Source organism: Scyliorhinus torazame, chromosome 10 (genome assembly GCF_047496885.1).
Source record: "Scyliorhinus torazame isolate Kashiwa2021f chromosome 10, sScyTor2.1, whole genome shotgun sequence".
Classification (NCBI taxonomy): Eukaryota; Metazoa; Chordata; class Chondrichthyes; order Carcharhiniformes; family Scyliorhinidae; genus Scyliorhinus; species Scyliorhinus torazame.
In genome coordinates, this window is record NC_092716.1 from 118,801,821 (window position 1) to 118,873,909 (window position 72,089).

Genomic DNA, 72,089 nt, shown 5'->3' on the forward strand with positions numbered 1-72,089 from the left:
AGATTGTGTCCGAGGGGCCGAACATATCGTGGTCGGTGTCACTGGGGCTGCAGGGACTGGGGTCTGGTCTGTGTTTCCATTGTTTGGGTCTATCAAGGGCATCGCTGTCGCTATTGCTAGCAGCCGAATCCAGTGTTAGGGTGAAATTTAACTCTTGGGGCGGGGTCAGGGTCGTGTCTGTGGACGTGCTGTCCTGGCTGGGGAGGGCTGGATTGGGTTGTCAGTGGGCGGGTCTCTGTGTTCTGCCATTGCCAATGAGAGGTGGTGTGAGTGGCTGCACTACGTTCCATAAACCTTAAGCTGGTTTATATGGAACCATCCTGATTTTCCATTGGGATATGTGATCTTGTAAACTGAGGGGCCTTATCAGAAATTTAGGGGAGAGAAATGAACTAGGATTGTACACGGAGATCATGACTTGCTGTCCGGCTGTATACTCTGTCGGGTGTATTGTCTTATCAAAGGAGGCCTTACTCTGCTTTAGTCTAGTGCCTAGTCGAACAGCTGCAGCGAGCTGTGCTGCTTTAATATTCTCCAACATGTTTTGGACTGCTTTTTCATGGGTCAGGGCGGTGACAGCAGGGCTGGCCAAATCAAATCCAAATAAATACTTGGTACCCTTCATGGGTCGTCCGGTCATGAGGGTATGGGGGGTGTAACCTGTCGAACTCGACAACATGTTTCTCATAAACATCAGTGCGAATGGGAGCACTGTGTTCCATGTCATATTATGCTGTTGTACCATCTTCCTAAGTGTTGCCTTTAGTATCCGATTCATGCGTTCCACAATGCCGCTGGACTGCGGGTGATAGGCAATGTGAAACTTGTGTTTTATGTCAAAAATCGTCAGGACATTTTTCATAACTCTGCCTGTGAAGTGCGAACCTTGGTCCGACTCAATACTATGGGGGAGTCCCCAACTAGTGAAAATGTGCTCAGTCAGAATTTTTGCCGTGGCTTTGGTCATATTTGTTCTTGAAGGGAAAGCTTTTACCCATTTTGGGAATGTGTCGATGACGACCAACACATATTTGTATCCATTTCTGCAGGGGAGGAGGGGACCAATATTGTCTAACTTCAAATTTGTCCATGGACCGTTAACAGGGCGGGTGTGTCTTAGCTGACCTTTCTTTGCATATCTGTCCGGGTTGTTCTGGGCGCAAATCAAGCAATTCTCAACGTAATGGGTTACGTCGGTTTTTAAATCGGGCCACCAGCAGAGAGGTCTGAGGTGGGCAAGGGTGGATTCTATCCCTTGGTGTCCATGTCTATCATGGAATTTGCAAATAATCTGGTTCCTGTCCTGAGTGGGGACTACATAAATATCATACTTTAAAACGATTCCCTCATGGATCGTTAAAGTACCTTTAAACTTAATCATAGGGAGCTGGGAAGTCTCCTTTTAAAATTTCCTTTGGCGTCTCATCTTCTTTTTGTGCCTGGGCTAAGTCTTGAATGTTGCTCTGTGAGACCTGGACCGCGTGTACTGGGGCACTCTCGGGGGGTTGCCAAAAGTGGCCATGTCGTGAGCCTGGTTTCGCTAGGACGTCTTCTTTCACTTTACTGGTTGGGGAGGAATGGTGGTGGCTTCTAACTTTAACAATTCCATATTTCCTACCTTTCGCTGTCTGTAGGATGTGTTTGTGTAATGGCTCTGAGGGTAGGGGTTTTCTGTCGGTGGATATAAATCCTCTAGGTTCCCACAGGAGTAGGAATTCTGCCAGGCTGTTGCAGACGTACAAACTGTCTGAATATATGTCTGCTGGGGTCGGGAACAAATCTGGGTGCTGGACAATGTAAGTGATGGCTGCTAACCCGGCTGCCTGCGAACCTAAATGTCCAGGCAACTTTAATGAGATTTCCTCTAAAGCGCATCCCTGCGCGTCCTCTACATAAATTCCACATCCTGTGATCCTTTTTCCATCAAGAACTGGGCAGGAGTTTGGGCAGCACGGTAGCATTGTGGATAGCACAATTGCTTCACAGCTCCAGGGTCCCAGGTTCGATTCCCGGCTTGGTCACTGTCTGTGCGGAGTCTGCACATCCTCCCCGTGTGTGCGTGGGTTTCCTCCCACAGTCCAAAGATGTGCACGTTAGGTGGATTGGCCGTGATAAATTGTCCTTAGTGTCCAAAATTGCCCTTAGTGTTGGGTGGGGTTACTGGGTTATGGGGTTAGAGTGGAGGTGTTGACCTTGGGTAGGGTGCTCTTTCCAAGAGCCGGTGCAGACCCGATGGGCCGAATGGCCTCCTTCTGCACTGTAAATTCTATGATAAATTCTATGATAATCTATGAGGAGCCATCTACATAAATTTTTAGAGCTTTGTCTGTGCGCTGGACCGTCTGTGGTCGGATGCCTGTCTTTTTCGGTACCAATTTGGGAACAAAGGGGCCTGTGCTGTGCTTGGGTGCAATGATCTCGTACTCATGTGGAGTTCCTGCATAGTGTAAATTGTCAGCCAGAAACGTGTGCGTCTTTGTCCGTTTTCCCGTAATGTCACGTCCTTGTAGGAGTAGGGTCCAGCGCGCTGCTTGAATTTGGCTTACTGTGCCATTTTTAACCTACCATCTAATAAAAGCTGTGTCGGGATTTGCTCGGTCAAAATAGTTCCGGGATTGCGTCCTGTTATGTATGAGAAGTACAGTACCGCCCAGAAAACTGGGAGCAGGTGCCTTTCGCAGGCTGAAAATCCCTGCTCTAAGGGGTCTAAAACTCGTGAGGCATAGGCTACTATAGGGTCCTAAACGATCATGCCTTTCCTGTAGGAGTATGGCAGAAAGGGTTTGGTCGGTGGTCACTACCTCTATCGCGTATGGGGAGTGTGGATCTGGGGCCTGCGAAGCGGGAGCTGTGCTTAGGACGTGTTTCAATGTATCCACGGCATCCATGTGCTGTGGAAGCTATTTCCATGGGGCCTGTTTCTTAAGGAGCTAGGAAAGTGGGGCTGCTTTTGTGGCGAAACCATCTATGCAGTAACCGAGCAGTCCTAAAAATGACCCGAGTGCTGTAACATTTTGGGGCAAGGGCAATTTTACAATTGAATCTTATCTGTTTCTGTTCTATCTCATGCTTACCATGCGTGATGACTGTACCTAAATTAGTGACTTTTTCCTGGAGAATTTGGGCTTTTTGGGGGTTAATTTTGCATCCAATTTCTTTGACGAGTCCTAATAGTTCCGAAAGAAGCGAAATGTGCTCTTCCTTGGTGTCAGTCTGTAGGAGCACGTCGTCCACATTCTGAACGAGGCATTCAGGTCGGGAAAATTTTGATAATCCGTTCGCCAATTGTCTGTGGAAAATGGAGGGGGAGTTGTGGAAACCTTGTGGAAGGCATGTCCACACGTACTGCTGTCCCTGGAAAGTGAACGCAAATTTGTACTGCCACTTTTTATCCAATGGAATGGACCAAAAGCCATTGCTAATGTCCAAAACCATGAAAATTTTGACTGAAGTCCCTGTTTTAACATGGTCTCTGGACTTGTGGCAACGGTGGGGGCTGCTAACGGAGTCACTTTGTTTAATTCCCTATAATCAATGGTCAGTCGCCATGAACCATCTGGTTTTCGCACGGGCCAAATCGAGGCATTGTTCGTTGATGCTATGGGCCGAATTACTCCTTGGTCCAATAAACTCTGGATTACTTTAGCTAGCTCTCCCTCGGCTTGCTGTGGAAAGCCGTATAGTTTCTGGGGCTTAGAGTCGGGACCTGTAATGTTGACCATTCCTGGGATCTTACCGCAATCGTGCTTGTGTTGGCCAAATGATGCTTTTTGGCTTTTCAAGACTTCTCTAACCGTTTTGTCCGCGGTAATGGTTTGTGTATCAAACCAGTACTCTCCCACTGAGCTAATCCTGTGTGCGTAGTCTTCCACTGGGCTTGTGCTGCTCTAGCCATTTTCCACACACATTTATTTATGGGGTCGAAAGAAAGGTTGTGTGAACTCATAAAATCTATTCCCAAGATGTGTTCTGCTGTCTGGGGTAAATCTACCAAAACGACTGAGTGTTTAATTTTAATGTTGCCGATCTGAATATCCACAGGGGCTTTAATGTGTCCCTGCTGGAGGTGACCTGTAAAGCCACTAAGGGTAATGGTGTCTGTAGTGGTCCATATATCTCGCTGGTACATCGTGGAGGAGTTTAACGTGGTTTGGGACCCTCCTGTGTCCCAAAGGAACTCTACTGGGTGTCCCTGGACTGTGCCTGCAACTACCAGTCTTCCGGCATTATCCCAAAGGGTGTCACAGACCAAAGTTGGGGAGTCTGAACACCATCAATCGGTGCTGTTTATGGCCAAATTATTTGCTCGGGCGCTAACGCTGTGGATGGGTCTGGCATTGTTCCTAGGGGGGGGTATTTGTGGGCTGATTCCGGGGCTGTTTCAGGGGATTTGCATTCTCGGGCATAATGTCCTTCATGTCTGCAATTGTAGCATCCCTGTGCTTTAGGGTGCTGTGTGTTACTTCTGCCTTAATTTACCCATGCGGTGTCTTGGTGTGCCCTTACTGGATTCATGTTGGCGCCTACTCTTTCTTGGTCTGTCTTTTACTGTAGGAACTGTTCAAGCTCTAGACAATTGTTTCAGTACCCACATTTCATTGTGTGCCAGTTCTGAAGGGTCGGAGTTAGCACATGCCTTTTGTCCTGCCTCAGTGGCGTGGGAGACTAGAATACGGGTCCATTTGGCCGTATTGTCTACCGATAAATGGGCGCCGGCTAAATCACCGAATACAGCGGTAAAGTGGATCCAGAGGCATCCAGCAAATGCTGTTGGATTCTCTCCCTTTTTCTGCCTGCGACGGTTGAGTCCTTCTACCGGATCTCCTCTATTGTAACCAATGGCGTCAAAATGGCAGTTTTCATATCTTGGAGGCTAGCTCTCCCTACATTTTGTGGGTTGGGATGGGCTGAACTAGCCGACGGGTCAAGGCTCATCACTATGAGTTTTACTTCTTCCTGCTCATCCAGACGGTACATGAGAGTCTGTTGTCTCACCCGTTCGAAAAAGTGGTGTGGGTCTGACGTGGGGTGAAAAGTCTCAATTTTATTATGGGCATCTCTTAACTGGGTGATGGTTAGTGGGGTGGTGTACACAAAATCGGGTTAGTCTTCTGTTGTTACTCTACGCTGCGTGGTGATGGGATTCATTGGGTTGGGTGCTGCCTGTGTAGTCGGTGGTGCGGGTGCTTTCCTTTTCGGGGCCTGGGGGGGCTCTATTCTGATTTTCTGTCTCGTTCATGTATCGTTGGGCTGTTTCATTAAGTTACTGCCAATCGGGGCCATCTATTGATCTAACTGTGGGCCAAAGGTATCTCTGAACCCATTCTGACGGATAGCGGTGATTGAAATCTTGCAATTTGCTGCCTGCACTTGGCATGATCCACCGAACTCTGCCTCTGTTCCATGGTGGAACTGTGGAGTGCTTGTAGGGCTGCCTTTAAATTCTCATATTGTTTTATCAACTGTTCCGTTTGGTTCTCCGTTTCCTCTCTTACCAACACCGCACGTTGCGTGTCCTGGTAGGCCTTATCATATTGAATCTGAAAGCTGCTTAGGTGGGCGAGACAAGATTGGTGTGCCCTCTTGACATCAGCCATCTCCTTGTCCTTCACCGCTAGCTGCTCTCGGAGTTGCTCGATTACTCTCGCATACTCGCTAACATTTCCCTCTCTACTCCTCTCTTTCTCCTCAAGCTGTCTACTGAGCGTCCTCACGACCTCCTCTGTGCCTCACAATTGTGCCAAGCAGGGCACAATTGCCATTGGCGTCCGTACTCTACTCAAATTCTTCTTGTGGATCTCGGTCAGGCTGTCCCACCAAGTTTGTCCTATGCTGCCAGGACCTGTTTCCTCATTCGCACAAAATTCCGACCATAGGGGCCATCCTTTCCCTTTAGGTATTTCCTAATCTCTTCTTCCCATATGGGACACTGTTCTGCTCTGTTGGTCGCTGCGACCTTGGGTTCTTGTGGATGCATAAGGCATTCCATTGCTTTCATTGCCATCTCTATGATTATCTCTGTTTCAACCGGGAATTTGGGACAAGGGGGAATAAAGCGGTGGTGCAAACACGGGTACTGCTCAAGCTATTTTCCAGTTTATGCAACTCCCGAAGGTTTCACGCAACAAAATCTATTGAGGTTACCTTATATCCTGTGTTAGTACGCATGCAAATTACACACTTCCGAATTCTGGGTGTTTGGTCGATACTGGTTTCGCTTGTGGTTTCTTTTACTTTGCCAATTTGGACTTCTAATTTTAGGGTTGTGGGTTCGAATCCCACCAGAGTTGCCAATAACTGTTGCCATTTTTACCTACTGTAAATATGGCAATCAATGAGGTTGCCCTTCTTTCTTTTGATATCGATATTATATTGCTCAGAGTCGCCAGGTATCAAATGATACCACCACAAGGTTCAACCGGCTATCGATCAAAGAGCCAAACGCCAATTACTTAGTTCAAGATCAATGGTACTTTATTTACACACACAATTATCATTCAACATGAACACTACTAGTTAAACTACACCTATCAACTGTGACAACCTATACTTAACTTCAGGCACCCGGCTTAGGTCAGAGGAACAGTGGCCGTTGGTCGGATCTGGATTTATCGGGTCTGGAGAAGTAACTGCTGCTCAGCTGGGCTCATCAATCTGGTCGCGGGCGTTGAACTTGAACTTGCTTCTGGTGGTGCTGCATTTGGAAGTGGACGTTGCCGGAGCGCCAGGTCCAAGAGAGGCCGAACACATGGTGATCTCTCTCTTTATCCTTGGGGGTTTTCGCGCTCTTTTGGGCGGTCCTTCTGTTTGGACCCCACTAATTGGGTAATTCTTGATCACTGTGTTCAATTCGAACCAATAAATGGGCGGGTGCCTTGATGGCTGGGCGTGTCCTAACCGGTCATTGACCCTGTTATTTACGCTTCCTGGTACAGGGAGTGGTGCCGATATGTCTGGGATTGTATCGGTCGCTCAACTATCAGTCCTTTGTCTGGCGGAGATGGGCCATCAAAATGCTAATCGGTTAGGGTTTTCGATACAGTCTGGATTCCTCGCTCACAAATATACAGTCAGGCTCTGATCCTGCCTGACCCTTGCATTGTCCATTTTCCCGTTATGCTTTGCGACCTTCCCTGTTCCTTATTGTAAGTGGCCATCCCAGATGTTTACAGTGCAGAAATGGTCAATTAGGTCTCTGATTTGCATTTTGACAGAACAAATTGTTGTAAATTGAAAACAGAATTGTGTTTGGGTTGAGTATTAACAGTGCAGCTGAAATCAGTGATGGGTCTATCTTGAGTTCTCATCTTTTGTCTTCAACAATCTGTTATCGTCTTATTTATTTCACTGTCTGACTTATTTCCTCTGCCTCATTCTGCGTCTGCTTATCTCTTTTCATCTAATCACCTCCACTACCTCCTCCCGACTCACCCACCGTCTCCCAACTTACGACTTTCTCTCTCTGCATTTCTCTGCTTCTGGTACTCCATCTCTCCTTCTCTCATGCATACTTCTCCCCCTCTGTTTCTGGATCTTTCAATCGCTTTCCCTCTTCTGTCCTTCTCCATCTCCCTCCTCTCTCTCTTTATCTATCTTTCCCTTTGCCTCTCCGTACTCCAGCCCTCCTATCTATCGCTCTGTCTGTCTGTCTGTCTGTCTTCCTTTCCCTCTCCGTTCTCCGCCCCTTCTCTCTATCTGTTTGTCTGTCTATCTAGCTATCTACCCCATCCATTTCCCTCTCCGTTCTCCACCCCTTCTCTCTCTCTATCTATCTATCTACCTGTCTGTCTGTCTATCTATCCCTTTCCCTCTCCGTTCTCCTATCTATCTTTCCCTTTCCCTCTCCGTTCTCCCCCTCTCTTTCTCTTTTCCTTTCATTCTCCGCGCTCTTCCTCTCTTTCTCTCTCTCTCTTTCCCTTTCCCTCCCCGTTCCCCTCCTCTCTCCCTCCTGCAGCGGTTCAACGAATTGCCGTTTCCGATTTTGTCACAGTTGTTCTCCTCTATCCAATGTCTCTCTCCATCTGCGGCTCTTTGCTTTGCAATGGTCCCGATGCGATGTCAGTTTGTGCCTGGGTCAGCGTTAATGTTTCCCTATCTGGCCACTATTCTCTGCCCTACAATGTCTCGACACTCACTGGGGCTTTTGGTGAGTTCGTAACAGATTGTGTGAAAAGAAAGAATGTACAGAGCGACGGCAAGCAGCACAGGGTGATTGGGAATGACAGCACAGACACTGTAGGCTGAATGTCCTCCGGCTGTGCTGTAACCAGTCTGTGATTCTGGGAGATGTTGGTGAGATCTGCTTGCTGAATTCAGGAGCTGGGCTGTGTTCGAACAACATATGTTTTAGGATCCTGTCACCATTCGCTGTGTGTGCCTCGCTGGCATTGTCCACTTGCCCAACGCAATTGCATTTAGGAATATCTTTAACTCTTCCCACTCCATATTTCCATCCTCACTGCTGAAATGTGCAGTTTCTCATCATCTGGTGAAATATTGTTATTTTGAAGCTTAATTGACAGAATGCAATGACTGAATTTCACAAGATTTCCTCACCTGTGTTACACCCACTTAAACATGGTGTTGTCTGTTATCCCCTTGACAGTAGCTGCCAATCTGCACCTGACTGTAAGTAATATGACGGATGTTGTAACCTTCCCCTCCCTCTCCCTGTCTCACTGGGCTTTGCTCTCCTTTAGAAATAGGAGCTGCCCTCAGTGCATCGCCTGAGAGGGGCTGGCAGTGGGAATGAGACGGGGACTGGGTGTGGGAGTCCCAGTGCGAGTTACAGACTACAGCACCAAGCTACTCCCGACATGGAACTTACACAGGTTCGGAAGATTTTCTACCCTGTTCTTGCTGCTGTTGCTATACCAGGTAAGTGACTGTGTGTTGCTGCTCTTCCTGATGATGGATGTTGTCTTTATCTGTTTGTCAATTTCCTGCAGGTGATATCAGCTCAACGAATGTCACATTTCCAATTTTCACTCATCTCCTTTATACAATGATAATTTGAACCTCGACTGTAAGTTCCGCACCCATATGTGTGCTAATTTCGCACAGATCTGGCTGCGGGGGTTAAGACTGGGTTTGAGAGCCACACTGAAAGCAACAAACTGCGCCTAACTACTAACTTTTTATTCAATATCTCTGCTCGCTGAATTGTACCATATCAGCTGAATCTATCCTGAATACCCCGCTCTGCACTCTAATGTTGAGTCGGATTCGGTTCTATCCTCAATCATTGCGTTAGAACTCCACAACACTGTGACTACCTGACGCTGCTCCGCATCTGCTCATCTCTGCAGATTGTTTGGTACCCCCATCTCTTTCTGTCTCTACCTCTGTCGACACCTGTCGCTAAGGAAGACAATTGTCATTCTTCTTCACTGAGTTGTGTAATGTGTTGCTTCCTCGCGTTCTCCGTCTCGCAAAGTCTCTCCCATCGTGTTACTCTGATTATCCTTCTCTGTCTCCACGTATGTGCCGTTCTCTGTGTCTTTCTCTCATTGTCTCCTTGACACTGCCTCTTTTTTTCTCGTTCTCTCTTTGCTGTCTCCATCTCTGTCCCGCCCTGAGAGTGTGTCTGAGTGTGTTTGTCAGTTAGTGTGAGTGTGAATATGTGTGCAACTCTATCATTCACAAACTGTCTTTTTTCTCTCGCTTGCGCTCTGTTATCACCTTTTTGCCTCTCCCTCTCCATCTCACGCATTTTCTCTTTTCTGTTGCTCTGTGCCTCCGTCTCTTGTAATGTCTTTCTGTCTCGCTATGTGTCGCTGTCTCCCTATCTCTGTCCTGCCTCCCCTGTCTATCACTCAGCCTCTCTCTCTTTCTAGCTCTCTACTTTTTCCCTCTGAGTCGCTATTTTCTCTGTCGCTGTCACCTTATCATCCTTGAAATGCGGATGCTTTGGGCAGTTTGTAAATCCGTCTTCCAATTCTCTCCCGCTCTGTTTCAGTGTTTCCACGTTGATGTAAGTGTCAATGTAATAATTAAGATATCAGAGAGTTGAAAATTGATTCGTAAAACCGATCACAGCTGATTTCAAAAATATACTTTATTAGACGCAGTTGAGAATTCTGTAGAGCAGCTAAGTAAAACTCAAATGAGGTGGACCGTTTAATTCAGCTGCGGAATGTAAGGAAATAGAGGGTCTCAAAATGCCGCATTTGATGAAGATCTGCTTCCTCGCCTTGCCTCACGCTTGCAGAGTGATGTCCTTCAAGCTCTGCTTCATGGAGAGACGCCGCCGCTCTTTGCGGGCTATGGCTAATTACCTCAGGAAACCCGTCATTTTAGCGTGTTTATGTTGTCCTGTGTATGTCACTCGGAAGCTTAAGCACAGAAAGTGAATGTGGGCATGATATTTGTGGTGGTACTGAGGGAGAAGCCGTCTGTTTTTCGGCCATTGCCCCAGCAAAAAGGAAAGCAGCTGGCGATGCGTTGCTGAAAGCGGAAATCGGGATGTTGTCAGTGATTCTGGGTTTCTCCAGAGGGGACACTGAGCTGCCTGCACTCAGCTATTAATAGATAATTGAATTTACCGGACATTCACTCAGCACTGTTAGTCATGTTAAAAAGGACACGTGAAATTGTCAAATGTTGTCAAATCAGGTGAAACCGGGATTTTAACAGTGTAATAATTTCATAAATACTGCTAAACCCTCTCACTAAACCTCAAGAGTTAATGTTACATTTATGGAATGACACATCTCTCCTTAATGATAAAAAATATCCGTATTGTTTTAAATAATACATTTAAAGTTTCATCTATTTTCATTAATCTTATATCGCATTCATCGTGCTCATTTATTTTTCGACGTGAAATTCAAACTTTGAAGTGAAAGGTATTAAGTACTTTAAACGTCCTTGTTTGCTTTCTGTCAATGCTTCAACGTGGTCAGCGGCGGATTGCGTTGCCTTGGCAATAACCACACAACCCTTGCCAATGTGTGGATTCCGCTGTTTATCCTTTTGTGCAGTGCCCAATTGAAGTGTTCCAGTGACCAAACATAATGGTATCTTTATGATACAGCTACGAGGTTCAAGTTCAAGTACTGATCAATAACTCAATACACCAGTTAGTAAGTTTCAAATCAAAACACATTTATTATACACAGTCAATCTCTACTCATGCATAAAACTCTACTTTCTAGACTATCTCTAACACTATAGGCCTATACTTAGCTTTGGACTGGCTCACCAGGTCAGGGGAACAAATGGCCTTTCGTTCGGGTTCTGAAGCTGCAGGCTTCAAAGCTGGTACGGACTAGTAGCTAGGAGTGCCTATCTCGTAGCGTGCGGTGGCTGGAGACTTACTTGGTTGGTGCAGCAACTTAGGCAGTTCACTGTCAAGGGTTGGTTCGATCTGCTGAGTGACCCTGCCAAGAAGGACGAATTGAACTTGGGGACTCTATTTTATAGTCCCCAAGGGCTTCACGCCCCTTTGGGGTGGACCCCGTACCTGGTTCCAAGTGATTGGACTAAGTTCTGATCACTTGGATCGATTTCTCCAATACTGGAGCTGTTCCCTGATCACTGGGCGGTCCCTGAGTGTCCATTGGCTTTCCTTTGTCTTGGCTCCTGCTGGCGCCAAGGAGTCTGGCTTGGCCTTATTCACCTTAAATGTTTCAATTGTTCCTGGGGATCGCTCATTAATATGCAGATGGCTGTGAGTTTCAGTGCTGTCTGCATTTCTGCAATGTCTAATACACAGGAAACTTTGCACCTGCTTGTTTTTCCTGGCATTCTTTGCGGATCTCCATTTTAAGTCGGGAAGTGGCCAACCCAGGTGGCTACACACCCTCCCTGTGATCCCTAACGCGAAGCGTGAAGGATCACATAACTACGTTGTCTTCACTCTCTGACCCAGCGAGCACTCTTCCATGGCCTCTACACTGACCATAACTATGTATGAAAAATTTTAACTAACAATTCTAAGTGGCGCAATCTCACAACAGGCATTACAACATTAAAAAACGGTACCTCTAACTATCTTCCATAAACTACACTCACTTAAACATCCAATCATACTAACTTCCTAACAATACAAAAATAATAGCAGCATTCACATTTTCCTCTGGCTTGGAGGTCAAACACAGAGTTGTACAATCTTTCTTTATTTACAAATGATGCAAACGAATGTCCTTTATTGTAGATCAAGGGGTTAGGGGGTCTGGTGAAAACCGAAAATAGGGGATCTCATCCTGTGTACCGGGGTGCGAGAGCAGTAGGCTCTCCTTCACCATTTTCTCATGCGGATAGTCTGCACGATGCTGCAGAATATCGCCAATACTAAAAGGGATTCAATTACATATGAAAGGGAGTACCATGTTATAAACCTATCACACCATGATGGTGTGTTGTTACTTGTCACTGGGCTCTGGGTGCTATGGGGAAGTGACTCATTGACAGCCGGGGGGGGGGGGGGGGGGTTGAGGTCAGGGGGATCACATTCGCGCGGAACCGGATACAAGTTACAATAACGACGAAAAACACGTATGACGTCTTCATTGTTGTCTTCATTTTCCTTTCTTCTCTTCCTCTTTTTCTACCTCTGAGGTTCCTGAGTTCTATGGACACAAGCATAATATCTGTTATTATCTTGTGTATTATCTTGAATGGTAGCATGTCTGTCTTTTAGTGCCAATTTCCCTTTATAATTTGTCACCATGTGTGACTCCCTCATTTTTTTTTTTAAACCGAAAATTTGGACTAGACATCTAAAAAAAATACTGCCGTACTGCGAGCCGTCTCGCAGCCTGTGTGATTTACGATGCTAGTGTTTGAGGATGTAAATAGCAGAGGGAAGCAACCATAGGTTGCCAAAACCAAACAAAAGAATTTTGAAAATAATGAGCCAAAAATGGGGTGCGTATGGGCCGCGGCGGGTAAGAGTTGGATGGAATTCCCGGATAGGACGGTGATCAATGCCGTATGTGCTCTACCCGAGCGTAGCTGACCAGAGGGGGGTCTTCAGGCAGGGTGGAGACCAATGCCGTTTCTCCACTGTCTGAGCAACCGGCAAGAACGGGTAAGAATGTGGTTGTCGTGGGGGCTGCCTCTCGTGATTACCTTCGAATCGGGAGAGTAGTTATGATTGTTGCCTGCCAACAGACTAGTTCCTCTGAACTATTGTCTGGGACAAACTTGTACCTTTAACAGCCAGGGGGCGTTAAAGGAGTGGTGACATGGGGTCGTGAAAACTTTCGAGTTTACACACAACACTTAACGATAACATTAACGAACAAACATGCTGCAGGTTTCATCAGAAAGGTCATATTAAATCACATTTGGACTGGGGTGTAACTAGCATATGGAGACAGTGTAGTTTGGCCGAAGAAGAGTGGAAGGAGGAGTGAAACAAAAATGAAGTGGCCTTGCTGAGGTGTCCCTTCCATGAGAAGTGGTGGGTAAGCGCTCACAGTTTGCATGGGGCAGCTGGGACCTTATAGCTGCTGTGGATGGTGTTCTCTTTCATATCTGGGGGCTAGTCTAGCTGGTGGGGGTCTCCTGCAATCTCGGGCGAAGTGTCCTGACTGCCCACAGTTGTAACATGACCCCTGAGGCATGTAAGGTGGAGCAGGCTCTCTGGTGCATTGCTCCCTTGGGTATGGTTGCCTGGGTAGGGGGTCGGGGCTGTTGGTGTCATTGCTGGTTCGGGGGGCTCGACATTCTCGTGCGTAATGTCCTAATTGTCTGCAATTGTAACATTCTTGATCTTTGGGCTGGGGTTGGCTGTTCCTGCCCTCATTTACCCTTGCGGGGTTCTGGTGTGCTTTAACTGGGTTCATTTCTACCTGCTCTTCATCGGGTGCTACAAATGCGGTTGTGCCTACAATTGATTGCTCCCAAGTGTGGGACAATCTCTTCAAAACCCATTTTTCGTTGCGCGCTTCTTCCGAGGGGTCATAATTGGTACAGGCTTTTTGTTCTGCCTCTGTGGCATGGGAGATAAGGGTGCGGGTCCATTTGGCCATGTTGTCTTGGGACAAATGGGCACGGTCTAAGTTTCCAAAAATGGCTGTAAAATGGATCCACAGGCGTCCAGCAAACGCTGTGGGGTGTTCTGTCTTTTTCTGCCTGCACTTATTCAGGCCTTCTACTGGGTTACCTCTGTTATAGCCGATCGCGTCTAGGATCGCCGTGTGCATCTCTGCAAGGGTGCCTCCTCCTACATTCTGTGGGTCGGGAAGGGCTGCTACAGCCGAAGGGTCCAGGCTTAAAACTGTGAGCTTCACTTGCTCACGCTCATCCAGGCCGTACATGGTCGCCTGATGCTTCACTCTAGCAAAGAAGTGGTGGGGGTCTGAGATGGGGAGGAACGGTGTGATCTTTTCGCATGCGTCCCGTAATTGGGTCACGGTTAAGGGGGTGGTGTAAAGGAATTCCGCGTCTCCTTCCGATGTGACTGTGCGGTGGGTGGTTACTGGATTCATGGGTGCCTGATCTATCTGTGGGGGGTTGGGGTGCTTTTCTCTTTTGGGGCTTTCCTTGCGCACATGTTCCCTGAACATACCTATGCGTGGTTTTGTTTAATTCTTGCCAATCAGGGCCGACTTCCTCATCTAATTGGGATCCAAAGGTGCTGTGAAACCCAATTTGTACTGAAAGCAAAGACTGTAGTTCCGCAATCTGCTTCCAGCATTTCGAATGATCCACTGAGCTTTGTCTGTGCTCCATAGTGGCAGCATGGAGTGCTCTTAACGCTGCTTTTAAATCACTACACTGCCTTTGCAATGCCTCTACCTGTTTCTCTGTCTCTTCTCTTACCAGGACTGCACGTTGCAAGTCCTGATAGGCCTTCTCATATTGGGTTTGGAAGCTGCTCAGATGCGCTAGACAAGACTGGTGTGCTGGTGTGCCCTCTTGGCATCATCCACCTCTCCTTCCTTTGCTGCCAACTTCCTTCTCAACTCTATGTTCTCTCTCTCGATCTCACTAACATTGACCTTGCTCATTCGATGTCTCTCTTCTATCTCTTTGCAGAGCATCCGAACGACCTCCTCTGTGCCTCGCAATTGTGCCAGACAGGACACGATTGCCATCGGCTTGCGAGCTTTCCCTAAACTCCTCTCATGGATTTCTGACAGGTTCTCCCACCAAGTATGTCCTATACTCCCGGGTCCTATTTCCTCATTATCACGGAATTCACTCCAAAGGGGCCATCCTTTCCCTTTGAGATCTTTTCTGATCTCTTCTTCCCAAACGGGACACTGTCCTACTCTGCTGCTGGTCGCTGCGACCACAAATTCTTGAGGGTTCATAAGGCGTTCCATTGCCTTCATTTCCATCTTTCTCATCTGAATGCTCTTTTAAATTTGGAACGAGTGGTGCTAAGGCAGTGCTGTTAACACGGGTACGGCATTCGCTACTTTCTGGAATACAAACTCCCAACAGTTTTTCCAACAAAAATCTATCAGTTTTACGTTATAGCCCTGTTAGTTACGCATGCACAAACACGATTCCAAATTATGAGGATTGATCAGAACCGCTTGAACACTTGTGAATGTTTCTGTACCCAATTGGATTCTCAATTCAAATCTTGGGTTCTCCCGGAGTGGTTAGGCCACTTCTAAGTCGGGTCCCACCAGAGTCGCCACTAAATGTTGCTAACTTTTAGTTGGCTCTTAAATGTTGCTCGTTGCATCTTTGCTTAATTTGCTCTGTTTCTATAACCTTTGCTCTAGAGTCGCCAGTTATCTTTATGATAGCGCCACGAGGTTCAAGTTCAAGTATTGATCAATAACTCAATACACCAGTTAGTAAGTTTCAAATCAAAACACATTTATTATACACAGTCAATCGCTACTCATGCATAAAATTCTACTTTCTAGACTATCTCTAACACTATAGGTCTATACTTAGCTTTGGACTGGCCCACCAGGTCAGGGGAACAAATGGCTTTTCGTTCGGGTTCTGAGTCTGCGGGATTCGAAGCTGGTATGGACGAGTAGCTAGGAGCGCCTATCTCGTAGCGAGCGTTGGCTGGAGACTTACTTGGTTGGTGCAGCAACTTAGGCAGTTCACTGTCAAGGGTTGGTTCGATCTACTGAGTGATCCTGCCAAGAAGGATGAATTGAACTTGGGGACTCTATTCTATAGTCCCCAAGGGCTTCACGCCCCTTTGGGGCAGACCCCGTACCTGGTTCCAAGTGATTGGACTAAGTTCTGATCACTTGGATCGATTTCTCCAATACTGGAGCTGTTCCCTGATCACTGGGCGGTTCCTGAGTGTCCGTTGGTCTTCCTTTGTCTTGGCTCCTGCTGGCGCCGAGGAGTCTGCCTTGGCCTTATTAACCTTAAATGTTTCAATTGTTCCCGGGGATCGCTCATTAATATGCAGATGGCTGTGAGTTTCAGTGCTGTCTGGGTTTCTGCAAAGTCTAATCCACAGGAAACTTTGCACCTGCTAGTTTTTCCTGGCTTGACTGAATTTCCCTGCATTCTTTGCGGATCTCCATTTTAAGTCGGGAAGTGGCCAACCCAGGTGGCTACAGTTGTAGTGCATCCTGAAGGCTGCCTTGGAGAACGATTACCTGAAGATCAGAGGCGGAATGCCCTTGACTGCTGAAGTGTTCCCCCACTGGAAGGGAACATTCCTGCCTGGCAATTATCATGCTTTGTCCATCCATCCATTGTTGCAGGATCTTCATGGTTTCATCAATGCACCACACCTTGGGACATCCTTTTCTGCAGCATATGAGGTAGACAACATAGAACATAGAAATACAGTGCAGAAAGAGACCATTCGGCCCATCGAGTCTGCACCGACCCACTTAAGGCCTCACTTCCACCCTATCCCCGTAACCCAATAATCCCCCCCCTAAACGTTTTGGACACTAAGGGCAATTTAGCATAGCCAATCCACCTAACCTGCACGTCTTTGGACTGTGGGAAGAAACCGCAGCACCCGGACGAAACCCACGCAGGCACGGGGAGAATGTGCAGATTCCGCACAGACAGTGACCCAGTGGGGAATCGAACCTGGGACCCTGGTGCTGTGAAGCCACAGTGCTAGCCACTGTGCTACCGTGCTGCCCCATTGGCCAAGTCGCACAAATATGTATCGTGTACTGGTGGGTGGTGTTCTCACGTGTAATGGTGGTACCCATGTTGGTGATGTGACACTTCTTGCACAGGTTGACATGGCAGGGTTGTGTGGCATCGTGGTCGCTGTTCCCCTGAAAGCTGGATAGTTTTCTGCAAACAATGTTCTGTTTGAGGTTGCACGGTTGATTGAAGTCAAGTAGTGGCCTTGGCAAGATGTTCATCTTCATCGATGACATGGTGATGGCTCCGAAGAAAATTTTGTAGTTTCGCCACTCCGGGGAAGTACTGGACGACGAAGGGTACTCTGTCGGTTGTGTCCCGTGTTTGTCTTCTGAGGAGGTCGGTGCGTTTTTTTGCTGTGGCACGTCGGAACTGTCGGCCGATGAGTCGAGCGCCATATCACGTTCTTACGAGGGCGTCTTTCAGCCTCTGTAGATGTCTGTTACTTTCCTCCTTGTCTCAGCAGATCCTGTGTATACAGAGGACCTGTCCATAGGGGATGGCTTTTTTAATGTGTTTAGGGTGGAAGCTGGAGAAGTAGAGCATTGTGAGGGCTTGTGGTAAAGTGAAGGGCTGAGGCGACAGTCCTTGATGGAGATGCGTGAGTCCAAGAATACAACCAATTCTGGAGAATAGTCCATGGTGAGTCTGATGATGGTTTGGAACTTATTGATGACATCTTGTAGTCGTTTCAGTGATTCTTCGCCATGGGTCCAAAGAGTAAAAATGTAATTGATGTATCTGGTGTATAGGGTCGGTTGACGATCCTGTGCAGGGAGGAGGTCTTGTTCAAACTTGTGCATGAAGATGTTGGCATATTCAGGTGGGCATTTGGTCCCCATGGCTGTTCCATGTGTTTGGATGAAGAACTTGTTGTTGAAGGTGAAGACGTTGTGATCCAGGATGAAGCGGATGAGTTGTAGAATTGCGTCTGGAGATTGGCAGTTGTCGTATTGAATACTGAGGCTGTTGGAGCAATGCCGTCGTCATGGGGGATGCTGGTGTAGAGTGCCGAGACGTCCATTGTGACGAGGAATTTTCCTGGTTCAACTGGTCCATGGGTGTTGAGTTTCTGTAAGAATTCCGTAGAGTCTCAACAGAAGCTGGGGGTTCCTTGTACGATGGGTTTCAAGATGCCCTTGATGTAGCCAGAGAGGTTCTCCCACAGGGTCCCATTGCCTGATATGATAGGATGGGCTGGTGTGTTGGCCTTGTGTATTTTTGTGATCTCTGCTGCCTCTGGCTACATCGGCGGCACCTCGAATCCCATCATACAAGGAACCCCTAGCTTCTGTCAAGGGCATTCAGCCTCTAATCTTCGGGTAAGCGTTCTCCAAGGTGGCCTTCAGGACGCGCGACAACGCAGAATCGCCGAGCAGAAACTGATAGCCAAGTTCCGCACGCATGATTACGGCCTCAACCGGGATCTTGGATTCATGTCTCTCTACATTTAAACTCCCACCATCTGGCCTGGGCTTGTGAAATCCTACCAGCTGTCCTGACTTGAGACATTCACATCTCTTTAACCTGTAATTATCCCTCTGTCTAGTCGCACCATTTGGACCTGTAAAGACTTAATTATCTGCAAAGACTTGCATTCAAAGTATCATCTTGCATCATTGGCTTTGTCTTTATATGCTGTGTTTGTGTAACCTACCTCTTCACTCCCCTGATGAAGGAGCTACGCTCCGAAAGCTAGTGATTACAAATAAACCTGTTGGACTTTAAACTGGTGTTGGAAGAGTTCTTACTGTGCCCACCCCAGTCCAACACTGGCATCTCCACATCAGAGAATGGTTTAGTGGAAGAACATTGAAGTTTTCTCCTTGGCGCGTCTTCCTCTTCTTCCTTCATGGTTTGGGCTGTCTCGATGTATTGGGGTGTGTACGTTGCAACATTTACACCTATTTCACAATTCTTGCATACTTTCTTACTTTTCAGTTTTTTGACCATATGATTCCATTCATTTGGCTCAGCAACCATTCAGCTAAATTAAGTTGTCTTCACCTCAGAGTTATTTGTGAAACTCGTATTTAATTTTGACATCTTCACCTGAGCATTCAGTTCCTTTTGTAATGTTTCTTGCCTGGTCAGATTCTTTCAGTTCACCCATTAGATACTCAATGTGTTTCTTAGAATTCCTTTGCTCTGCTTTTCCTAAAGTCTGGATTTGACCTTCCATATGCCACACCTCGTCCATCATGTTGCCCAAGTTGGATCGGAGTTCAACAATGTTGTCAGTTTCTATCTTTAATTCTGCGTTCAAGCAACTTTTCGGCATCTTCAACAACCCCGTCTCCTGTCCCAGGCATGTTTCACAATATTTACTGGAGATGTCTGATGCTTGAAGTTCATCGAGCTTTATTTGTTGAAATTGTATATGTTTTATCATTTCAGAACTTCAAGCCCTCTTTTACGTGTCCTATTTCCTGTGAGCAACAGTCTGGTGTTATCATCAGTTCCCACATTTTATAGAATTTACAGTGCAGAAGGAGGCCATTCAGCCCATCGAGTCTGCACCGGCCCTTAGAAAGAGCACCCTACCTAAGCCCACACCTCCACCCTGTCCCCACACCTCCACCCTATCCCCGTAACCCCACCGAACCCAACCTTTTTGGACACTAAGGGCAATCCACCTAACCTGCACATCTTTGGACTGTGGGTGGAAACTGGAGCACCCAGAGGAAACCCACGCATGCATGGGGAGAACGTGCAGACTCCGCACAGATAGTGACCCAAGCCGGGAATCGAACCTGGAACCCTGGAGCTGTGAAGCAACTGTGCTAACCACTGTGCTACCATGCTGCCCTCATTGCTTCCCAACTCATCTTTAGTATCAGTGACTTAATTTTCCATTCTGACCAGTTTGTCCTTGGCAGAGTATAATTATCTGTGTTATCTAACAATCTCACAATCTGTAATTACACTTCTACCAATAGTTTTTGAAACACCTCACACTCTTTAGTGAGAACTTTGACATTCACTTGACATTCCTTGTTCTCGATTTTTATTTGTTCCTCGATATCTTTGGAAATGTCATGGCTTTCCAATGTTTCTTCCAAATGTGCGACCGTTTCCTTCAAAGCTGCAGTGTGTTTCTTGAACCTCTCAGAATCTTGAATATTTCTGAGTCTTCCCTGCCAACTGATCCTTCAGTTCTGACAGAATGCCATTATATTTATATTGTTCCACAGCAACATACTCCAACCTGAGTTGCAGTGTGTGAAGGTCCTTCAACTGCTTTCCCTTTTCGTTGCAAAGCTCTATTACTTTTTCTTAAGTTTGCTTATAACTTACCATAGTCTCAATGGGTTGTTCTGTGTTCTGCAATTCTACTGTTCAATGTATTCTTATTCTGAAGATACTTTACCGTTTTTGAATCTGATCCTGAAAGACAATTAGCTGTTCTTTCCACTGTTTATTTTCATGTCCATCTCTTGTCTTTTCACTCTGAATTTCAGTCTCTTTTTTTTGGTCCCTGCTAATAATTCCAGTGCAGGTTTTTTTTAACCAATGTCTCATTTTACATTGTTTTGAACTCAAGGCCACAACCTCTTAGAGCACCTTATCTGCCTGAAGTTGTGCATGACTGTACAACTGGCTGAGTTTTCCCAATGCCTGCTTTGATTTGCTTACTGTGAAATTGAGGGTTGTTTTCTTCCTCCTGAGGGATATACTCAGCTTGAATCTTGCACAAGAAATCTACCAATTCAGCTTTGATGTGAACATTTTCTGATTTAAATTCTGTGTGCTCTTGCCCTACCTGCTGCAGGATGTTTTCTTTGTAATTTACTACCACTTGATGGTATAGTTCTGGAAACATGTTTGCGTCTTTGAAAATGGATTCCTTTGGAACCCCTGTAACAGGCTTCCCAGAAATATTTATTCATGGGACTTCTGGAAAGATGTGTGCCTGCCTGGTGCCCTCATGTGACTTGTTTGGGTACAGTGTTTCTTCTTTCTTCACTTCGTTGGCAATTTTCCCGGCCTCTTTGAAAGTCTTGCACTCTTCTCAGCTTGAAGCTTAAAATATCCATCAAAGGTTAGCAGTATTTCCTGGAGACTGGTTACCGATTTATGAATGCCTTGCATAGGGATCACATGGTTTGCAAGATCACATGAGTTTCACGTCAGTGGCAGGGAAACTATTGGAGAAAATTCTGAAGGAGAGAGTCAACTCCACTCGGGGAGGTAAAGTTTGATCAGGGATAGGCAGCATGGTTTTGTCAGAGGGATGCCATGCCAAACAAATTTGACTTATCTTTTTGATGAAGTGACCAGGTGTATAGATGAGGGGAATGCAGTTGACGTGGTTTACATGGATTTCAGCAATGCCTTTTACAAAGTCCCACATGGGAGACTTAAAAAGGTGGATTCAAAATTGGCTTAGTTGTAGGAGACAGAGGGTAAAAACAGAGACTGCTTTAGTAACTGGAAACCAGGGTCCACTACCATACTACAGGGTTTTGTGTTGGTTTTGTGCAGGGCAGCACGGTAGCATTGTGGTTAGCACAATTGTTTCACAGCTCCAGGGTCCTAGGTTTGATTCCCGGCTTGGGTCACTGTCTGTGCGGAGTCTGCACATTCTCCCTGTGTGTGCGTGGGTTTCCTTCCGGTGCTCCGGTTTCCTCCCACAGTCCAAAGATGTGCAGGTTAGGTGGATTGGCTTTGCTAAATTGCCCTTCGTGTCCACAATTGCCCTTAGTGTTGGGTTGGGTTATGGGGATAGGGTGGAGATGTGGACCTTGGGTAGGGTGCTCTTTCCAAGAGCCGGTGCAGACTCGATGGGTCGAATGGCCTCCTTCTGCACTGTAAATTCTATGATCTATGATCCTCTAATATTCGTCATTTATATAAATGACATAGCTCCGCGAAGTGTTGGAAAATGGGACTAGAATAGTTAGGTGGTTGTTTTTGACCAGTGCAGATCTGATAGGCCATATGGCCTTTGCTGTGCTGTAGACTTTATGACAATGAATATGTGGGGGGTAGGATCAGAAAGTTTGCGGATGGCACAAATATTGTCCATGTGATTAACAGTGAGACAGAAACTGAAAATACTGGATGATCAGAACAGGTCTGACAGCATTTGTGGAGTGAGAAGGGAGCTAACGTTTCGAGTCTGGATGACTCTTTATCTTCCTGTACCCAAGATACTCAACCTCACTGCTTTGACAAAGGTGGGGTGGTCAAATGGGCAGATAAGTGGCAGATGAAATTTAACCCTGAAAAGTGTGAGGTGATACGATTTGGAAGGAGGAATTTGACAAGGAAATATTCAATGAACGGCATAACACTAAGCGGTTCTGAGAAACAAAGGGACCATGGCGTATTTGTCTATGAATCTCTGAAGGCAGAAGGGCAGTTTAATAGGGTGGTGAAAAAATATACGGGGTCTTACATTTATCGATCGAGGCATATATTACAAAAGCAGTGAAGTCATGTTGGAGTTGTATAGAACTTTGGTGAGGCCACAGGTGGAGTACGGTGTACAGTTCTGGATGTGATTGCACTGGAGGTGGTGGAGAGGAAATTCACCAGGACGTTGCCTGGGATGGAACATTTAAGTTATGAAAAGAATTTGGACAGGTTTGGTTTGTTTTTGTCGGAACAGAGCAGGCTAAAGGGCGACCTAATCGAGTGTACTAGATTCTGAGGCGCATGGACGCGGTGGATATGGAGCAACTGTCCCCCTGAGTTGAAGGGTCTATCACGAGGGCACACAAGTTCAAGGTGACTGATGTGTTTTGGGGTAAGGATCACTTGCTAGAACAGGTGGGGAGGGTTTAAACTGAGATGGCAGGAGGCTGGAAATTTATGTAAGGATTCAGAGCAGGGGAATCAAGAAGAAGAGAAAAAGACAGCAAGGAAAATAAGAAAAGTGATAGGCAGAGAAATCAAGGGCCAGAATCATTTAAGGACTCAGTGTAAATAGTGGGCACGTGACAGGAAACGTTAAAAGGACTTGCCTTAAGGTTTTGTACCTGATCGCTCAGAGCATTCAAAATAAAATGGATGAATTAGTTGTGCAGATAAATGTAAATTATAAGATCTAGTTGGGATTACGGAGACATGGCTCCAAGGTGACCAAGGATGGGAACTAATAATTGCGGACTATTCAGTTTTTAGGAAGGACAGACAGAAAGACAAAAGTGATGGAGTTGCATTGTTGATTAGAGAAGACATTGATCAATATTGAGGAATGATATTAGAACAGACGCTGTGGAATCTGTATGGGATGAGTTAAGAAATACCAAGGGGCAGAAATACATTCGTTGGAGTGTTATACAGACCACCAAACGTCAGTGGTAATGTTGGGGATAGCATTAGACAGGAAATCAGAGATGCCTGTGCTAAAGAAACATCTGTGACTATGGGTGACTTTAATCTGTAAATTAGTCACCGTACAATAGTGGAGAAATCTCTGGAGTGTATACGGAATGGTTTTCTGGACCAATTTGTTGAGGAACCAACAAGGGAGCAGGCCACCTTGGACTGGGGATTTAAAAAAAAATTTTTAAGAATTTTTATTAAGGTTTTCACAGAATATCAATAACAAAATACAAAAGGAACCCAACAGGGTTAAATACAAAACAGTCAAAACAAAAAGAAAAAAAACGACCATCCATACCCCCCTCCCCCTGTACATAAATAATAAATTAACACCCCGACTTAACACAAAACAAACATAGCAAATATATACACCCCTCACAGATCCCCCATTGTAAATAAACAAAACATAAAGTAACCGCACCCACCCCCCTCCCCGCGAGTTGCTGCTGCCATTGACCAATGTTTACCGTTCTGCCAGGAAGTCTAAGAACAGTTGCCACCGCCTAAAGAACCCTTGTACCGACCCTCTCAAGGCGAATTTCACCCTCTCCAACTTAATAAACCCCACCATATCACTGATCCAGGATTCCACGCTTGGGGGCCTCGCATCCTTCCACTGAAGAAGAATCCTTCGCCGGGCTACCAGGGACGCAAAGGCCAGAATACCGGCCTCTTTCGCCTCCTGCACTCCCGGCTCCTCTGCCACCCCAAATATTGCGAGCCCCCAGCCCGGCTTAACCCTGGAGCCTACCACCCTCGACACCGTCCTCGCTACACCCTTCCAAAATTCCTCCAGCGCTGGGCATGCCCAGAACATATGGGTGTGATTCGCTGGGCTCCCTGAGCACCTAACACACCTGTCCTCACCCCCAAAGAACCGGCTCATCCTTGTCCCGGTCATGTGTGCCCTGTGTAGCACCTTAAACTGTATGAGGCTGAGCCTCGCACACGAAGAGGAAGAGTTCACCCTCCCTAGGGCATCTGCCCACGTCCCTTCCTCGATCATCTCTCCCAACTCCTCCTCCCACTTACCTATCACCTCCACCACCGAGGCCTCCTCCTCCTCCTGCATCACCTGGTAAGTTTCCGAGATCTTCCCCACTCCCACCCGCCCCGCCGAGAGCACCCTGTCCTGTACTGTGCGTGGCAGCAGCCGCGGGAATTCCACCACTTGCCACCTGGCAAACGCCCTTACCTGTAAGTACCTGAAGGTGTTTCCCGGGGGGAACCCATACCTCTCCTCTTGCTCACCCAGGCTTGCGAACGTCCCGTCCACAAACAGGTCTCCCAACCTTCGTATCCCTGCCCTGTGCCAACCCAAAAACCCTCCATCTGTTCTCCCTGAGACGAACCGGTGGTTCCCCCGTATTGGGGTCCACACCGAGGTCCCAACCTCCCCCCTGTGCCGTCTCCACTGCCCCCAGATTTTGAGGGCAGCCGCCACTACCGGGCACGTGGTATACCTCATTGGATGGAGCGGCAGCGGCGCCGTTGCCAGCACCCCCAAACTCGGACCCGCACAAGATGCCGTCTCCAGCCTCTTCCATGCGGCCCTCTCCCCCTCCATCACCCACTTGCGCACCATCGTCGCATTGGCGGCCCAATAGTACCCACAGAGGTTGGGCAGCGCCAGTCCCCCCTATCTCTACTCCATTCCAGGAACACCCTTCTCACCCTTGGAGTCCCTCGCGCCTACACAAACCCCATTATACTCCTGTTGACCCGCCAAAAAAAGGCCTTCGGGATAAACACGGGGAGGCACTGGAACAGGAACAAAAACCTTGGGAGCACCGTCATTTTGACTGACTGCACCCTACCCGCCAAGGACAGCGGCAACACGTCCCACCTCTTGAACTCCTCCTCCATTTGCTCCACCAGCCTTGTGAAACTAAGCCTATGCAGGGCCCCCCAGCTCCTGCCCACCTGGACCCCCAAATACCTGAAGCTCCTCTCCGCCCTTTTTGTGGGAGCTCGCCAATCCCCCTCTCCTGGTCCCCTGCGTGGGCCACGAACAGCTCGCTCTTCCCCATATGGAGCTTGTACCCCGAGAAATCCCTGAATTCTCTGAGGATCCTCATTACCTCCGGCATTCCTCCCACCGGGTCCGCCACATATAGCAGCAAATCTTCCACATAGAGCAACACCCTATTCTCCTCCCCACCCCGCACCAGCCCCCTCCAGTTCCTCAACTCCCTCAGTGCCATAGCCAGGGGTTCAATCGCCAGTGCGAAGAGCAGGGGGGACAGCCTCGTCCCCGGTGCAACTGAAAGTACTCAGACCTCCTCCTGTTCGTGGCCACACTCGCCATCGGGACCTCATACAGCAGCCTAACCCACCTGACAAACCCCTCCCCAAACCCAAACCTCTTCAGCACCTCCCACAGGTACCCCCACTCTACCCTATCGAAGGCTTTCTCAGCGTCCATCGCCATCACTATCTCCGCCTCCCCCTCCCTCGCCGGCATCATGCTAACGTTCAGAAGCCTCCGCACATTTGCGTTCAACTGCCTCCCCTTCACAAACCCCGTCTGGTCTTCGTGGCTGACCTGCGGCACATAATCCTCAATCCTCATGGCTAAGACCTTCGCCAGCACCTTGGCATCCACGTTTAGCAACAAAATCGGCCTATAAGACCCACATTGCAGGGGATCCTTGTCCCGCTTCAGGATCAAGAAGATCAGTGCCCGGGACATCATCGGGGGCAAATCCCCCCCCCCCCTTGCCTCATTGAAGGTCCTAACTAGCAACAGGCCCAACAGGTCCATATACTTTTTATAGAATTAAACCGGGAAACCGTCCGGCCCCAGTGCCTTCCCCGCCTGCATGCTCCCTATCCCTTTGGTCAGCTACTCCAGCCCAATCGGGGCCCCCAATCCCGCCACCAGTTCCTCCTCCACCTTTGGAAACCTCAATTGGTCCAAAAAGCGGCCCATGCCACCCTCCCTCCAGTGGGGGCTCGGACCGATACAATTCCTCAAAGAAGTCCCTGAAGACCCCATTGATGCCAACCCCACTCCGCACCACACTCCTTCCCCGTTCCTAACTCCCCCGCTCTCCCTAGCTGCGTCCCGCTTCCGAAGCTGATGCGCCAGCATCCGGTTTGCCTTTCCCCCATACTCCTAAATCGCCCCCTGGGCCTTCCTCCACTGCACCTCCGCCTTCCTGGTGGTCACTAGGTCGAATTCGGCCTGGAGGCTGCGCCTCTTCCTCAACAGTCCTTCCTCAGGCACCTCCGTATACCTCCTGTATACCCTCACCAGCCTCTCCCTCTCCCTCTGCTCCCTCCTCTCCTTGTAGGCCCTAATAGAGATCAGCTCTCCCCTAACCACTGCCTTCAGTGCCTCCCATACCATCCCCACTCAGACATCCCCGTTTTCGTTGGCCTCCAGGTACCTCTCTTTGCTTCCTCGGACCCGCTCACTCACCTCCTCGTCCGCCAACAGCCCCACCTCCAAGTGCCACAACGGGCACTGGTCCCTCTCCTCCCCCAGCTCTAAGTCCACCCAATGCGGGGCGTGATCCGAAATGGCTATCGCCGACTACTCGGTATCCTCTACTCTCGCTATCAGCGCCCTGCTCAACATAAAAAAGTCGATCCGGGAATAAGCCTTATGGACATGCGAGAAGAATGAAAATTCCCTAGCCCCCGGCCTTGCAAATCTCCAAGGGTCCACCCCTCCCATCTGGTCCATAAATCCCCTCAGCACCTTAGCCGCCGCCGGCTTCCTACCCGTCCTAGACCTGGAGCGATCCAGTGCCGGATCCAACACCGTGTTAAAGTCTCCCCCCATTATCAGGCCCCCCACTTCCAAATCTGGGATCCGACCCAACATGAACATAGGTATGAACATAGAACATACAGTGCAGAAGGAGGCCATTCGGCCCATCGAGTCTGCACCGACCCACTTAAGCCCTCACTTCCACCCTATCCCCGTAACCCAATAACCCCTCCCACCCTTTTTTGGACACTAAGGGCAATTTTAGCATGCCCAATTCACCTAACCTGCACATCTTTGGACTGTGGGAGGAAACCGGAGCACCCGGAGGAAACCCACGCAGACACGGGGAGAACATGCAGACTCCGCACAGACAGTGACCCTGCGGGGAATCAAACCTGGGACCCTGGCGCTGTGAAGCCACAGTGCTAACCACTGTGCTACCGTGCTGCCCACTAAAATAAATTTAGAGTATGAGGCAGCGCTGGATAACCTCCTGTTGCTCCTGCGCCCACTGCATCCACGTTGCCTGGTCTCCGCCCGCCACCATTTTGTTCTTCTTCCCTCGCACCTTCTTCGGGTCCACCACCACTTTTTTAGTCGCCCCTCTCCTGGTAAAAGCCATATACTGTTGGGGAACTATTGTACTCTCCTTCCCACAGCGGGGAATGTTGAAAAAATTCCGTTGGGGGCCCTAAAAAGAACCCAAAAGTCAGTTTTTTGCGGGAGCTGCCGAATGTGCGACTTAGCTCCGCACAGCCGCAACCGGAAGTGGACTGGGGATTTGTTAAGAGAATCCTTCATGATGAGTGAACATAATATGATAGAATTATTTCTCAAGGTGATAGTGGGGTAGTTGATTCTGACATCAGGGTCCTGAAACGCAATAGAGGTAATTGTGATGGTATGAGACATGGGATAGCTATGATGGACTGAGAATCATTACTGAAAGGAAGGACATCTGCAAAAATCTGTCTTGGTCCACCCACATCGACGCTACCACCAAGAAAGCACAACAGTGCCTATACTTCCTCAGGAAACTAAGGAAATTCAGCATGTCCACATTAACCCTTACCATCCTTTACAGATGCACCATAGAAAGCATCCTATCGCGCTGCATCACAGCCTGGTATGGTAACTGCTCGGCCCAGGACTGCAAGAAACTTCAGAGAGTCGTGAACACAGCCCAGTCCATCACACGAACCTGCCTCCCATCCATTGACTCCATCTACACCTCCCGCTGCCTGGGGAAAGCGGGCAGCATAATCAAAGATCCCTCCCACCCGGCCTACTCACTCTTCCAACTTCTTCCATCGGGCAGGAGATACAGAAGTCTGAGAACACGCACAAACAGACTCAAAAACAGGTTCTTCCCCACTGTCACCAGACTCCTAAATGACCCTCTTATGGACTGACCTCATTAACACTACAGCCTGTATGCTTCATCTCATGCCAGTGCTTATGTAGTTACATTGTATATGTCGTGTTGCCCTATTATGTATTTTCTTTTATTCCCTTTTCTTCCCATGTATTTAATGATCGAGCTGCTTGCAGAAAAATACTTTTCACTGTACCTTGGTACACGTGACAATAAACAAAATCCAAATCCAATCCAATCCAGTAGACAGGCATTGACAGGTTTCAAGGAGCAAATAGGAGAACTCCAAAAGTTTTTTATTCCTATTTGGTGCAAGCGTAGAAAGGGAACCGTGGCCAAACCATAGCTTACAAGGCAAATTAGAGATATTAGATTCAAAGAAGAGGCATACAAATTAGTAAGAAAAAGCAATAGACCTGAGAATTGAGAGTAGTTTAATTTAGCTGAGGCGGACCAAGGTATTGATTAAGAAGGGGAAAATACAATATGAAAGTAATCTAGTGGGGAACAGAAATTTTAATGAGGAACTGAAGGAAATTACTATCAGTAGAGAGAGTATTTGGGCGAAATTAGTGCGTTTGAAGCCGGATAAATCCAGAGGGCCTAATAATCTTCATCCCAGAGTTCTGAAGAAAGTAGCACTAGAAATAGTAGATGAATTGGTGGTCATTTTCCAAAATTCTTTGTACTCTGGAATGGTTTCTGCAGATTAGATAATCTAACCCCGCTATTCAAAAAGGAGGGTAGAGAGAAAACAGGGGCAGGGATTCTCCAAGCCTCCGCGCCGCAATTGCGCTCGGCGCGGGGGTGGAGAATGGGGCGTCAGACCCGCGATCGGGTCCGACGCCGTCGTCGCCAATCGTGCGCACGCAGTCGACGTGGCGCCGGTCGGGGGCCATTGAAAGAGGCCCCTGCGCCGATCCTCCGCCGGCAACTGGCCGAGTTCCCACCGGCGTGGTTCACTCATGGTTCCACCCGGCGGGCACTCAGAGTGACGGCTGCGGACTGGGGGGCGGTGGGATCTGTCACCAGGGGGGGCCTCCAGGACAGCCAGGGTTCCGATCGGAGGCCACTACAATGAAGTTACTGTGAAAAGCCCCTAGTCCCACACTCCGACGCCTGTTCGGGTTCACAGAGGGAGAATTCAGAATGTCCAAATTACCGAACAACATGTCTTTTGGGACTTGTGGGAGGAAACTGGAGCACCAGGAGGAAACCCACGCAGACATGGGGAGGAAGTGCAGACACCGCAAAGACAGAGATCCAAGTTGGGAATCGAACCTAGGACCCTGCCGCTGTGAAGCAACAGTGCTAACCACTGTGCTATCATGCAGCCGATTACGGGTAGTGTCTCGATATGGATTGAAAGCTGGTTAGCAGACGGGAAGCACACAATTGTGATAAATAGGCCTTTTTCTGATTGGCAGACAGTGGCTAGTGGGGTACCGCAGTGATCTGTGCTAGGACCCCAACTATTCACGTTATATATTAATGATTTGGACGACGGAACTAAATGTATTATCTCCAAATTTGCAGATGATACAAAGTTGGGTGAGAGACTGAGCTGTGAGGAGGATGCAAAGATGCTTAAGCAGGATTTGAACAGGCTGAGTGAGTGGCCATATGCATGGCAGATGCAGTACTTCAATGATTCTAGTGATGACGTCAAAAGATTGTAGTATAACGTGAATAAATATGAAGTTACCTGCTGCGGTAGCAAAAATAGGGAGGCAGATTGTTATTTGAATGGGTGTAAATTGAGAGAGGTGGATACTTAGTGAAACCTTGGCGTCCTCGTGCATTAGTTGCTAAAAGTGACTGCAGGTACAGCAGGCAGTAAAGAAGGCAAATGGTATGTTGGCCTTCATAGGGAGAGGATTTGAGTATAGGAATAGGGATGTTTTACTGCAATTGTATAGGGCATTGTGAGGTCACACCTGGAGTATTGTGTGCAGTTTTGGTGTCCTTACCTGAGGAAGGATGTTCTTGCTATGAAGTGCAGCAAACGTTTACCAGGTTGATTCCTGGTATGGCGGGACTGTTATATGAGGAGAGACAGTTAGTTAGTCAGTTAGGATTATCATTTTTTGAATTTAGATGAGTGAGAGGGGATCTCATAGAAACTTAGAAACTTCTAACATGATTAGACAGAGTAGATTCAGAAAGAATGTTTCCGATGATGGGGGAGTTCAGAACTAGGGGCCACTGTTCGAGGATAAGGGGGTAAACCTTTTCGGACTGAAGCGAGGAGAGATTTCTTCACCCATAGAGTGGTGAATCTGTGGAATTCACTAACACAGAAAGTAGGAATTAGATATAGCTCTTGGGGCGAAAGAGATCAATGGATATGTGGGGAAGGCTGAATCAAGGCATTAATGATTGCCATGATCATAATGAATGGCAGAGCAGGCTCAAAGAGCCGAATGGCCTCCTCCTGCTCCTATTTTCTCTGTCATTTTCTATGTATGTGAGAGGCAGGAGTTATTTGGGGCTCGTAAGAAAAATCTATTTGAACCAGAGGCTGTTCACAGTCTGGAATACATTGCTTGGGGGTGGGGGGTGGTAGTGGAGGCTGGTTTCCCCACATCCTAAACAAAGTATCTGGAGGAGCACTTGACATGTCATAATATTCACGGCTATGGTCCAAGTGCTGATGAAATGGATTAGGTAGGTAGGTCAGGTGCTTTCCATCTGTGGGTGCAGAAGATAGGCCGAAGAGCCTCTTCTGCATTGTGTGGTTATGTGACCACTAAACCAGCAAAAAGGGAATAATCTAAGTTTCCTCTGATTTTTTGTGCTGAGAGGTAATGTACTCCAGTAATGTTAATAGTTACATATTAACAACATCACATTTCCTATTGTATTCAGTCTTGGGTTGATCCTATTGAGTGGGAAGTCCTGCATTGTGATCCATGCGAATGATTGTTAAAGTGCGGGTACAGCTTAAAGAGCTTACAGGATGTCAAGATGGTATCATCATTCACTGATAACAAGGAGTTACCGTGCTTGCTGGGTTTTGGTGGGCCATACAAAATGGTGATGGCAGGCTTCATGAAGAAAAATGTTGAAACTCGCTGCCTGGGTCAACTCTTTGTTGAATTATATTGTTAAGTGAGTTGCTTTTCTATATAATGAAGTATTGACATTTAAATTAAAGCTTGCTGTTTTCCAAACTGGACAGTTCCAACATTCCCAAGAGATTTAATTATTTTTCTTTTGCGAGCCCGGGGCTCGCATGTGTTGAGTCTCCTTGTCAGGGTTAGATTTAACATTGGATTTCATTGAAACTGTGCTTCTGACACTGGATTGTTTAAAAAGGTTCTCAGGACTGGCTCATCCTTACAGTCTTTCAGAACTTTGCGGTCTGAAGCTGAACCTCGAAGGGACAGTTAATGGAGTTTCCTCCTGCAGTAAAACACCTGGCTTCAGCTTCCAGGCTCTTTTCTGTGGAGAGTTTCTGACAATTTTTCTGAGCATCTCCAACTTCTGTTAGGAACTTCACGCAGGTCAGACATTCTGTTTAAATGTTTGTTTTTTCTTAGTCTGTGAACATTATAGTGAGGTTTTTGATCCTGAGCTGGCACCATCTTAGAATATAAGAACTAGGAACAGGAGTAGGCCATCTGGCCCCTCGAGCCTGCTCCGCCATTCAATGAGATCATGGCTGATCTTTGTGGACTCAGCTCCACTCTCCGGCCCGTACACCATATCCCCGAATCCCTTTATTCTTTAGAAAGGTATCTATCTTTTTCTTAAAGATGTTTAAAGAAGGAGCCTCAACTGCTTCACTGTGCAAGGAATTCCAGAGATTCACAACCCTTTGGGTGAAGAAGCTCCTCCTACACTCCGTCCTAAATCTACTTCCCCTTATTTTGAGGCTATGCCCCCTAGTTCGACTTTCCCCGACCAGTGGAAACAACCTGCCCGCATCTATCCTATCTATTCCCTTCATAATTTTATATGTTTCAATAAGATCCCCCCGCATCCTTCTAAACTCCAATGAGTACAGTCCCAGTCTACTCAACCTCTCGTCATAATCTAATCCCCTCAACTCTGGGATCAACCTAGTGAATCTCCTCTGCACTCCCTCCAGTGCCAATATGTCCTTTCTCAGGTAAGGAGACCAAAACTGAACACAATACTCCAGATGCGGCCTCACCACCACCCTATACAATTGCAGCATAACCTCCCTAGTCTTGAACTCCATCCCTCTATCAACGAAAGACAAAACTCGATTAGCCTTCTTAATCACCTGTTGCACCTGCACACCAACTTTTTGCGACTCGTGCACCAGCACACCCAGGTCCCTCTGCGCAGCAGCATGTTTTACCATCTTACCGTTTAAATAATAATCCATTCTGCTGTTATTCCTCCCAAAATGGATAGCCTCACACTTGGCAACAATGAATTCCATCTGCCAGACCCTAGCCCATTCACCCAACCTATCCAAATCCTTCTGCAGACTTCCGGTATCCTCTGCACTTTTTGCTTTACCACTCATCTTAGTGTCGTCTGCAATCTTTGCCACATTGCCCTTGGTCCCCCAACTCCAAATCGTCTATGTAAATTGTGAACAACTGCGGGCCCAACACTGATCCTTGAGGGACCCCACTAGTTACAGGTTGCCAACCAGAGAAACACCCATTTATCCCCACTCTCTGCTTTCTGTTAGTTAACCAATCTTGGAAACGTATTGGTTATAGAATCCTGTCTCTTAAATAATTATTCGTAGTCTTCAATAGATAAACAGCAAGTCTATTTAATGACTTGCAACTAGCTATATATATGTACAGTAAAATATACAGGCAAGCAGCTATCTCCATGTTTAGATCTTTAGACCACTTTGGTCAACACCATACTGATCGAGGTCTATGTCACGTACCTCGTTACAACACTACGTGGCGGTATAGTACTGAGTCCCACATTAACGCTCCATGTTCCAGATACTTATACTACAATTGTGATCTGAAATTGTTGAAATTCAATGTTGAGCCTGGAAAGCTATAAAGTGCCGAAGTGAGGGATGAAATTATGTTTTTCGAGCTTACATTGAGTTTTATTAGATGAGTTTAGGAGATTGGAGTGGGAGTGAAAATGACAAGAGAGTGGAAGCTTGGAGTCGCCCTTACCAACTGACTAGAGATGTCCAGCAGAGTGATTTTTGATCCACCCAATGTTCAAGACGCGTTTCATGAATGGTGAATAAGGTATGCAAATAAAAGTAAGTACATGCAATTTGATTTGAAACACAGAATGCGTTTTGGGGGTCCCAGGATTGTGGACGGACGTATCCCAAGGGCTTGCATGGGAATGTGTCATGAGAAGGTTCAGTGGATGCAATCATCCATGGAACACAACATCGTGGGCCGAAGGGCCTGTTCTGTGCTGTATTTTTCTATGTTCTATGTTCTAACACAGAAAGTTGACATATAGGCGCAGCAAGCAATGGGGAACCAAATGGCATGATGACCTATATTGCAGGAGCATTGGAGTATATAAATAAGGAATTGTTCCTCCAACTAAATAGATCTGTGGTGAGACCACACCTGGAGCATGGTCTGAACTTTTGTTCTCCGCATTTAAGGAGGGCGGTATGGTGGCAGGGTGGTGAGCACTGCTGCCTCACAGTGCCTGGAACCCGGGTTCAAATCCAGCCTTGGGTGACTGTCTGTGTGGAGTTTGTACATTCTCCGTATCTTCCTGAGTTTCCTCTGAGTCGTTCTGTTTCCTCCCACAGTCCAAAGATGTACAGGTTAGGTGGATTGGCCATGCTAAATTATCCCTTCTGTTTTATAAAGGATTTGTGGATCAGTTGATGTCAGTGTTGCTGGATATGTTAAATGATTCCGTGTCGGGGGAGGGAGGGGGGGTGTAGGCATCGATTTTACTGAGCCTGAAGAAGGATAAGGATCCTATGGGGTGTATGTTGTATCAACCCATTTTGTTGTTGGATTCTGATACTACGTTGTTCGTGGAGGTGTTGGTAATGCATTTGGTGTCCTGCATTCCAGAGGTGACTTTGGAGGAGCAGACTGATTTTGTTAAGGGCCGGCAGTTATCAGCCAACATACAGCGATTGTTAAATGTCGTTCTGACCCCCTCCCCAGTGTCCGAACCAGAGGTGATTATTTAAATTGATGCTGAAAAAACATTTGATAGAGTTGAGTCGGGGAACCTACTTGAAATTCATGGAAGGATTGGCTTTGGGCCGAAATTTATATCATAGATTCTGTTTTTGTACAGAGCCCCCACAGTTAATATGTATAAGAATGCCTGAGTTCAGGTTACGTCCAATTGAACAGAGGTACAAGAGAGGGTTGTCCATTGTCTCCATTTTTGTTTGCCTTGGCAATCGAGCCACTGGCCATTGCATTGAGGTCATCCATCAGGTGGAGGCGGAAGCAGAATAGGATGTCTTTACATATGGATGATCTGCTTATATATATCATGGACCACTCTCCAATGTACAGGAGACAATGAAACTACTTAGTAGTTTTGTTCCTTCTCGGGCTATAAGCTGAATCTGGGCAAAAGTGAATACTTCCTGATGGGACGTTGCCGTTTCTCCTGTCCAGAACTAGCTTCCATTATTTGGGAATCTGGGTGGCCCATAATTGGGCCTCGCTCCACAAATTTAGCTTTGCTAGTCTGCTGAATGCAATTAAGACTGAATCAAAGGTGGGATGTCTCCCCTCTGTCCTTGGAAGGCAGGATGCAGACCGTGAAAATGAACACGTCTTTCTCTGACTCCAGTCTTTCTCCTGTTATGGGCCAGGGTTTAGAAAACTCCAAAGTATATCATGGACTTTACCTAACCTACAACTTGTAATAGATTTTGATTATGAGGAGCACAAGGGCTTACTTTCCGGGTGTTATGCAACAGAGACCTTAAGTATTTTTAAACAAAACAATGTTTATTCTATGCATTCAGTTAACATTTTATAAACACACAGTAAACATTTTATGAACTACCCCCCACAGTTACAGTACTCTATATGTAACCCTTAATAACTTTCCTAACAACATCCATAAGCCAAACTTTTTTAACAAAGCAGTAGGTATAAATTATTTCCACAAGACAGCTATCACTTTAAAATTATCAAGTGATCTGGATACCTTTTAATATACAGAGAGAGAGACAAAATGAACCTTCCTTGTCTGAATTCAGCTTTCAACTGCCTAAAACGAAAGTGAAACACAAAGCCATAAACAGCTTCCAGCTCAAAACGAAAGTAAAAGTCAGAGACACAACCCAGATCCACCCACACAATGACATCAATGCAGCTATTTGATAAACACCCATTTCTTAAAGGTACACCCCCAATACACTCCCTAAATCTTGCTTTTGTACGGTCAACAGAATGATATCCTTCTTTATTTGGGAGGGCAAGACCCCACGGAATCATAGGAAGAATCGTAGGAGAGAGGGACAGCTGATGGACCTGGCGCTACCTAATTTGATATTTCATTATTAGGTTGCAAATATTGAAAGGGTGCAAGGGTGGCTGAGGGATCCAGGATATGTGGGTCGGCGTGTGGCGGCAGGCTCATCTAGAGGTTCGAGTCTGGCGGTCCTGGTCACGATTCCCATTTCCATCTTTCCCTGCATAATTTACCTCGAGGCCGGTAGACATTTTGAGGATTTGAGGCAGTTTAAGCAGCACTTTAGCTGGGTTCCATGTTAATGTTGGCCCCTATTTGCAGGAACCATCTGTTTGTGATGTCTGGGTTGGAGTCGTCATTCAGGGCATGGGGGAGGGAGGGTTAGAGACGTTTGGGGACATGCTTATTGAAGGGACATTCACTGGTATGAAAGAGTTATTGGAGAAGTTTCATCTCCCAAGAACTAATGTATTTAGCTACTTGCACGTTTGCAAATTTTGTGTAGGGAGATTCCTTCATTTCCCCTGATGCCGGCATTGGACTGAGGTGAGCACAGTAAGAAGCCTTACAACACCAGGTTAAAGCCCAACAGGTTTGTTTGGAATCATTAGCTTTCAGAGCGTAACTGCTTCATCAGGTGAGTGAAGAGGTGGGTTACACAAACACATATATAGACAAAGTCAATGATACAAGATGATACTTTGAATGTGAGTCTTTGCAGGTCCAGACAGTGCGACTGGAGAGAAGGATAATCACAGGTTAAAGTGGTGTGATTTGTCTCAAGCCGGGACAGTTGGTAGGATTTCGCAAGCCTGGGCCAGATGGTGGGGGATTAATGGAGTGAGTCATGAATCCAAGGTCCCAGTTGAGGCCATACTCATACATGTGGAATTTGGCTATCAGTTTCTGCTCGGCAATTGTGCGTTGTTTTGGGTCCTGAAGGCCGCCTCAGAGAACGTTTCCCCGAAGATCAGAGACTGAATGCCATTGACTGCTGAAGTGTTCCCCGACAGGAAGGGAACATTCCTGCCTGGTGATTGTCACGCAATGTCCATTCATCCATTGTCTTGCATCATTGGCCTTGTCTATATATGTGTTTGTGTAACCCACCTCTTCACTCACCTGATGAAGGAGCTACGCTCCGAAAGCTAGTGATTCCAAACAAACCTGTTGGTCTTTAACCTGATGTTGTAAGACTTCTTACTGTTCATTTCCTCTGGCAACGACTCCCTCACTCTTGGACAGGTTCACATATCTGGCCCAGTTGGGTGAGGGGAAGATTTCAGATATCTATGGTCATATCCTGTCGACAGAGTAGGCTTCATTGGAGGAAACAAAAAGGAGTGGGAGGCTGAACTGTGTCCATTTTTTGATGGGGGGTGGGCGTGGAGCAAGGCTCTTCACAGGGTCAACTCCACCACCTCCTTTGGTAGGCCCAGCTTGATCCAGTTCAAGGTGGTGCACAGAACACACCTGACTAGGGCGCGGATGAGTGGTTTATTCACGAGGGTAGAGGAGAGGGGCGAACGTTGTGTTCGGGACCAACGAATCATACGCACATGTTTTGGTCTTGCCCTTAACTTGTAAACTTCTGGGTCTCCTTTTTCAGTACAATATCTGGGTTCTGGGTATTCAGCTGGAGCTGAACCTGTAGGTGGCTATTTTTGATGTACTGGAATCGCCCGTGCTGCAGACCGGGGTGAAGGTGGACGCTCTCACCTTCGCCTCGCTAAAGCCCGGAGGTGAATTCTGCTCGGGTGGAAGTCCCGGTGCCACCCAGTGCCTCAGTCTGGCGGAGTGATATGATGCGATTTTTGTATCTTGAGAAGGTCACATATACCACGAGGGGGTAGGTGAAAAGGTCGTATTCGAGGTGGCAGCCTTTCATCTCCTTTTTCAAGGAATTAGTCACCGTCAGTACTGGGGTGGGAGTGTTGGTTTTTGCTAAGTTTATTTAATCATGGGGGTTGGGTTTAGGGCAGGTAGATGTGGGTGGGTTTATTTTGCAATGGATTTTGATGTATGTAATTGTTTTGTTTTACCTTGTTATAATGAAAAAAGTTCCTGAATAAAAATATTTAAAAAAAGAAAGAAATGCAAATCAATAAAACCCCAGAACTCAGGGTCATAGTTTGAGGATGAGAGATAAACCTTTTAGGATTGAGATGAGGTGAAACTTCTTGACCCAGAGAGTGATGAATCTGTGGAATTCATGGCGACAAAAAGTAGCTGAGGCGGAAACGTTGTGTAATTTCAAGAAGGAATTAGTTACAGCTCTTGGGACTAAAGGCATCAAGGGATATGGGTACTGAAGGCGGGATCAGGGTACTGAACTTGATGATCAGCCAAGATCAGAATGAATGGCGGAGCAGGCTCGAAGGGCTGAATGGCCTCTTTCTACTTCTATTTTGTATGTATGTTTCTAAGTAACATGTGAGGAGCAGTTAGAACCACGAAGAGTGCTATGTGAGGGGGAAAAGCGGAAGGTGTCGCATTTACTGTGGTTATTGTTGGTGATTGAAGCGTGGACCAGAATATTACAATGTTAATAATCCCTCAAGAATTCTGTAAGGGGGAGGGGAATATGCATTGGTGTACGGTATCAACGTTCAGGTTGTTATGACACCCTGGGCAAGTGCCAGTTTCAGCCCCACCTGTCCTGGAGTCACAACACAAACAAATTAACCAATAATTTTTCTAACAATACCTGAGGTCTTTGGCGTTTGGCTGTCCAATAATTACAATCACAGGTTTGCAAGTTTAAACACAGTTGCTGTTTATTTATAACAAGAACAGGTACAGTTTGTTAATGATTAACTAATACCTAACTTCCAATTTAACTTGTTTCCCACCCTCCACATGCGCACACACAAGACAGACAAAGACAGAGGGATGGAAAGGGTTAAAATCGTAAGTGAAAGGATAGAGTGCCTTTGTTTCAGATGATGGTTTATAGCATACTTTCTTCACAGCAAGTTTACAAATTAAAATATTTGGTTTGCAGCCTGTAATGGTCTTCTCTGTAGTTTAGAAATGCATTAATCAAAAGTGTTCTGAAGAGGTACTTCCTTTCTCTCCAATCTTGCTTTCAGTTTGTGGTTTGTATTCAGAAACTTGGACAGGGCTAAAGTTACAGCCATTCAGTATTTCATGTCTGTGCTACCGGTGACTAGTGGTGTGCTTCCGGGGTCTGTGCTGGGACCACAACTTTTCACAATACACATTAATGATCTGGAAGAAGGAACTGAAGGCACTGTTGCTAAGTTTGCAGATGATACAAAGATCTGTAGAGGGGCAGGTAGTATTGAGGAAGCAAGGAGGCTGCAGAAGGATTTGGACAGGCTTGGAGAGTGGGCAAAGAAGTGGCAGATGGAATACAATGTAGAAAAGTGTGAGGTTATGCACTTTGGAAGGAGAAATGGAGGCATAGACTAAATGGGGAACTAAATTTTCTAAATGGGGAAATTCTTAGGAAATCAGAAGCACAAAGGGACTTAGGAGTCCTTGTTCATGATCCTCTTATGGTTAACATGCAGGTTCAGTTGGCGGTTAAGAAGGCAAATGCAATGTTAGCATTCATGTCAAACGGGCTAGAATACAAGACCAGGGATGTACTTCTGAGGCTGTATAAGGCTCTGGTCAGACCCCATTTGGAGTATTGTGAGCAGTTCTTTGCCCCGTAAGGAAGGATGTGCTGGCCTTGGAGAGGGTCCAGAGGAGCTATGAGGAGCGATTGATAAGCTATGAGGAGCGATTGAATAAACTCGGTTTGTTCTCACTGGAACGAAGGAGGTTGAGGGGCGACCTGATAGAGGTATACAAAATTATGAGGGGCATAGACAGAGTGGATAGTCAGAGGCTTTTCCCCAGGGTAGAGGGGTCAATTACTAGGGGGCATAGGTTTAAGGTGAGAGGGGCAAAGTTTAGAGTAGATGTACGAGGCAAGTTTTTTACGCAGAGGGTAGTGGGTGCCTGGAACTCACTACCGGAGGAGGTAGTGGAGGCAGGGACGATAGGGACATTTAAGGGGCATCTTGACAAATATATGAATAGGATGGGAATAGAAGGATACGGACCCAGGAAGTGTAGAAGATTGTAGTTTAGTCGGGCAGTATGGTCGGCGCGGGCTTGGAGGGCCGAAGGGCCTGTTCCTGTGCTGTACATTTCTTTGTTCTTTGTTCTTTGTTTGAGGTTCACAAGAATGATCCCTGGAATGAACAGCTTGTCATATGAGGGACGGTTGAGGATTCTGGGTCTGTATTTGTTGGAGTTTAGAAGGATCAGGGGAATCTTATTGAAACTTACAGGATATTGCGAGCCCTGGATAGGGTGGACGTGAAGAGGATGTTTCCACTTGTAAGAAAAACTAGAACCAGAGGACACCATCTCAGACTAAAGGGACAATCCTTTAAAACAGAGATTAGGAGGAATTTCAGCAGCCAAAGGGTGGTGAATCTGTGGAACTCTTTGCCGCAGAACGCTGTGGAGGCCAAATCACTGAGTATCTTTAATACAGAGATGGATAGGTTCTTGATTAATAAGGGGATCAGGGGTTATGGGGAGAAGGCAAGAGAATGGGGATGAGAAAAATATCAGCCATGATTGAATAGTGGAGCAGACTCGATTGGCCGAGTGGCCTAATTCTGCTCCCATGTCTTATGGTCTTTGGTCTTAAAAGTATTATCCATCCTAATCTTACTTTTCAGCTCCTAGTCTGTGGTTCCGTAGTTTGTGACAATTCAAATGTGAGGGGATTTATGCTCCATTACGTTTCATGGATTGAGTTCCATCATCACCCTGTGGCTGAAAACCAAATCCTGCTCATTATGATTCTGCAAAATTACGTTAAATATATTCATCCTGTTTATTAATCTCTCTGCTCCGGTTACTGTGTTCTTCCAATTCATTCCATCTTGCACCATTTACTTATGTCTTGGAGAAGATTCAAAATGCGATCAAAGTTCTGGCCTGAAGATCAGACTCCATTTGATAACATTCTCCAATTTGAGCTTTCTGGTACCATGTGACAAAGTAGCCCACTGTCTATACTTTAGTGTGCGTTTAATAAAACGCATCATACTAGCCAAGGTCTCCATAGAACTATCCAAATTTGATACGTAGTCTCCATATGTTGGCATTGTGCAGGTACAAAGACCGTGTTTAAATTCGCAGCACTGTTCACATTTAGCACAAGTTTCCATTTGATAGCGCAAAGCCATTTGATAATTGGTCACCATTCCATTGACAAGTTCCAGACATGAGTTTCACATTAATTGCACTGCCCAGATCCAGAACTCAGTTTCCATTTGGTAGCAATGCTTAGCCAGTAATTAACCCATTTTTGCTGAATGCAGTAAGAAAACTATAAACTATTCGCAAAGTCTTATCCAATTTTGTTACCAGTCTGATGATTAATTCTCCTGATCTTTTTGGTCTCATTTCTTCTCACAGTTAATCTGCTGGTGATTCTGATCTTAATGCGAGGAAGGTGTGGTTTGTCCCGATGTATCACCTGCTACCTCATGGCAATGGCTTCAGCTGATCTAACTGTTATTTTCACTGATGTGATCATGAACCAGATTATTCCACTTTATTCTACAACGCTATTCTCAAACAACATCACCCTGTGCGGTCTCATTGACTGTCTCACTCATGCAGCCAAAGACCTTTCTGTTTGGTTCACAGTTGCTTTTACCTTTGATCGATTTGTGGCCATTTGTTGTCAGAAGCTGAAAATTAAATATTGCACCTGGAGAACTGCGGTGATCGTTATTGGAGCAGTGAGTGTGCTGAGCTGTCTGAAGAACATTCCTTGGTATTTTCGATATAAAGCTGTCTATCTTGTTTACATACCATTGTTCTGCATGGTGAAACCCAGCTATTATACCTCATCCCTGTGGAAAGCATTTAGTTTCTTTCACCATGCATCAACCCCACTGCTCCCATTTGTTCTGATCCTGCTCCTCAATGCTCTCACTGTCAGGAATATTTCATTGGCGAACAGAGCCCGCAGGAGGCTCCTGGTGGACTGTGACAGGGACAGGAACAAGGATCCAGAGATGGAGAACCGCAGGAAGTCCATCATCCTGCTCTTCAGCATATCGGCAAGCTTCATATTGCTCTGGATGACAGAAGCTGTGTACACCATCCATGAACGAATCACATTAAATCATATCACTGATCGACTGTTCAAAACTCGCCTTCCATTCGTTATTGGTTACATTGGGCCGATGCTCCAGCTCCTCAGTTCCTGCAGCAACACGTGTATTTATGTCACGACCCAGAATAAATTTAGAGAGGAATTTAAGAATGTACTCACTTACCCCCTTGTTGTTATTATTGAGTTTATTAACAAGGGCGACTACAGTGACAACTGACCACCATTCTGCCAGAAGTAGTTATGCTTGATACACCCTCTCTGAAATTCCACCCAAGATTATTACTGAAAGCACAAATAACCACTGAACCACAATTCCAATGCTGTGCCATCTCAAAGATCTGCGATGATATTTGGCTTGGAGCTCATGTAATTCTGACTGATGCAGTTGTGGAAATAATAGTGAGCATAATTCTTAGTTTTAATATTTCTATCAAATAAATAAAATGAAATAAAATGAAAACCAAAGATGGACAATTATACAAAAGAGAGACAGCGAAACTTCACGATGAGTGCCACCATAAATGAGTCCTCTCTATGGCCTGTAAGCCACTCAGCAGTCCAGTAGGTTGCAATGTGGTCCTTCCTTGGTCAATCACATCCTTTTCAATTTATTAGGCCCATTAATCACTCAGCAGCCTCTAGTGAGGGCATTTGCTCCTCCGCAGTCTATCTTTTTCATGTCTTTTCTAATTAATAGTTCATACAGATGCACATGTTTAATGTTGCTAACCTGTGTACTTTGACAGTATTAAAGAAAGGAATTAACTTAATTAAGCTGATTAAATCAGCTCCGTAAAGCTGCTCATCTTTATTAACCAATGGTAGTTTTGATGCATTTTTGCTCACTTCAATGTTTCCTTTCTGGTTTTCTGTAGATGTATGTTCATCTCAATTTTTGCCAACGTGTGCCACTAGCCACTGTGCTCCAACAAGCATTGCTTGTGAAATCAGTGTGTTACATCATGATGAGTATTGTTTATTTATTATTTGGATTTGTACTTAGATTATTTCTCAGAATATTAATCATTGGGACAAAGGTGCAAGGCCCACACATACGAGTGCGTTAAAAGAGCATTTTATTGCACAGAACCAATAAAGCAGATGGATCTGACCACAAAACATCGAACGCTCTGAATCTATAACAATAGTAGTTCAAAGAAATCTGCCAAACGGTTATTATCCATGAAACTGCGATGAGATCTGAGTATACACCCAAGACCCGTCTACTACAGACAATTCAATGAATAAGAATAGGTTACAAATGGTAAAATGGAGAAATAAATCTTTTATCATCCAAATTAAAGGTGTTTATGTGGCTCCAAATACTGTGAGAGGGCATTCCGATCCATTCCGCTGCACATCCACGAGCTCCCTGCCTTGTCTTTCTGTCTGTGCTTTCTCTTCTTGGATTTTTCAGTTCTGTCTGGCTCCTCAGTTGTGTCCAGACTCACTGAACACTTTGTATTTCTGACATATATGTGTAAATATATACTGGAAGCTTCTAGTAATTAACTACTGGTGGCATGGTAGCACAGTGGTTAGTACAGTTGATTCAAAGCTCCAGGGTCCCAGATTCAATTCCCGGCTTGGGTCACTGTCTGTGCGGAGTTTAAACTTTCTCCCCATGTCTGCATGGGTTTCTTCCGCATGCAGTTTGTATATATAAATGATTTGGAGGAAATGTAACTGATTTGATCAGTGATTTTGCGGACGACACAAAGGTTGGTGGAATTGCGGATAGCGATGAGGACTGTCAGAGAATACAGCAGGATTTAGATCGTTTGGTGACTTGGGCGGAGATATGGCAGATGGAGATTAATCCAGACAAATGTGAGGTAATGCATTTTGGAAAGTCTAATACAGGTAGGGAATATACAGTGAATGGTAGAACCCTCAAGAGTATTGACAGTCAGAGAGATCTAGGTGTACAGGTCCATAGGTCACTGAAAGAGGCAACACAGATGAGAAGACATAAGGCATAAGACATAAGAACTAGAAGCAGGAGTAGGCCATCTGGCCCCTCGTGTCTGCTCCACCATTCAATGAGATCATGGCTGATCTTTTGTGGACTCAGCTCCACTTTCCGGCCCGAACACCATAACCCTTAATCCCTTTATTCTTCAAAAAACTATCTATCTTTATCTTAAAAACATTTAATGAAGGAGCCTCTACTGCTTCACTGGGCAAGGAATTCCATAGATTCACAACCCTTTGGGTGAAGAAGTTCCTCCTAAACTCAGTCCTAAATCTACTTCCCCTTATTTTGAGGCTATGCCCCCTAGTTCTGCTTTCACCCGCCAGTGGAAACAACCTGCCCACATCTATCCTATCTATTCCCTTCATAATTTTATATGTTTCTATAAGATACCCCCTCATCCTTCTAAATTCCAACGAGTACAGTCCCAGTCTACTCAACCTCTCCTCGTAATCCAACCCCTTCAGCTCTGGGATTAACCTAGTGAATCTCCTCTACACACCCTCCAGTGCCAGTACATCCTTTCTCAAGTAAGGAGACCAAAACTGAACACAATACTCCAGGTGTGGCCTCACTACCACCTTATACAATTGCAGCATAACCTCCCTAGTCTTAAACTCCATCCCTCCAGCAATGAAGGACAAAATTCCATTTGCCTTCTTAATCGCCTGTTGCACCTGTAAACCAACTTTTTGCGACTCATGCACGAGCACAGCAGCATGTTACCGTTTAAATAATAATCCCTTTTGCTGTTATTCCTACCAAAATGGATAACCTCACATTTGTCAACATTGTATTCCATCTGCCAGACCCTAGCCCATTCACTTAGCCTATCCAAATCCCTCTGCAGACTTCCAGTATCCTCTGCACTTTTTGCTTTACCTTACTTATCTTAGTGTTGTCTGCAAACTTGGACACATTGCCCTTGGTCCCCAACTCCAAATCGTCTATGTAAATTGTGAACAGTTGTGGGCCCAACACTGATCCCTGAGGGACACCACTAGCTACTGATTGCCAACCAGAGAAACACCCATTAATCCCCACTTTTTGCTTTCTATTAATTAACCAATCCTCTATTCATGCTACTACTTTCCCCTTAATGTCACGCATCTTTATCTTATGCAACAACCTTTTGTGTGGCACCTTGTCAAAGGCTTTCTCGAAATCCAGATATACCACATCCATTGGCTCCCCATTATCTACCGCACTGGTAATGTCCTCACAAAATTCCACTAAATTAGTTAGGCACGACCTTCCCTTTATGAACCCACGCTGCGTCTGCCCAATGGGACAATTTCCATCCAGATGCCTCACTATTTCTTCCTTGATGATAGATTCCAGCATCTTCCCTACTACTGAAGTTAAGCTCACTGTCCTATAATTACCCGCTTTCTGCCTACCTCCTTTTTTAAACAGTGGTGTCACGTTTGCTAATTTCCAATGCGCCGGGACCACCCCAGAGTCTAGTGAATTTTGGTAAATTATCACTAGTGCATTTGCAATTTCCCTAGCCATCTCTTTTAGCACTCTGGGATACATTCCATCAGGGCCAGGAGACTTGTCTATCTTTAGCCCCATTAGCTTGCCCATCACTACCTCCTTGGTGATAACAATCCTCTCAAGGTCCTCACCTGTCATAGCCTCATTTCCATCAGTCACTGGCATGTTATTTGTGTCTTCCACTGTGAAGACAGACCCAAAAAACCTGTTCAGTTCCTCAGCCATTTCCTCATCTCCCATTATTAAATCTCCCTTCTCACCCTCTAAAGGACCAATATTTACCTTAGCCACTCTTTTTTGTTTTATATATTTACAGAAACTTTTACTATCTGTTTTTATATTCGGAGCAAGTTTACTCTCATAATCTATCTTACTCTTTATAGCTTTCTTAGTAGCTTTCTGTTGCTTTTTCCTTCAATTTGATACTCTCCCTTATTTCCTTAGATATCCACGAACGATTTTCCTGCTTTCTACCGTCCTTCCTTTTTGTTGGTATAAACCTTTGCTGAGCACTGTGAAAAATCGCTTGGAAGGTTCTCCACTGTTCCTCAACTGTTTCACCATAAAGCCTTTGCTCCCAGTCTACCTTAGCTAGTTCTTCTCTCATCCCATTGTAATCTCCTTTGTTTAAGCACAAAACACTAGTGCTTGATTTTACCTTCTCACCCTCCATCTGTATTTTAAATTCCACCATATTGTGATCGCTCCTTCCGAGAGGATCCCTAACTATGAGATCCTGAATCAATCCTGTCTCATTACACAGGACCAGATCTAGAACCGCTTGTTCCCTCGTAGGTTCCATTACATACTGTTCGAGGAAACTATCGCGGATACATTCTATAAACTCCTCCTCAAGGCTGCCTTGACCGACCTGGTTAAACCAATCGACATGTAGATTAAAATCCCCCATGATAACTGCTGTACCATTTCTATATGCATCAGTTATTTCTTTGTTTATTGCCTGCCCCACCATAATGTTACTATTTGGTGGCCTATAGACTACTCCTATCAGTGACTTTTTCACCTTACTATTCCTGATTTCCACCCAAATGGATTTAACCTTATCCTCCATAGCACCGATGTCATCCCTTACTGTTGCCCGGATGTCATCCTTAAATAACAGAGCTACACAACCTCCCTTACCATCCACTCTGTCCTTCCGAATAGTTTGATACCCTCGGATATTTAACTCCCAGTCAAGACCATCCTTTAACCATGTTTCAGTAATGGCCACTAAATCATAGTCATTCACGATGATTTGCGCCATCAACTCATTTACCTTATTCCGAATACTACGAGCATTCAGGTAAAGTACACTTATGTTGGCTTTTTTACCTCTGTTCTGAATCTTAACACCTCGATCAGTAATCTCTCCTCAGTTATATTTCCACTTAACCTTTCTCCTAATTTTCCTTGTCGTTGAACCCATATCTTCATGTAACAACCTGCCGCGTCGCTTACCATTGATGTTTTCACTTCCCGTTTTATTCCTTTTAGTATTCCTGGTCCTATTCACTGAGCCCCCGTCAGTCACTGTACCTTGTACTGTCGCCCTTTTTCATTTTTGACTATGGCTTCTCTGCCTTACACTTTTCCCCTTACTGCCTTTTGTTTCTGTCCCTGTTTTACTACCTTCCAACTTCCTGCATCGGTTCCCATCCCCCTGCCACATTAGTTTAAACTCTCCCCAACAGCTCTAGCAAACACCCCCCCAGGACATTGGTTCCAGTCCTGCCCAGGTGCAGACCATCCGGTTTGTACTGTTCCCACCTCCCCCAGAACCGGTTCCAATGCCCCAGGAATTTGAATTCCTCCCTCTTGCACCATCTCTCGAGCCACGCATTCATCCTATCTATCCTGACATTCCTACTCTGACTAGCTCGTGGCACTGGTAGCAATCCTGAGATTACTACTTTTTGAGGTCCTACTTTTTAGTTTAACTCCTAACTCCCTGAATTCAGCTTGTAGGACCTCGTCCCGGTTTTTACCTTTATCGTCGGTGCCTATGTGCACCACGACAGCTGGCTGTTCACCCTCCCCCCCAGAATGTCCTGCAGCCGCTCCGAGATATCCTTGACCCTTGCACCAGGGAGGCAACATACCATCCTGGAGTCTCGATTGCATCCGCAGAACTGCCTGTCTATTCCCCTTAAAATTGAGTCCCCTATCACTATAGCCCTGCCATTCTTCTTCCTTCCCAGCTGCGCAGCAGAGCCAGCCACGGTGCCATGAACCTGGCTGCTGCTGCCTTCCCCTGGTGAGCCATCTTCCTCAACAGTATCCAAAGCGGTATATCTGTTTTGCAGGGAGATGACCGCAGAGGACACCTGCACTGCCTTCCTACTCTTGCTCTGTCTTTTGGTCACCCATTTTCTATCTCCCTCAGTACCTTTCACCTGCGGTGTGACCAACTCGCTAAACGTGCTATCCACGACGTCCTCAGCATCGCGGACGCTCCAAAGTGAGTCCTTCCGCAGCTCTAGAGCTGTCAAGCGGTCTAACAGGAGCTGTAACTGGACACACTTCTTGCACGTGAAGGAGCCAGGGACAGTGGACATGTCCCTGAGCTCCCACATCGCACACGAGGAGCATGACACGGGTCTGAGATCTCCTGCCATGTCTTAAACCTTTGGTTAACTTCAACAATTACAATTTCCCCCCAAAATAAATAAATATTTATTTATTTAGGTAGTAAAGAAGGTAGTCAAGAAGGCATACGGCATGCTTACCTTCACTGGCATTGTGTATAGAAATTGTCAAGTCATGTTGCAGCTGTGTAGAACCTTAGTTAAGCCACACTTGCAGTATGGTGTTCAATTCTGGTTGCCACACTACCAGAAAGATGTGAAGGCTTTAGAGAGGGTGCAGATTTAGAGAGAGTGCAGATTTACCAGGATGTTGCCTGGTATGGAGGGCATTAGCTATGAGGAGAGGTTGAATAAACTCGGTTTGTTCTCATTGGAACGACGGAGGTTGAGGGGCGACCTGATAGAGGTCTACGAAATTATGAGGGGTATGGACAGAGTGGACAGTCAGAGACTTTTTTCCCAGGGTAGAGGGGTCAATTACTAGGGGGCATCGGGTTAAGATGCGAGGGGCAAGGTTGAGATGAGATGTACGAGACACGTTTTTATCACAGAGGGTAGCGGATGCCTGGAACGCGCTGCCGGAGGAAGTGGTGGAAGCAGGGACGATAGTGACGTTTAAGGGGCATCTTGACAAATACATGAATAGGATGGGAATAGAGGGATACGGACCCCGGAAGTGTAGAAGATTTTAGTTCAGACAGGCAGCATGGTCGGCGCAGGCTTGGAGGGCCGAAGGGCCTGTTCCTGTGCAGTGCTTTTCTTTGTTCTTTGTTCCTCCCACATTCCAGAGATGTGCAGGTTAGGTAGATTGGCCATGCTAAATTGCCGGTAGTGTCCTAAAAGGTTGGGTTAGGGGGATAAGGTGGAGGTGTGTTTTTAATTTAGAGTACCCAATTCATATTCTTTTCCAATTAAGGGCAATTTAGCGTGGCCAATCCACCTACCCAGCACACCTTTGGGTTGTGGGAGCGAAACCAACGCAAACACGGGGAGAATGTGCAAACTCCACACGGACAGTGACCCGGGGCCGGGATGGAACCTGGGAACTCGGTGCCGTGAGGCAACAGGGCTAACCCACTGCGCCACCGTGCTACCCCGAGGTGTGGAGGTTTAAGTAAGGTGCTCCTTCCAAGGGCCGGTGCAGACTTAATGGGCCAAATGGCCTTCTTCTGCACTGTAAATGCTATGATCTGTGATCAAGGGGTTATACATTCATCGAGTTATACAGCACCAAAATACGCTTTGGCCCATCATGTCTGTGATGGTCAAAAACATAATCCCATTTCTGAGCACTTGGCCCGTAGCCTTGTATGCCTTGGGCTCGCATGTGCACATCTAAATACTTCTTAAATGTTAGGAGGGTCTCTGCCTCCACCAACCTTTCAGACAGCGAGTTCCAAACTCCCACCATTCTCTGTGTAAAAATGCTTTTCCTCCCATTCTTTTTAAACATCCTACCCCTTACCTTAAATCTCTGTCCCCTGGTCATTGATCACTCCACCAAGGAGAAAATATCCTTCCTCTCTATCTATGCCCCTCATAATTGTATATATCTCAATCACCCCCCCACCCTGTCTCTTCTGTACCAAGGAAAAGAATCCAAGTCTATCCAATCTCTCTTCATAGCTAAAACTCTCCATCCCAGGCAACATCCTGGTCAATCTCCTCTGCACCCTTTCCAGTGCTACCACATCTCTCCTATATGTGGATTCGGAATTAGACACGATACTCCAGCTGTGACCTAACCAACATTTTATTTGGTTCCAACATAACCTCCCTGCTCCACTTTACCTCAGCTTAAAAAGTCAAGTATGCCACATGCCTTCTTAACCACTGTATCCACCTGCTGTGCTACCTTAAGGGACCGGTGTACATGCACAGCAAGGTCCCTCTAATCCTCAGTGCTTCCCAGGGTCCTGCTATTTATCATGTATTCCGTTGCCTTGTTTGTGCTGCCCAAGTGCATCACCTCACATTTATCCAGATTTGATTTAATTTGCCACTGATCAGCCCACCTGAACAGCCCGTCTATATTCTCCAGCAATCAAAGGCTATCCTCCTCATTATTTATCATCTCACCAATTTTCATATGACCTGCAAAATTGCTGATCAACCCTCCTACATTCATATCTAAGTCATTTATAAAGACCGCAAACCTCAAGGCCCCCAACGCTGATCACTGTGGGTCCCCACTGGACACAGGTTTCCAGTCATAATAACACACACCATTATTGAAAATTATTGCCTGCGCCCCGGCTATTTCCTCCCCTGCCTGGGAATCATTTCATCTGGTCCTGGATACCTATCTAATTTCTAGCCTGCCAGACCACTCAGAACATCCTCTCTGTCTATGTTAAGCTCTTTAATTTTATTACAGTCCTTCTCCCTGATCCCTATACATACATGACCCCTCTCATGAGTGAACACCGACACAAAGTATTCATTTAGAACCATACCTACATCCTTCGGCTCCACACACCAATTACCACTGTGATCCTTCCTGGGCCCTACTCTTTTCCTAGTTATCCTTTTACCTTTAATGTACTCGCAAAACAATTTACGATTCTTGTTTATTTTAGCTGCCTGTATCTTTTTATGTCCCCATTTTGCTCTCCTAATTTCCTTCGTAAGTTCTCTCTTGCACATTCTAAATGCCTCAAGGGCTTCTGCTGTTTTGAGCCCTTGATATCTCCTTTTTCTCCTGATCCAATTTTGTATATCCCCCGATATCCAGGGTTCACTGGATTTTTTGGTCGCACCCTTTTTCTTGATTGGAACATGTTGGCCCTGCACAGTCACTATTTCCTTCTTGAATATGCCCCACTGTTCTGTCACAGATTTACATAAAAGTGTCTCCTCCAGTCCACTCTGGACAAATCATATCTGACCTTATTAAAATCGACTTTCGCCCAATTTAGTACTTTGATCTCAGGTCCATCGTTGTCCTTTGCCATCAAAATGTTGAACCTAACGGTGTTATGATCACTGTCTGCTAAATTCTCTCCCACTGATACTTCAACCACTTGTCCAGCTTCATGACCTTCAGTTTCTTCTATGCACAGGCTTAAAAAGTTCTCCTGGATGCATTTTAATATTCCGCTCCATCTAAACCTTTCACACTATGGCTACCCCAGTTAATATTGAGGAATTTGAAATCTCCCACTATCACTAACTTATCACATTTATGCTCCTGCATCTTTGTGGCATAGGCCTTTAGATCCTGTGGCACAACCTTGTGCTGAGCCCAATACTGCACCATATGATGGATGCGGGATAACTGAGGGTCAGGTCCACCCGCGGATGAGGGATGCTGTGACCGGTAGCAAGTCCATAAGATGGAGGGCGGCAATGACCTCGCGGATTTCGTTGGTGAGGTGGCCTGGTCAGCGTGGAGAATCTTGGCCCCAGAGAGGTGCTCCAACACATGCATTGTGAGCCCATCACTGGATGTAGACGGAAGAAATGGGGGGAAATCTCCCGACCCTCGAAGAGTTCTAAAAGGGGTTTGTGGTCCGTGAGAACGATAAAGCGAAGTCCATAGACATATTGATGGAATTTCTTGACCCAAATATGATAGCCAAACCCTCCTTCTCGTTCTGGGCATACCACTTCTCTGCATCACCCTGTTGTGTTATGTACTCTGGGATAACACAGGCTGCAACTCGATGCAGCTTTGACCAAAAGATACTCCAGACTTTGAAGTAAGTTCAATGTGATTTATTGAACCATTAGCACAGTTCTCTATGAGTTTGACTCTCCTGCTAATCTTAATATAGTAACTCAGTCTAACTAACCAGTCTGCTATAAGCCACGTGGTGGGTGTGATGCTTCTGATCTGCCCCTGTCCTACTCTCTAAGTGTCGCCTGCGGAAAGAGACAGAGCATGTGTGCCCTGTCCTTATATATGGGTTGTGTAATGCCCCCCTGTGGTAGTGTCATCTCTGGGTATCTTGACTGCTCATTGGTCGTGTCCTCTTCTATGTGTTCATTAGCTGTATGTCTGCATGTCAAGACATCTCTGGTGCTCCCTCTAGTGTTTACTTAGTCGTAGTGTATTTACATTAACCCCTTGTGTATTTACAGTGATGCATATCACCACACATCCAACTTTCTTAAGGCGTAGGCAATGGGACCATTGTCCATTTCATGGGCCAGAACGGTCAGCTGGATTGGCCAGGATGGGTCGAAGTGGGTTAGCAGTCTTGACAAGCTGACTTGTTGTTTCACCTTGACAAAAGCTGTTTGCTCCTCTCGGCCACACTCCCAATGTTGCCTCTTCTTCAATCTTTAATCATTAAAACAGACGGTGGAGGGGGGCTAAAGTGGTGGCCAGGTTTGGGAGGAACTTGCTATAATAGTTTACCATGCCCAGGAACGAACAGAGTTCCGTTGGGCCACCTGATACTGGAGCCTGCCGAATTGCTTGTAACTTCTCTTCCACCATGGCGATATATGTGGTAGCCGAGGTACATTACTTCAGTGGCATTCAATACACATTTCTCCTACCGGAGGCAGGCGCCGGCATCCTCAAAATGCTCCAGTACCTTTGCCAGGTTTTGTAGGTTCTCCTGGTTGGATGAGCCCGTGATCAGAACATCGTCAAGATAGACCGCCACATGAGCAGGCCTCGCAGGATATTCTCCATTACTCGCTGGAGTATCGCATACGCGAAGGAAACCCCAAAGAGTAGGCCGGTGTATTCATATAGCTCCCTTTGCTATAATTCTCCCTTTGTGTACCCAAACAGGCGCTGGAATGTGGTGACTAGGGGGCTTTTAACAGTAACTTCATTGCAGTGTTAATGTAAGCCTACTTGTGACAATAAAGATTATTATTATCATTATCCTTGTAAAGGAGAAACCCCACCCCCTTAAAGGGGAACTTCATAGTCCGGTGAGGTCACGGGAAATCATATAGTCATGATCAAAAATGAAGAGATTTAATCATTAAAACGTAGAATGAAGGAAGAACTTTGGAAGAAGAATGAAGAAACTGAAAAACTGAATTACTAAATTTAAGAGTTGAGAATGAGCTTCAAAGTAAAGATGAAGAAATCGTGTTGTAACGGCAGAAATTAAGACACTTAATTTTGATGTAATGAAGTCCCTTAGTTGAGCTCACTGTGCTGACCAGTTTCAACAACAATGTGAGCTAGCTTATAGGTAAAAAGACCATGCCAAACATGATGTGGAAGGGAAGGATAAACAAATCAGATTATTTAAGGAAAACTGTGATAACTTACAGCCGGCCCTGAAGGTCTTCCATCAGATGACACTCGACAATCCCAATGGTCGTACCAACCATTCAAAATGACAGAAAGAGATTGATAGGTCAAGACATCAAATGTCAGTCAAGGAATGGGTGATTTGTGTTTTTACTGCCCAACAGGAGTCCGGAGATGCTGAGGACGATGGAGTAAACTGGGCTTCCTGGATGATGCCAGACGTAAGTATGGTGAAACGGAGGAGGATAACGGGCAATGGGATCCCTGCCCCCCCCCCCCCATCCTATTATGAACCCCCCACAGCCTCTGTGCCCAAAAAAACCATAACCACCCATAGAACTAACCCAAATGCAGGGGCTGCGGGGAATCCAATAAACTATTCGGCCCAAATATATAGTAGCCGAAAATATCAGAAATTTCAAAAACAAGTTCATGGGCGCGATTCTCCACTCCCGCGCCGGTTGGGAGAATCGCCTGGGCCACCAAAATTTCCCGTGATGCCGGTCCGACGCCCTCCCGCGATTCTCCCAAGCGGCGAGAAGGGCCCCGTCGAGTTCCGCGGGCCGCAGGCCAGAGAATCGCCCGAGACACCCAAAATGGCGATTCGCCGGCACCCCTGCTATTCTCAGGCCCAGATGGGCCGAGCGGCCAGCCCAAAACGGCGGGTTCCCCCCGGCGCCGTCCACACCTGGTCGCTGCCGTCGGGAACAGCGCAGGAACGCTGGGGGGGCGGCCTGCGGGGGGTGGGGAGGGGGGATCCTGCACCGGGGGGTACCTCAAATATGGGGTGGCCCGATGATCGGTGCCCACCGATCGTCGGGCCGTCCTCTCTGAAGGAGGACCTCCTTTCCTCCGCAGCCCCGCAAGATCCGTCTGCCATCTTCTTGCGGGGCGGACTCTGAGAGGACGGCAACCACGCATGCGCGAGTTGGCGCCGGCCAACCCACGCATGCGCGGGTGATGCCAGGTATGCGGCGCCGGCCACGTCATGTATGCGGTCCCGCCTTTACGCGGCGACAAGGCCTGGCACGTGTAAATGACGCGGCCCCGCTCCTAGCCCCTTATCGGGCCCTGAATCGGTCGGGATAGGGGCTGTTCCGAGCCGTCGTGAACCTCGACGGCGTTCACGACAGTGTGGGCACTTCGGCGCTGGAGTGGAGAATCCCGCCCCATATCTGTCATCCCAGATCAGACCCCAACGGGTTGTTTGATCGGATCCACCAGCAGAGAACTCTGCATGGTTCGGACAATCAGAGGAGATGAAACTATTATTGGCGTACATTGATCACGTTACACATGCTGCCCTCTCGACTGAGTGCAGGAGGCGGAGCCCTTCCACAGTTAAACCCTGAAATCCTAACATGCTTGGGTCACTGTCGGGAAGATCCACTTGCCGGCCTTGATGTATGCAGGCAGAAGAAAGGTGAGCATCCTATGACATTCGCAAACCACCTGTGGAACCATTTCAATGGGATTCTAGTCAACACAAACTCCATTAGGTGGACTTGCACATCAGTATCCCAAGCAACAAAAGAGCGTTGTGGTGATATCATGGTTGTGTTGTAATTCGCCAAATGACCACTATGAGTCGCATTAATATATAAGTGAATGTTAGAGTCAGGTGAGCTCAGACTGGCTGGAGAGAGCTGGAAGAGAGAGATTGCTTGTGCATGATCACACTGTTATTCATCTGTTGTTTAGTATAGAATTTACCCACAGTTAATGTTAATAAATCGTTTATAGCTTTAGCTACAGGTGTTCTTGTAATATAAATTAGGCCATCCAACAAGAACATTACATGGCACAAGGGCTGGATGGTTTTAAACACTGGTGAAAAAAACTATCAGCCTGCCACGAGGTCCACAGAGATTTGAAGATTTTGCAGACTGCTCAAATTAATAACATGGAGTCATTGAAACCACCAATGAGTCTCAGATTTCATGGTAATGTGTACAACAACTGGTGTGTGTTTAACAATTTAATCTGTTTCTTGCTGCAGTAAATGTAGGTGATTGGTCAGATTCGCACAAGGTAGCAGGCCCAAAGCAATTGCTGTGTTTAATATGTTTAAATTTGCAAATGATGAAAATAGTAAAACATTTTTACAAAGTAATTCGAAGATTCGATGCACATTGCACTCCCAGAAAGAATTAAATTTATGAGCGCTATATGTTTAGATCAAGTTTACAGAAGGCAGAAGAGTCCATAGATCATTTCATCACTGATTTAAAGTTAAAAGCTAAAACCTGTAATTTTCTGCGGTGGAATCTTCTATGATTCGGGACCAGATTGTGTTTGGTGTGAATGAAAATAAGCTGAGTGAATCGGAGCTGTCTTTGGAACAAATAATTAAGATTTGTCAGGCTCAGAATTCTAAAATGTTTCTCAGTAATGGCGGCATCTTCTTGTTAGAAAGCACTTTCCAAAAAGGCGGGAAACTTCCGAAAAAAGGCGCAAAAGCTCCTGCAGCTCCTCGCACACCAACAAACAGGTTAAAGAGCGGGACAAAATATTTCTGTGTAAAAGATGTGGTCAAACACACAAATAAGGCAGTGTCCAGCATTTGGCAAGTTTTATTTCAGATGCAAAAGGAAAAATCACTTTGCTCAGAATTGTTACTCTAAGCTCAACCCCAGATCAGTCAACACAGAGGAACACACAGTTCCCAGTGATGAAACAGCATTCTTTGTTGGAGTAATAACAGAGAAGAAGAATTTTGGAGACATCAAAAAATTCTCCAGCACTTAATAAAATGCAAACTGATGCTCCATTTAAAATAAATGTGGTTGATTCGGACAAATGGTTGCTTTCATTTGAAGCGAACGATACAGTGGTCCAATTGAAGTTACACACTAGTGCCAAAGCAAATTTAATCGGTATGACTGACTTTAAAAAATCTAAAAATTCAGTTGATTAGAAGAAATCACACAATGGGCGGGATTCTCCAGTCTCCAACGCAGAAAGCGCATTCGGCGATCGGCCGGAGAATCCAAGTTGGCGCCGATAACTGGGATGGTGCAGCTTTTGCAATGCTCCGCCCCCTCCAAAATGGCATAAACGGCTGTCGGGACGGCCTCAGGACGTTACCTAAGCCCCTCCCCTGATGCTCCTCCCCCGATTGGCCGAGTTCCCGATGTTATGTCCTTTTATTTCGGGAACTCGGTGTGGCGGCTGCAGACTACATCCAACACCTCCACAGTCGGAGGGAGCCGATCTGTGGGCGGGGGGGTCTTTGCCAGGGGCAGGGGGCACAGGTGGGGGGTGGTCCAGGGGTGGTGAACCTGGTCAATGCGGGACACTACTTGACAGGCTGGGTCCACGCGCAACCAGTGCCATGTTGCAGAGCGCGGCCGCTGCAGCTGTGCGCATGCGCGGCCTCAGACCCGACAATTCTCTGGCCGTATTCACAGCTAGAGCAAGGGGTCTATGCTGCGCGGTTGCTTGCCCCCACCAGATGGAAGATTGGTGGCCATTTTGCACCATTTATTGGGTCGTAAAAGGCTACCGTTCCCACACAGGCGTCAGGACATAGTCTCCAAAATGGAGAATCCAGCCCAATATCTCTGAGAGATTATAATGGTTCAAGTGTTTAATGCTATGGTGCCTGTGGCCTGAGTGTGGTGGTGAAGAACACAGTTTATTCTGTCCCATTCAGTATTGTATTCGAGGGCTTGGATTTATTATTAGGTGATCAGTCCTGTGAAGAATTATGTCTAGTGCAGTTGGTGTATAGCATTCACAAAGGATTAGATCATCATTCTGACGATTCTGAGAATATTAGCAGCAAATTCAGTGATGTCTTCACAGGTTTTGGTACACTACCATTCACCTACAAGATACAACTCAAAGAGGATGTAAAACCTGTGATACAGGCACCAAGAAGTGTACCTGCACCTCTTTGCGATCGTCTCAAAAAGAAGCTAGACAGAATCACAAAATTAAATGTTAAGAGAGAAGAACCTACCAACTGGGTAAACTCCATGGTTTGTGTAAAGAAAAGGAATGGTGATATTTGCATGTGCATGGATCCTAAGATCTTAACGAGAATATCAAAAGAGAACATTACCAAATACCAAAGTGTGAGGAAATCACTTCTGAGATTGCTGGTGCACAATTCTTTATGAAACTTGACACATCTCAAGGTTTCTGGCAACTAAAGCTAGAGGAACAAAAGTGCAATACTGCACTTTTAATATGCCATTTGGATGGTACAGCTTTCTGAGAATGTCCTGTGGCATAATTTCTGCATCAGAAATTTTTCACCATGCCATGGAGCACATTATCGAAGGTGTACATGTGTACATGGATGATATCATCGTTTGGGGCTCAACCATAAAAGAGCACAATACGAAGTTGCTTAAAATTCTACCGACCATCATGGGAAATGGGCTGAAGCTCAACAAGCAAAAGTGCCAATTTGGAGTAACTGAGGTCACATTCCTCGGTGACAAGCTCTCATCGCATGGCATTGAACCTGACAAGGACAAAATCCAAGCAATTCTCAACATGCCAAAACCACCAACTTAAAATGGATGGGTATGATCAATTTTATCGGGAAATTCATTCCAAACCTATCAGCAAAAACTATTTCCTCCCTATTCATGTCCCCATCCAGATACCTCTTAAATGTTGCTAATGTGCCTGCTTCCACCACATCCACTGGCAGCTTGTTCCAGGCACCCACCACTCTCTGCGTGAAAAACTTACCCCGCACGTCTTCCTTAAACTTCTCCCTCTCACCTTGAACCTGTGCCCCCTTGTAATTGATACTTTCACCCTTGGGAAAAGGCTCTGACTATCCACCCTGTCTATGCCTCAAAATTTTGTAGGCCTCTATCAAGTCTCCCCTCAGTCTCCGTCTTTCCAGTGAAAACAATCCTAGTATATTTAACCTCTCCTCATAGCCAACACCCTCGAGACCAGGTAACATCCTGGTGAACCTTCTTTGCACTCTCTCCATAGCTTCCAGGTCCTTCTGATAATGTGGTGACCAGAACTGCATGCAATACTCCAAATGTGGCCTTCCAAGGTTTTATACAGCTACAACATGATTTCCCAACGTTTGTACTCAATACACCCAACAGATGAAGGCAAGCATGCCATATGCCTTCTTAATGACTGTGACCACCTGTGTTTCCACATTTATGGAACTGTGGACCTGCAAATTAATTCACCTATCTGGCTGGTAAGGAAACAGGTGCATCCTGCCGACTAACTATTGATTATTGGGAATTCAATAAGGCAACCTAAGACCAGTTGCCTACATGTCCCAACATTTAAGTCTGATAGAACAAGTATTCTCAGCATATGAACGTCGCCTACTGGCAATTTCTGGGCAGATCAAAACTTCACATACATTAACATTGGACTTAATCCAATAACCATTTTCACAAAGCACACATCACTCCAGTTATTCTTAGGTGGACGAATAAAATGCGGCACTATTAGTAAACATCACATAGCCCATGTACCTTAATGCTACAAGGAAATGATATGACAGTCAAAATGACCAAAATATCCAGTTTTCTTGCAGGTAAAATCAGTTACAGTGCAAAACCGCACGAATGGCAGCTGTTGCCAGTATTCCGTCCCAAGGGATCATTTGTGCCAAAACAAAAGTAGAGAATAGTGCCCAAAGGAACAGTAGAAATAAGTAAACAGGGACAGATGGACACACAAATCCCATTAAATGTATTTGTAGAAGGACCCTGGATGGTTGAGGCAATTACAAGAAAGACAGGGAGCGAAATTCTCCATCCCGCCCCGCCACATTTCTGCCCCGACCCGCCGGCGGGATGCTCCGTTACACCGGCCGGTCAATGGGGTTTCCCATTGTGGGGCAGCCCCACGCCGTCGGGAAACCCCCGGGCGCCGGCAAAACGGAGACTCCCGCCGGCGGAGAATGACGCACCAGATTTGGCAATTATGTAGAAAACAAGCATAGTCAGGTGCAGGGGCAGTACCCTGAGCACTCAGAGTGTTGAACTGTCAACAGTAGCATAGGTAGTCACCAACCCTGAATATTTCCCTCCACCAATTGACATTCATTCAGACAGCATGTAGCAATGGGGGGAGGGGGAGAAGGATAAAACTACAAGAAGTTTAATAGTTAAAGGGAATCAGAGCAGCAGGTCAGCATGTGAGGAGGAGGTAGAGGTTAATAGAATGAATAGACAGAGCCAATCTAACGACTATGGAGGGGATGAGGTTGAGTGTCAATAGAGATTAAAGAAAGAGCTCAGAATGTGTGAAAAGCGTAGTGCACAAGAAAATCTTGCAAGGGAAAGACAAATCAGTAGGGCATTTTTAAAAACTTTTTGCCTAAGTGCAAGCAATATTTGGAATAAGGTCAGTGAGCTTACAGCACAAATAGAGACAAATGGGCATGCTTTCGTGGGGATCACTGAAACATGTGTGAAGGAGGACCGGGACTGTGAGTTAAATGTCCAAGTATACTCAGTGTTCTGAAAGGATAGAACGAATGGAACAGGAGGTGGAGTTGCTTTATTTGTTAAAGATGCCACCAAGGTTGTATTAAGAACTTATATTGGCACTAAGGGCCAAGATGTTGAATCAATATGGGTGGAAATAAAAAACAAGGGAAAAAACTCCTCGAGTAATTTACAGGCCCCTGAGCAATACTTGCAAAGTGCAGCATAGTATAAACCAAGAAATAATGAGGGCTTGGGAGAAGGGCACAACGCTAATCATGGGTGACTTTAACATGCATATTGACTGGATTAATCAAATTGGCAAGGGTAGCCTCGAGGGAAATTCATAGGGTGCATGAGGGATTGTTTCTTAGAACCAGCTTCGGAGCAGGCTATTTTAGATTTAGCGTTATGTTGTAAAGAAGAGTTGATAAATAGTCTTGTTGTTAAGGAGCCTCTTCGAAAGAGTGGCCACAGCATGCTAGAATTTCAAATTTATGTTGAGTGAGAGAAGACAGAGTGCCATGCTAGAGTTTTGGTGTTGGGCACAGGTAATTATACAAGCCTGAGGAAAGAGTTGGCCCAAGTAGACTGGGCACAAATAATTGAGGGTAGGACAGTTTAGGGACAATGGCAGATGTTCAGGGAGACATTAAACATCTCTCAATTAAAGAATATTCCTGAGAGGAAGAGGAATTGTACAAAGGAAAATAATATTCCATGGTTAAACAAGGAAGTCAAGTAAGGAGGACATAAAGGCAAAAGCTAGGGCGTACCATATTGCAAATGCCAGTGGTAAGCTGGAGGATTGGGAGAACTTTAGGGGTCAGCAAAAACCTACCAAAACTAGAATCAAACAAGCTCAGATGAACTGTAAAAGGAAACTAGCAGAAAACATAAACATAAGGTGCCGGATAAAAGATTGATCCAGAAGGTGAGATTGCAGAGGGTTGGGGGTGGAGTATTAGATTGCATTGAGAATTGGCTGACTGACTGAAAGCAGAGGATCAGGCTAAATGGGCCCTTCTCTGGCTGGAGAACTGTAACTAGTGGAGTGCCACAGGGTTCAGTTCTCAGACCTCAAGTGGTTACTGTCATAATATACACCAGTATATCATGGTGCAGCCACACACACTGATGGACACACAGCAAGACCAATCAACACACACAACACCGCAGCCAATCACCAGTTAGAGCACACTAACTATAAAGACAGAGGGCATCAGTTTTCCCGCTCATTCGGGATGCAGCCTCTCAGAAGGACAGAGCTTACAGCTTACAGCACAGATCTTCACCATGTGCTGAGTGCATAGACTGGTTAGGACAGGCATAGGTCTTTAGTTCAATCTAACATCGTGTTAACCCACAGTGAAAGTATGTTCAACAGTTTCTAGCTTAATAAAATAGTGTTGTACTATTTTAAGTGTTGGTAGCCTGTATGTGTTCCACGGATCCAGAGCACTCAACACATCATGATACCAGTAGTTGAGGGATGTTAAAACTTCTTAGACCTACCTGCAAGTGATCTGCCTTCCACCAGCATACAGCCATCCTGCAAAATGGACAGATTCCGCCCGCCGCCGCCGCTCCGCATCACCGGTAACCTCGGGGCCAACTGGAAGATATTCAAACAACGCTTCCAGCTCTACCTTGAAGCCACAGACCATGAAGCTGCCTCAGACACCAGGAAGATCGCTCTCTACCTATCCACGGCCGGGGACCATGCCATCCACATTTTCAATTCTCCCACCTTTGCTGATGGTGAAGATAAATCAAAATTCAAGACGGTCCTCTTTAAGTTTGACAGTCACTGCGACATCGAGGTGAATGAAAGTTTTGAGCGCTATGTATTCCAACAGCGTTTGCAGGGTAAGGATGAACCTTTCCAGTCCTTTCTCACCCACCTCCGCAGCCTTGCGCAGTCCTGTAATTACGGGTCCACCTCCGACTCCATGATTCACGACCAGATCGTTTTCAGTGTTTAGTCGGACCCCCTACGCCAGCAGCTCCTCAAGGTAAAGCAGCTCACCCTAGCGATTGCCATCGAGACCTGCGTGCTACATGAACACTCACCTAGTCGATATTCCCACATCCAAGTGGCTGAAACGGCACGGCAAGGTCCCCACGAGGCAGAACGGGTCCGGGCAATCGAGCAGCTCCAGGGCCTCAGCCTGGATGAGGGCAGCCAAATCGCGCGCTTTTAGCGGACTCCCGCGCTTGTGTGCACCGAACGAGAGGACGGCGACGCGACGAATGTACTACGCAAGTGCGCACCACGTACGGCCACGCCGCGCATGCACGGTGGCGCAGCGAGCGTACTGACGCTACAACGTGTGGCAACTGTGGCTCCGCCCATTTAAAGCGGCAATGTCCTGTCAAATCCCGACGATGCCTGCAATGTGGCAAACTTGGCCACTATGCTGCTTTATGCAGATCAGCTCAGCCTGCCAACTCTCGTCGCTTCAGCCAGCCTCGTAGGAATGTCCGGGCTATTCAACCCACGGTCACCGAGCCCGATTCAGACCTGCTACCCAATATTGACACTGAGGACCCGAAGGTAACTTTTCGAGTCGGTATCATTACAAAAAACAGGGTGTCCCCGAAGCAAAGAATCCAGCCTCCACAGGTATACAGCATCGATCCGGAAGATGAGTGGTGTGCCACCCTTATGGTCAACCAGTCCCAAATAAGATTCCGCCTGGACACTGGTGCCTCCGCCAATTTCATCGCGCGGTCTGACCTCCAAAGCCTTCATGTTAAACCAGCCATCCTGCCATCAGCCTGCCAGCTATTAGATTATAATGGCAATGCCATTGCTGCTAGCGGCTCGTGCCAATTTGAAGTGACACACAGGTCACGCAAAGCCATCCTTCCCTTTGAAATCGTGGGCTCCTCGAAAGCCTCCCTGCTTGGCGCGCAGGCATGCAAGCTGTTGAACCTAGTTCAGCGAGTTCACTCTCTCTCTCCTGCTGACGCGTCTGCTTTTCAGGACACTGACTTCAGGGCGCAGCTCGACGCCATTATCAACCAATACCACGACGTCTTTGAGGGCATGGGTACGCTCCCGTACACCTACAGGATTTTATTCAAACTGAATGCCACGCCTGTGGTGCACGCACCTCGCAGGGTCCCAGCACCCCATAAGGACCGCCTCAAGCAGCAGCTGCAGGACCTCCAGGACCAAGGAGTGATTTCCAAAGTCACGGAACTGACCCAGCCGGTCGTAAAAAACCTTTCGGCGAATTGAGACTTTGCATTGATCCCAAGGGTCTCAATCGCAATATTATGAGAGAGCACTATCCAATTCCCAAGCGCGAAGAGCTCACATGTGAGATGGCTCACGCCAAGCTCTTTACCAAACTCGACGCCTCAAAGGGATTCTGGCAAATCCAGCTCGATGAATCCAGCAGGAAACTCTGCACGTTCAGTACCCCCTCTGGAAGATATTGTGACAACAGGATGCCGTTTGGGATCATCTCTGCATCAGAAGTGTTCCATAGGATTATGGAACAAATGATGGAAGGTATTGAAGGTGTTCGCGTCTATGTTGATGACATAATCATCTGGTCCACCACCCCGCAGGAGCATGTTAGTCACCTCCAGCGTGTATTCAGACGTATACATGACCATGGCCTCCGCCTCAACAGGGCCAAATGCTATTTTGGTCAGACAGAAAACATGTTCCTCGGGGACCACATCTCCCAATTGGGTGTGCAGCCGGATGAGGACAAGGTAGCTGCCATCACAGCTATGAAAACACTAGAGGACAAGAAGGCGGTCCTCCGGTTTCTGGGCTTGGTCAATTTTTAATGGAAATTCATCCCTAACCTCGCTTCTCATACCACGGCTCTCAGGAACCTGGTCAGGAAGACGGCAGACTTCCAATGGCTCCCTGCCCACGAGCGCAAATGGAGGGAACACAAGGCAAAACTGACCACGGCCTTAGCCTTCTTTGATCCAGCAAAGGAGACCAAAATTTTACCGATGCCAGTCAATCCAGCATTGGGGCAGTGCTCCTTCAACATAATGAGGCCTCATTATGGGCCCCCGTTGCATCTGCGTCGCGCGCGATGACCCCCACGGAGCAGCGCTACGTGCAGATAGAAAAGGAGTGTTGTTAAATTTCACGATTATGTCTACGGACTTCCTCAATTCACCGTCGAGACCGACCATCGCCCGCTGGTCAATATAATACAGAAAGACTTGAATGTCATGACGCCTCGCCTTCAGCGTATTCTTCTCAAGCTCCGGCGATATGACTTCCAGCTGGTATACACCCCAGGCAAAGACCTCATCATTGCTGACGCTCTCTCCAGGTCAGTCAACACTCCATGTGACCCAGCGGGATTTGTCTGCCAGGGTAACGCCCATGTGGCATTCGCGGCCTCCAATCTACCTGCCTCGGATGAACGCCTCGTCCAAATTCGCCGCGAGACGGCGGCTGATCCCTTGCTACAGCGTGTCATGCGCCACCTAACGGACGGGTGGCTCAAGGGCCAATGCCCTCAGTTCTCTAATGTCAGAGATGATCTGGCGGTAGTAGACGGGGTTCTTCTAAAACTGGACCGCATTGTCATCCCGCATAGTATGCGCCAGCTTGTCCTGGAACAACTACACGAGGACCACCTTGGTGTGGAAAAGTGCCGCAGACGGGCCCGAGAGGCTGTGTACTGACCCAGCATTAATGAGGACATAGCCACCACAGTGCTTAACTGCCCCACTTGTCAGCGCTTCCAGCCGGCCCAACCACGTGAGACCCTGCAGCCCCATGAGTTGGTCACGTCACCATGGACCAAGGTGGGCATCGACCTGTTCCAAGCGCTGGGTAGAGACTATGTCCTGATCGTGGACTACTTTTCGAATTACCCGGAGGTGATACGGTTGCACGCCCTCACCTCGTCTGCAGTCATTCGTGCATGTAAAGAAACCTTTGCTCAACACAGCATCCCGCTCGCGGTTATGTTGGACAATGGCCCCTGCTGCGCTAGCCAAGAATGGTCCAACTTTGCCAGGCGGTAAATATTTGCCCATGTGATGTCCAGTCCCCTGTACCCCCAATCCAACGGCAAAGCAGAGAAGGGAGTACATATCGTCAAACGGCTCCTATGCAAGACTGCCGATGCTGGGTCTGATTTCTACCTTGCCTTGCTGGCCTATCGCTCCGCCCCACTGTCCACTGGCCAGTCGCCAGCCCAATTATTCATGAATCGCACCCTGAGGACGATGGTGCCGTCCATCCATGTCCCAGACCTCAACCACATTCTGGCCTTCGCCGGATGCAGCTGTCTCATGCACAGCACAAGGCAGCTCATGACTCCTGTGCAGCTGATCTCCCTGCTCTGGCTCCAGATGACAACTTCCGCGTCCATCTTCCGGATGGTGGCTGGTCTGCAACTGCTGTTGTCCTTCGGCACGTGGCCCCCCGCTCGTTCCTGGTTCATCTACCGGGTGGCTCTATTCCGTGCCGCAATCGAAGCGCCCTTCGTCTCGTTCCACGTTCGCCACGTGATCCTCCAGTGTCGCCTCGCCCTCCTGCTGACCCTGCCACAGACTATGCAGAGCTCCCTGTCACTCTGCCTCCCCCTGACTTTGACGCAGTCCTGCCCGCTCCTGAACCAGGGGCTCTCGACCCACCCTTTAGGTGGTCAACCAGAATTCGTCACCCACCTCAGAGACTAAATTTATGAACTTTTCGAATTTATGGATTCTCTGAATTGTTTTGTTGCTTTGTTTGATCGTTTCCCTGGTTTATATATAGTGTTGATCTCGTTACTCTTGTTGCATACTGCTTCTCTGCACCAGGCACCTTCCCATGTAAATAGCTTAGATCTCATGTACATAGTCCTGTAAATATGTCTTTGCACCCCACATGTAGTTAGGAACATTATCACCACACATTATTTATTGCCACAAACATACATTTTTTTATAAAAGGGGGATGTCATAATATACACCAGTATATCATGGTGCAGACACGCACACCGATGGACATACAGCAAGGCCAATCAACACACACAACGCCGCAGCCAATCACCAGTTAGGGCACACTAACTATAAAGACAGAGGGCATCAGTTTTCCTGCTCATTCGGGATGCAGCCTCTCAGAAGGACAGAGCTTACAGCTTACAGCACAGATCTTCACCATGTGCTGAATGCATAGACTGGTTAGGACAGGCATAGGTCTTTAGTTTAATCTAACTTCGTGTTAACCCACAGTGAAAGTATGTTCAACAGTTTCTAGCTTAATAAAATAGTGTTGTACTATTTTAAGTGTTGGTCACGTGTTCCACAGATCCAGAGCACCCAACACATCAGTTACAATCTCTCTAAATTATCTGCAAACAGGGACAGAGTGTAACATAGCAAAATTTCTGGATGATACTAAAATAGGTGGGAAAGCAGGCAGTGGATTGAGATACAGAATTTACGGGCAGATAAAGAAAGTCAAGGAGATAGGGCCAAATTTGGCAGATGAAGTTTAATGTGGATAAGTGTGAGGTTATCCGTTTTGGCCAAAAAAAGTAATGCAAACTATTATCTAAATGGAAAGCAGGTTCAAAATGCGTCTGGGCAGTGGGATCTGTGTGTCTTTGTCCATGATCACAGAAAGTCGATATGCAGGTACAAAATGTGATAATAATGGCAAATGGAATGTTTGCGTTTATTGCAAAAGGACTGGAGTATAAAAGTAGAAAAATATTACTACTCGGTGAGTCTTCCTTCTATCTGGTGTTTTTACCACGTAATTGTTTAGCTGTTTAGAACAGGGCTAAATTGCTGGCTTTGAGTCATTCTCATATATGTGAGAAATATGAGAATGACTAGAGCGAGGTAAGGTCCGATCAAGGACAGTAGCGGGAGATTGTGTATTGAGTCTGAAGAGATAGGAGAGGTCTTGAACGAGTACTTTTCTTCTGTATTTACAAATGAAAGGGGCCATATTGTTGGAGAGGACAGTGTGAAACAGATTGGTAAGCTCGAGGAAATACTTGTTAGGAAGGAAGATGTGTTGGGCATTTTGAAAAACTTGAGGATAGACAAGTCCCCCGGGCCTGACGGGATATATCCAAGGATTCTATGGGAAGCAAGAGATGAAATTGCAGAGCCGTTGGCAATGATCTTTTCGTCCTCACTGTCAACAGGGGTGGTACCAGGGGATTGGAGAGTGGCGAATGTCGTGCCCCTGTTCAAAAAAGGGACTAGGGATAACCCTGGGAATTACAGGCCAGTTAGTCTTACTTCGGTGGTAGGCAAAGTAATGGAAAGGGTACTGAAGGATAGGATTTCTGAGCATCTGGAAAGACACTGCTTGATTAGGGATAGTCAGCACGGATTTGTGAGGGGTAGGTCTTGCCTTACAAATCTTATTGAATTCTTTGAGGAGGTGACCAAGCATGTGGATGAAGGTAAAGCAGTGGATGTAGTGTACATGGATTTTAGTAAGGCATTTGATAAAGTTCCCCATGGTAGGCTTATGCAGAAAGTAAGGAGGCATGGGATAGTGGGAAATTTGGCCAGTTGGATAACGAACTGGCTAACCGATAGAAGTCAGAGAGTGGTGGTGGATGGCAAATATTCAGCCTGGATCCCAGTTACCAGTGGCGTACCGCAGGGATCAGTTCTGGGTCCTCTGCTGTTTGTGATTTTCATTAATGACTTGGATGAGGGAGTTGAAGGGTGGGTCAGTAAATTTGCAGATGATACGAAGATTGGTGGAGTTGTGGATAGTAAGGAGGGCTGTTGTCGGCTGCAAAGAGACATAGATAGGATGCAGAGCTGGGCTGAGAAGTGGCAGATGGAGTTTAACTCTGAAAAGTGTGAGGTTGTCCATTTTGGAAGGACAAATATGAATGCGGAATACAGGGTTAACGGTAGAGTTCTTGGCAATGTGGAGGAGCAGAGAGATCTTGGGGTCTATGTTCATACATCTTTGAAAGTTGCCACTCAAGTGGATAGAGCTGTGAAGAAGGCCTATGGTGTGCTCGCGTTCATTAACAGAGGGATTGAATTTAAGAGCCGTGAGGTGATGATGCAGCTGTACAAAACTTTGGTAAGGCCACATTTGGAGTACTGTGTACAGTTCTGGTCGCCTCATTTTAGGAAGGATGTGGAAGCTTTGGAAAAGGTGCAAAGAAGATTTACCAGGATGTTGCCTGGAATGGAGAGTAGGTCTTACGAGGAAAGGTTGAGGGTGCTAGGCCTTTTCTCATTAGAACGGAGAAGGATGAGGGGCGACTTGATAGAGGTTTATAAGATGATCAGGGGAATAGATAGAGTAGACAGTCAGAGACTTTTTCCCCGGGTGGAACAAACCATTACAAGGGGACATAAATTTAAGGTGAAAGGTGGAAGATATAGGAGGGATATCAGAGGTAGGTTCTTTACCCAGAGAGTAGTGGGGGCATGGAATGCACTGCCTGTGGAAGTAGTTGAGTCGGAAACATTAGGGACCTTCAAGCAGCTATTGGATAGGTACATGGATTACGGTTAAATGATATAGTGTAGATTTATTTGTTCTCAAGGGCAGCACGGTAGCATTGTGGATAGCACAATTGCTTCACAGCTCCAGGGTCCCAGGTTCGATTCCGGCTTGGGTCACTGACTGTGCGGAGTCTGCACGTCCTCCCCGTGTCTGCGTGGGTTTCCTCCGGGTGCTCCGGTTTCCTCCCACAATCCAAAGATGTGCAGGTTAGGTGAATTGGCCAATGATAAATTGCCCTTAATGTCCAAATTGCCCTTGGTGTTGGGTGAAGGTGTTGAGTTTGGGTAGGGTGTTCTTTCCAAGAGCCGGTGCAGACTCAAAGGGCCGAATGGCCTCCTTCTGCACAGTAAATTCAATGATAATCTATGATTAATCTAGGACAAAGGTTCGGCACAACATCGTGGGCCGAAGGGCCTGTTCTGTGCTGTATTTTCTATGTTCTATGAAAGCAGTCCAAGGCAGGCCAGCAGCATGGTTCAATTCCAGTACCAGCCTCCCCGAACAGGTGCCGGAATGTGGCGACTAGGGGCTTTTCACAGTAACTTCATTTGAAGCCTACTTGTGACAATAAGCGATTTTCATTTCATTTCATTTCATAATTCACCTCAATTAATTTCCTTTCAATCTGATACGGTCCACAAAACCTAGCTTTTAAATGCTCCCCTACCACTGGTAACAACACTAAAACTTTATCTCCACTGGCAAAACTACAAACTTTGGATTTCTTGTCCGCTACCCGTTTCATCACATTTTGTGCAACTTTCAAATGTTGTCTAGCCAATTCACCTGCTCTATTTAATCGTTCCCTAAAATTTGACACGTAATCCAATAGTGTAATTTCCGATTTCTCACCCACCAATTTTTCTTCAATCAATTTAAGTTGTCCTCTTACCTCATGACCAAAAATTAGTTCAAAAGGACTAAATTTGGTTGACTCATTAGGTGCATCCCTAATTGCAAACAGTACAAATGGAATTCCTTTATCCCAATCCTCTGGATAATCTTGACAATAAGCCCTCAACATTGTCTTTAATGTCTGATGCCACCTTTCTAACGCTCCCTGCGATTCTGGATGGTATGCAGTTGATTTAAATTGTTTTATTCCGAAACTATCCATAACTTCTTTGAATAACTTTGAGGTAAAATTTGATCCTTGATCCGATTGAATTTCTGTGGGTAGTCCATATCTAGTAAAGAATTTAAGCAACTCCTCCACAATCTTTTGAGCTGTAATATTACGTACTGGAATGACCTCTGGAAACCTAGTAGACACATCCATTATAGTCAAAAGATATTGATTCCCACTTTTTGTTTTAGGAAGCGGTCCTACACAATCAATTAGGACCCTTGTAAAAGGTTCCTCAAATGCTGGAATGGGTATTAAGGGCACTGGTTTTATCACTGCTTGAGGTTTCTCTATCACTTGACATGTGTGACATGATTGACAAAATTTAATTACATCTTTATGTAGACCAGGCTAATAAAAATGTTTCTGGATTTTAGCTTGAGTTTTCCTTATCCCCAAATGACCTCCCACTGGTACCTCATGTGCCACTCGCAACACCTCCTCTTTATACCCTACTGGCAATACTACTTGATGAACTTCTGCCCACTTTTCACCCGTCTGCATATGTACAGGTCTCCATTTCCTCATCAAGACATCACTTTTACGGTAATAACACTCTGGTATGTTCTCAGATTCCTCTTCCATATATGCTTTCTGATATATCCGTTTTATTTCTACATCTTTCTGTTGTAACTCTGTCAATTTTCCTGAACTAAAAATATCCGCCTCATCCTCCAACTGTTCTTGTTCTTTTTCAACTATTTGATCAAAAATCGTTTCTGATAATTGCACTTCTTCATCTTCACTCTTTGATGTCTCCTCTTGTCTTAACCTGTGACTTTGCGACCTTGTTACTGCACAATCCGGAAAAATCCCAGGATATTCGTCCTTCAACACTTCAGTTGTCTGATTTTGCACTGGCGTATCAACCACAGTAGGCATCACTCCCACCTACGATCCAGCTATATCCAGCCGAATTAACATAGAGGTCGAAAGCAAATTAGGTGATGGAAGCTGCTTTTCAGACTGGGAAAAATATACAATGATGCCCCTCAGGGATTGGGATTAAAGCCAATGCTTCTTTTGTTATATATTAATAACATGGATTTGGGAAGCGGGGTTTAGCAAGTGGCACATTTGGCAGAACGATAACAATCAGGACAAGGAAAATAACCGTCAACAGAGAAGAAGTCTTCAGGGGGTATAGATAAACAGATAAAATTAATATTGTTCTATCCCAGAGGGTTATGGATAATCCATATTTAGAGTTGAGATGAACAGATTGTTGGTCCATGCAGAAAAAAGGAATTGAGTTACATGCTTCAATGAAAGTTAATACAGAGAAACATGATGTGATAACTTTGCACAGGAAACATGAGGAGATTCAACTTAAACTCAGTTATACATTTTAACTTCACCTGAGGAAGGAGCAGCGCTCCGAAAGCTAGTGACATCGAAACAAACCTGTTGGACTTTAACCTGGTGTTGTAAGACTTCTTACTATACATTTTAAAGACAGTGCAGGGAATTAAGACCCGGATATCAAGGTGCACAATTCCTTGAAGTGACAAGTAATACGAGTGTATGTAACGTGAACGTTATAAATTGAGATCACAAAAGCGATAAACTTAAGGTAGTTATTTTAAAATAATTACTTAGAACTTAGCTGGTGCTTTGTCCAGTTCTAGGCACCACAAAGGTGGATGGTGGCACAGTGGTTAACACTGCTGCCTCACAGCTCCAGGGACCCGGGTTCAATTCTGGCCACGGGTGATTGTGTGGAGCTTGCACTTTCTCCCCAAATCTGTGTGGGTTTCCTCCGGGTGCTCCGATTTCCTCCCACAATCCAAAGATGTGCAGGTTAAGTAATTTGGCCATGCTAAATTTCTCAATTTATATGAGGTTACGGGGGTAGGGCTGAGGAGTGAGTGCTCCTCGGCACTGTAGGGATTCTATGATTCGAAAATAAACTGAATAAATACTTGATGGAGCAAGTATTGCAAGTCTAGTGAGAAATACTAGTGGAGCTATCTGAAAGCGCTATCAAGGAGGTGAAACTGACACAATGGCTGAATTGTTCCAGTGTGTCGCATCATTCTATAATTATAATATGTGATTCCTAGATACGAGCATCGAAAAACGAGCAAGAAAGTTGAGGCAGTAAAATTATAACATTTTATATTAGGCTGGATAGGTTCGATAATTTGCGCTCATATCATGGCTAAACTGGTGAATTATGAACCTACACATGCTTCCCAGACCCTATGGCAGATACTAAAAGCGTGTCTTGTTGTCGGCCAGAACTCAAGTTTCCGAGTTGCCTTCCTATGTTAAACGATTCCACGTGCCTGTTCTTGCCACGGGCTGTACTTTGTGACAAGCATGCTCCTCACTTAGAGGGACTACTGGAGGAAGGAAAGGGTGGATAGATGGAAAGCAGCTGAATAGGTATGGGAAGAGGGTGAAAAGATGTGATTATGGATATTTGCTCCAGTGGAAGGAAAATGGCAACATGAAATAGATGGGCAGAATGACATGCAGCCGGTGTAACTGCAACACATTTCTTTGAATGGCAATCAGGAAATATTTTGCCAGCGTTCTTGGCTTATTTGAAGTGAAGACACAAATGATATTCCGGATTATAATTTTAGGACTAAATATGTCTCTAATTATTTCACTATAAAGATGATATGGTCAGCCGAATGATCATGACACCAATTATTGCATTTCAGAAATACAAGAGTTTTCGATTTGACGTTCATAGAATATAACTCACTTTGCTTCACAAGCTCAGTTTTAATT

General features: G+C 46.2%; 1 protein-coding gene across 1 annotated transcript; it reads left to right on the forward strand.

The window, feature by feature from the left end:
* The first annotated feature begins 8,706 nt into the window (after positions 1-8,706).
* LOC140384862 (probable G-protein coupled receptor 139) lies at positions 8,707-43,232 on the forward strand. The gene is made up of 2 exons (XM_072466807.1): positions 8,707-8,877; positions 41,313-43,232. The coding sequence occupies exons 1-2, from the start codon at positions 8,817-8,819 to the stop codon at positions 42,236-42,238; spliced, it is 987 nt and encodes a 328-aa protein (XP_072322908.1). The 5' UTR covers positions 8,707-8,816; the 3' UTR covers positions 42,239-43,232.
* The last annotated feature ends 28,857 nt before the right edge of the window (positions 43,233-72,089 follow it).

Excerpts from the sequence above, each read along its gene's own strand:
- LOC140384862 (XM_072466807.1), top strand. The coding sequence starts at position 8,817 with ATGGAACTTACACAGGTTCGGAAGATTTTCTACCCTGTTCTTGCTGCT. Across the intron at positions 8,878-41,312 it reads TGCTGCTGTTGCTATACCAG|TTAATCTGCTGGTGATTCTG; the intron begins GTAAGTGACTGT and ends TTCTTCTCACAG.